Source organism: Delphinapterus leucas, chromosome 2, assembly GCF_059928025.1.
Source record: "Delphinapterus leucas isolate spDelLeu-1000000601 "Yukka" chromosome 2, BTC_Dleu_Yukka2, whole genome shotgun sequence".
In the NCBI taxonomy this organism is placed as follows: Eukaryota; Metazoa; Chordata; class Mammalia; order Artiodactyla; family Monodontidae; genus Delphinapterus; species Delphinapterus leucas.
Window position 1 is genome coordinate 68,530,778 of NC_143130.1, and position 71,807 is coordinate 68,602,584.

The 71,807-nt window shown below is 49.2% G+C and overlaps 1 long non-coding RNA gene across 2 annotated transcripts; it reads right to left on the reverse strand.

Annotated features, from left to right (window-relative positions):
• Positions 1 to 8,171: 8,171 nt before the first annotated feature.
• Positions 8,172 to 37,175, reverse strand: LOC111177772 (uncharacterized). 2 transcript variants are annotated; one of them, XR_002645468.2, is made up of 6 exons: positions 35,946 to 37,175; positions 35,391 to 35,687; positions 24,811 to 25,131; positions 23,722 to 23,829; positions 21,523 to 21,918; positions 8,172 to 12,033 (listed from the first exon to the last, which is right to left on the reverse strand). It is a non-coding gene; the product is annotated as an uncharacterized LOC111177772 (long non-coding RNA). The 2 variants fall into 2 exon arrangements; XR_016392059.1 differs by lacking the exons at positions 35,391 to 35,687; positions 35,946 to 37,175 and adding an exon at positions 26,395 to 28,851.
• Between the last annotated feature and the right edge of the window lie 34,632 nt (positions 37,176 to 71,807).

Below are 71,807 nucleotides of genomic sequence, written 5' to 3' on the forward strand. Positions count from 1 at the left end.
GGAGAGTGGCTGACACCAGAGAGGCCATCTGGCTGGTATTCTCAGCCCAGCCCGTGCGTCCCCCAGAGCTCGGCCCCAGGATGGAACCTCCAAGAAAGCTTGCTCAGCCCTGAGGCTCAGTCCCAACCCCTGGCAACGCACCACCCCCAAGTGCCCTCCACACACCTGCTGGTGAAGGAGAGAGAGAGCTCTGATTTTGCAGTCAGAAGTCTTGAAGTTCTGACCTTGATGCGCTTGGTGACTGTCCCTTAAGATCTTGGGGCAAGGTCTCTGTGGAAGAGGAATACCCTAAGCCAGCTGCATCTCCCTGACAGAACACTCTGATATCCAATGAGGCATTCAGTGGGAAAGTGCTCCGTAAAGGAGAAAGTGATCCAAGGATGGAGGTTAGCAGGATTCTAAGGACATGGAGAGTGAAAAGAAAGAACCTAAGAGAATATTCTAGAATGGGCGTAGAGGAGGGAGCAATATTAGAAAGCCAGCATCCTACTTATAAGAAAAGAAGGAAAAATAAGTCTCTGAGGCTTCTTAGTGAGCAGGAAATATTCCACAAGTCCCAACACTGACACTAGCTCTATGACCACCTCCAAGCCCCGTCTGTCCCTCTGATTCTCGTCCGTGTGATATGTGTTGTCAGCTTTGAAGTGATGGCACATGAGGCTCAAAAACAAAATCCCGAAGTTATATATAGAAAATGAAGGAAAAAAAGGACCATTTTCCATCAGGTTGAAAATGGTGTCCTGTCGAAGGAGGTCAGAATAAAAAGGGAATCCTTCTCCTTTGGCTGTACATTTGCTAACACAGCCCGTGCTCTGGTTTATTTTCTCAATCCCAAGGCAAGAAGCAGCCCTTCAAGGGACAAATAGTGGAGCCAGACATCACAGGAAAGGACCCCAGCCCTGGAGGCAGGAGATTCAGATTCAAACACCACTTGCCGTATGTGGCAATCGTGTGCCTGCCCTGGGCCTCAGTTTCCCCTTCTATAAAATAGGTGGGGTGGATCGGAAGATTCTCATACTTCCCATCACCCTTCTTTAAAAAAACGGAGCTTTAGTGGAATAATTGGGAGGAAGGAAATCTTTTGTTAAAAAACGTTTTATTCATTTTCTTTTTAGATATCCTGCACAAATACATTTAACCTCCTATAAGCACATAAATGCGGTCATCATCATGTGTGCTCATCTTTGTTTTTTTTGTTTTTTTTTTTGCGGTACGCGGGCCTCTCACTGTTGTGGCCTCTCCCGTTGCGGAGCACAGGCTCTGGACGTGCAGGCTCAGCGGCCATGGCTCACGGGCCCAGCCGCTCCGCGGCATGTGGGATCCTCCGGACCGGGGCACGAACCCGCGTCCCCTGCTTCGGCAGGCGGACTCTCAACCACTGCGCCACCAGGGAAGCCCTCATCTTTGTTTTTAACTCTTGTTTTTTTTTGCATGGCTCCTGTCCTCACTCTGGAAGATCTTTTAGGACCTTTCTAGCTCTGGTGGTCATATTTCTGGGGCCAGAATAATTCCAGGGAAAGAGGAAAAGAAAGCAGACAGTGCCACAGGGCCACGGTGATGCGTGGAGCTAAGCGGTGAGTCAGGCTCCACGTCGGGTGCTCACTTGCTCTAGGAGCATAGTGAGTTTGCCGCTCCTCTGCCTGTCTAGCCTCCCCTCCCCCCGACTCTGACCATCACCCCCATCCTGATTCCAGAGCAGGTCAGAACTCAGATCTGAAAGCCAAGCCATATCTCAGTTTGGCCTCCACCTTCCCAATCTTTCATGGAATCTGAGGATCAGAGAAACCACCAGAACCACTCGGCCCAGCCCTCTCTATCAAGGCAAGTAGTTGTCCATCCTCCCTGGAAAACATCCGGTGGAAAGCTTGTCCCACCCAGCTTCCTGCAGGGAGTGGAGGCTGGTGCACGCCCAGATTTTTCAGGCCAACTGGCTCATTTCTTTCCACCTTAGAAACCTCTGGAAGCTAGGATGCCCACATCCTGGCTCAACTCTTAGCCATCAGTTCAGCCAGGAACTACTGCTTCCAGGCAAGAGAAAGCAAAGCAAACACAGAAAGTTCAGCTAGACGAACAAGCCATTCACAGTAGGAAGAGGGTGCCTGGGGGACACGTGAACATATTTTCAATCTTGGTGAAAAGCAAGGAAACCAGAATGAACCAATGATATGCCTGTGGCACACGTGAGAAAGGAAGAGGTACAACCCTGTGGGGACGAGGGTAGCGGGAGCCTGTCGAGAGCAGCAGACCCTCGGGTGGAGAGGCCCAGGGTTACGGCAGGTGCAAGGCAAACTCTTAGCAGGCACCTGCCTCTGAGCTCAGCAGTTCTACTTGGGGGGGGCGGGTGTCCATCTCAACCAAATAATAAAGAATGGACTCAGATATCTGAATTCAGGAATACTCGTTGAAATTAGAAAGAACCCACTTGTCCATCAAGAGGGGATTGGTTGAATTAACTGTGGTACATCTATGGAATTCTTTTAGAATCAAAGGTATACAAAGGTGTACATTAGCGTAAAAAAAGGTGTTCATGAAATATCGTTGGGTGGAAAAAGCAGCTTACACAGTAGTCCATCCAGTAGCATTTCATTTCTGCTAAAAAGTCTGATATATGGCATGACAGTTCAGAGATAAACATTCTTCTCGATGATAAATATTTTAGCTACATTGTCTGATTTTTTTTTTTACATAAATAGGTATTACTTATAGGGTATGAAAACAATAGCAAAAGGAAGAAGCCATCCCAAGGAAAGGGCTCCTTCATCCCAAAGGGAGGAATGGTCTGGAGGACCATTTGTGCCTTGGGTCTTTCCCTGCAAAGCTTTCCACGGCCAGTGGAGGGGGAGGCAGCGAGAGAGATGGGGTGATTGTCCCTCCTAATCTTGTGCAGGCATGAACCCTGGAGCCCACGCCTTTTTCCCTTTCCCTCTGTAAAACAAAAGGTGCTGAAGCACTTTCCAGGAAGCCTCTATCTCTGAGTCCTCACTGTACCTTGTTTTTCCCCTCTGGTCCTCCCTTCCTCAGCAAGGACCCTGTGCTGTGTTGTCTGTCCAACACAGAGGCCAAGAGCAGGGCTGCCTGTCTGGGTCTGAACTCAGCAAGGCCACGTCCCAGCAGTGTGGCCGTGAGCCGTCTGAAAATGACTCTTCCTACTTCAGTTTCCTCTTTTTTTTTTTTTTTTTTTTTTTTTTTGGCAGTACGCGGGCCTCTCACTGTTGTGGCCTCTCCCGTTGCGGAGCACAACCTCCAGACGCGCAGGCTCAGCGGCCATGGCTCACGGGCCCAGCCGCTCCGCGGCATGTGGGATCTTCCCGGACCGGGGCATGAACCCGTGTCCCCTGCATCGGCAGGCAGACTCTCAACCACTGCGCCACCAGGGAAGCCCTTCGGTTCCTCTTTAACTGTGAGGATTAAAAGTGAGAAAAGGGAAGGAGAGAGGAGGGGAGGAGAGGAAGGAGAGGAAAGAGAGGGAGGCAGAAAAGAAAAAGTATAAAGCTTCTAAATGCAATGTGGAATCCTGGATTTTATCCTAAAACAGGGAAAAGACATTAGTGGAAAAACAGGGGAAATCCAAATAAAGTCTGTAGTTTAGTGAATGCTAGTATGTGCCTGCTGACATACTCATGCTAGTTTCTTGGTCATGACAAATGTATCACAATTACACCGGGGAAATGGGTGCAGGGGCGCTCTCTGTGCTCTCTTTGCAACCTTTCTGTAAATCGAAAATTACTCCAAAATAAAAATTTATTTTCAAAACAAGTAAAGTGCTTAGAACAAGGCCTGACACAAAATAAACAGTCAATGAATATTGACTCTTATTTAACTACTTCATTCTATTTGAACTATGATCATCCAGGCGTTAATTATTTTTGCAGGGGTATCAAATAATTTTGCACATCCCACAGAACCTTCTATGGTGCTGGACACCTGGGGGCTCTCAGTGGCGTTTCACCTCTTGGTCTTTATTAATTCCTACCCCTTGCCTCTGCTTTCAAGACCAAGACCTTGATTTTATGTTCTCTTTCTCTCAGATTTCGCATATGTAAGCTGCATATTATAAGTTGGATCAAAATTCTTTGGAAGTAGTCAGGATATCAATAGGTAATAAAAATATTCGTAAATGAATTAATCTCCTATTTTTACCAGCACTGCACACACAGTGCAGGTAAACCCTCTGTGATAATTATAAGATCCTGGGAAAGAGCATGGGTTTGGAACCAGAAGAGCTGTATTCGTGAATCCCAGACCCACTGCTCATGGATCACGTGACACTGGGCAAGTCATACACCAGGGAAAAAAGGGCTTGTAAAGCAGCCCCTCCATCCCTGGGTGTTCTGAGGGTTTGCTACAATAAGGCTTGTGAAAGCCCTGAGCAAAGCTCCAGCTCACTGACTGCTTTCTCCCTCTGTAGACCCCAGGAGACGGCTTTCACCCACAGGGCAATCCAGGCCTGGGACCAAAACCTACCCAATGGGGACCCACCTCTCCCAGCCAACCCACCCTCACAGTCACATGTACCACCACAGCCCTACGCATGACCGGCTAGTCCAGTTGCCTGGCCTGGTCTTCTGGCCTTCACCCGGGAAGGGAAGTGGGCCTAACGCTGGCTGCCATGGCCTCACCCCTGCCCAGACCTCCCGTTCCAGGGGTGCTCACCAGCCCTCCTGCACTGCCACATGGTCGCACAGAACTGCAGAGTAAGACCACCATCTCACCCCTGACTCGCTAGCAGATGGACCCAGTCGCTTGGGTGCGGGATGACACGTGCATGGTATCTCCGGTGACGAGGGGCAAAGGGAAGAAGGGAGTAAGTGGGTGAAAGGAGCCCTGGGGGCAATTCCCGTGCCTAACTCTGGAGCTTAGGTCCTCGTCAGAGGAGACACACCTTCTTGCCCGTATCCGGCCCAGGCATGTGTTCACCATTTTATTGCAGGGAGAGAGTGGTGCTTCAGGAGAGAGGGAGCTCAACATAAAGTCTGGATCCATCCAAACGGGTGACCTCTCTGCCTTCTATACCCAGGTGAAGGCGGGCAGGTGAGAGGCAACGTGCCAGGCCCATTCCCTCGCTTGGCTGACCCCACCATTCAATTCTCCATCCGTCATTTTCTCTCTAGGTCAGTCCTTGGACATTTCCAATCCAGGTCCAAGTGTTGACTTAGTTCATGGGGGAATTATGCCCTCCAAGAAGCACCAAGTGGGCTGGTGGGTGGGAGAAGACTTGGACACAAATCCAAGGTGGATATTTCAGGAGGTATGGGGCAAAATGAATGGTGAATGTAATATTTGCTACGCACCAAGAACTGCATTGTCTCGTTTAATTCGCATGAGGATTCTGTGAGGAAGAATTTTTATACCTGGGGAAAATGAGATGCACAAAGGTTATGGAACTTACCTAAGGTCACGTGGCTAGATAGCCGTGATCTTGGGATCATGAACCCAGTCAGTCTGGCTACAGAGCATACACGTGCCCTTGGTCAGGATGCTATAGGAGAAACTCACAGGAACTCAGAGGAGTCTGTTGGGCTGCCACCTAAGGAATCAATTTCAGGTGGATAGAAATCCACTGTCCAGGCAACTGTGAGTTCATTTCTGTAGGGGCTTGGAGGGTAGGGGACAGGAGCCACCTCAGGGAGCCTTGGACTGGCCTCAGACAGCTCATAAGCCTCCTCTGATTCCTTCAAGGCTGGAAGACCGAGGCCTTTGGACACTAATCCCTGTCGCTCAGCATCAAGGCAGGCTGAAAAGGGAACGGCCACAGCAGGTCCAGGAGTCAAGAAGGAATACATTAGGTCAGGAATGGGGATGCCTGGTGTTGATGGTCAAGGCAAGACAGACACCCACCACTGAGTGAGAGGTCGAGGCAGCAGCACAAAGCACGGTCCCAGGAGGGATGCATCATTGACGTCATTCCTGCCTCAGCCAGGGAGCATCTTACATCCTCTCTGCTGGACCAGGAGCTGGGCTCAGGCGGGGGCCTGCCCAGAGATGCCTAGTGGAAGGAAGTGAGTCACAGCAAAAACTCACAGAAAATATTAGCAGCAACACTTATCAGGCATCCACTGTGTGTCAGGCTCTGCACTAGACGTTTGACATACATCTACCCTTCTCATTTTAATCTTCCAAACTACCCTGTGAGGTCTGAATAACTAGCGCCATTTTACAGAGAGGCAATGAGCTGAAAGAGGGACAACGGCTTGCCCAGGGCCACACAGCTTCTACGCAGCAGGATCAGGTTCAGACTCTGGCCAGCCTGGCTGCAAAGTCCAAGCTCTCACCCTCTCACCAGGCAGCCTCTGTGGGAAGGAGACAGGGTGTCCCTCCATCAGGCGGGCCCTCTTTCCCTCCCCCAGTCTCACCACCTTCTACCAGGGCATTTCCACCACACTCTTGCTCTTGTTCCAAAGTCGGCCTGCTCAGTTCCATGCCCCTGTTGGCAGCAGCTGCCCTGCAGGCCTGAACGGTGCCTCTTTCCATCTGTTCTCAGGGAGACCAGGTGAGGGAGACCTGTGAGGGAGATGACGTGAGGGAGATGTGAGGGAGATGTGAGGGAGACCAGGCAAGGATGTTCTCCCATTTTACGGTCAAGAAACTGAGGCTCAGGGATAAACAAAATGGTTAACCAGCAACACCCCGTCATCCGGGATAGGATGGGACAGATCCAGACCTCGAAATCCAGTGTCCCTCTGTGACATCTCACAGTACTGCCTGCGAACCCAGGTGTGTTGGTGACTCCACAGGTCTTCAAACTTCTATAGCTCACGACGGCCGGCTTACAAGGACTGCCTGCATCAGGGCTCTGGTGCCAAGTCCTGCCAGGATTCTGCAGTTCCCTCAGGGCTCCTCCCCCAGCCAGGAGGCCTCTTGCCCAGTTGCCATGCAGGGACTGAGGTGTCCTGAGGCAGTGAAGATGCTGTGAAAGAGACCAGGGGGTTAGTAGTGGGTGTGTATGATCCCCCTGGATAGCAAGTCCTTCTTCAGGGCTCCTGCTGCTTGGGAGGCCCCCTCTGATAGGAGGGCTCAGTGGGGAGGCATCTGTCCGCCAGCACTGCTCCAGGCAGACCCTCATGGTCCTGGAGAACCGTGGTACGAAAACCGCAGGGAGGACCCCCAAGAAACCCCAAAAGCCCACGGGTGGCCCATCCATCTCTTCTCCAAGAGTTTGGCTTCTGTTCTCTAGTGTTTTTCCCTCTAGGAGACAGATAGCCCAGGTTAATTTGGGGGTTGTTTCAATCCCATTTGACAAGTGAGGAAACCGAGGCTCAGATAAATAAAGTAATAGCCAGTTAGGAAAGAGATGGAGTGAACACAGACAGCTCCCAAGCCCAGAGCAGCCCCTCGTGCTGAGTGCCATGGTTCCATACTCTCCTCTGACCCCGGGCCTTATCTGGAAGTTTCCTTGGCACAGAGTAGACAGAGAATTTGTCCCTGCGTCTGCCCTTGTGAACACTTGGTTTGTACACCATCAATTTTTTTGTTTTTTTTTTGTGTATACTATGAGTTCTATTTTGACTGGGAAAAAATACATAGAATTACATATATGTATATATGTATAGAAACACTCTGAAAGATCATGCAGCAAATCTTAACAGGAGTTGTCTCTCAGATTATTCATAATTTTAACTTGTTCTCTGTTTATGTGAATTTTCTGATTCATCTGAACATTTATTACTACTATAACTGGTTTTTTTTTTTTTTGTCAAAGCACTTTCTTTTTCATTTTTTTTAAACATCTTTATTGGAGTATAATTGCTTTACAATGGTGTGTTAGTTTCTGCTGTATAACAAAGTGAATCAGCTATACGTATACATATATCCCCATATCTCTTCCCTCTTGCGTCTCCCTCCCACCCTCCCTATCCCACCCCTCTAGGTGGTCACAAAGCACCGAGCTGATCTCCCTGTGCTCTGTGGCTGCTTCCCATTAGCTATCTATTTTACATTTGGTAGTGTATATATACCAACCATTTTAACCCAGAGCCTCAGGTTTCTGGAAAGTGTTGGGTTGAGGGAATTCCAAGACTTCAATTGACCTGGAAGGAATTTCAGGAGACGGCGCTGCCTCTTTCAACTTTATCCACAGCCCAGAAGGTCTGCCTGAAGACTTGCTCCATCTCACTAGGGAGGATTTTCTCAAGCCCCGCCCCCATCCCTTCTTTCCCTCCCCGTCCCCCTTCACACACAACATGAAGTTTGCAAGGGAACAGGGCAGCCAAATTCCACAAGGTTTAAATCATGGTTCCATTTCCCTCTGGTACTCGGCATTTTCAGAGAGTCACAGATTGTGAGAACTTGAAAAGACCTTATTGATGGATTTGACCGACCCCCTCTTTAAACAGCTGAGGAAAATGAAGGCAGAGAGGGGAGGTGGGTCACCGGGGTCAATCGACGGGTCAGCACAGGGTCAGGGCCAGAACACAGAGCCGGGTCCCCTAGGCGCTGCCCTTCCCGCTCCCCGCTCAGAATCACACGATGCTGTCACTGGAAGAATCGACAGGAAGCATGGGGTCAGGGCGGTGGTCGGAGACAAACCCGAGTGCCATTGGGGCCACAAGGTCATGTCGGGGAAAAGGAGAGCCAGGACACGTCAGGGGGAGGGGTGGTGACAGCCACACATACTACTGTCCTGCGGGCCCAGGACTTCTGGGCGTTCTGACTTTTTATAAAGGACATCTATAAAATACAACTTTTAATGTGAAATATTCCAACTTTTAAATAGAGAAACGATTCAAGTTTAAAAATGAAACACCCGAGACTAGCTTGTAACCGGAGATGGAGTCCAACTCCATCCGCTTTTAATAGATGAGGAAACTGAGTCACAGAGCGGCCATCAGAGACCACACGCAGACCAAGGTCCAGCACGGCTGAGTCATCTCTGGGGAATCCCGCCTCCGGGTCGCCCATCCCGTCGGCACTGATCATGGGATGGCATTCCGCTCACAGCCCCAACTTCGCAGTCTTCAGTGATTTGCCCGGGGCAGGGCACCTTACCCTGGGCCTTCTATTATGTTTTCCCTGTGGTCCACATTCCCAAATCTCTCTAAGTATTTTTTTTTTCTCAACGTGTCCCTTTAAGACTCCAAAGTGGGCCAGAACATTCCGAGACCCTCTGAAGGCTGGGAAAGGCTGCAGACACCCTTGCCCTCGGCCAAGCCCTTCCCACATGCCATCCCCTACCTCTGGACATTCTGCCCTTCACAGCCCAGCTCAAAACAGCACAGCTGACACTCCAGAAAAATCTCATAAAGCCGAATTAGGAACATGTCAACAAAAGGGGAAAATGAGATCATGTCCACACTGTCACCTTTCCCGGCTGGCTAAATCTGTCAGCAGGCCGTCAGTCGCCAAGCCCTCCCTGACCCCTCCTACGTGTCCAGTCCTGTGCCTGAGACCGGGGCATGGGGCAGTTAAGGGAGGAGATGACACGTAGCCTCGTAAAACCAGAGAAGAAAGTCAAGGGCTAAGATGAGCATTGAAGATAAGAAGGGTCTGGTGAGCGCCAAGATAGGGATGGCTAAAATAAACAATGGTATAGCAGACAGAATGGGTCTGGAGCTATCTCAAAGAATTGATAGAATTTGTGTAAGTGGAGTCGAGAGGAGAGGACATTCAAGGTGTCAGGCAGGCACAGAGGTGGGGAGGGATGTGGCGTGTTGGGAGAGCCTGGGGGCTCAAGTGGCCTAGCTGCCCCAGCTCTTGGATGAGGCCCTTGATGGTTCTAAGCTCTGCTTCCTCAGCCACAGATGAGGGCTTGGGCCAGGTGAGCCCAGCTTGTTCTTTCTCCTTGAGCAGAAAATCTGTGCTGTATTCTCCAGCTCCCAGCTTACACCTAACTTATGTACTCTTTGAATGAATGAATGAGTCATTGAATATTTAACGTAAACATCAACCCAATGAGAAAAATATGAGAACAGATACCCCAATAAGATAATTTTGGGTTTAAATTGTTTCAAGACATTTCCCCATCAACCTTTGTGGCATCCCCATAGCAACCGTGGAGGGAGATAGTATGGGTTTCATTTATTCCACTTGACAAGTAAGGAAACCGAGGCGTGGAGTGTGTTGGGAGGGGTGGGTGACTTACCTGAGTGGTGAGTTTGGGAAGGAACTGAGCCCCATGGCTCTGCCCTTCTGGGCTCTCCCTCTTGGGGGTCTGCCTGCCTGTACCGAGGGCACCCTCAGTCCTACTACTGAGAATGGGGCCTGCAGTCAGCTCGCTGTGTCTGTGCTTGGGTGGGAAAGTCTGGCTGATTCAGGCGGGATGTGAGCAACCCCTCTGCCCACGAGCCTGAGCCTTGTACACATATGTAACACTTACCAGAATAAAGCTGACATTTTGATCTCCCTCTGAGTGACCCTGCAGCCACCTCTCAATGTGTCCTGAACTCAAGTGGGGCAAGATAAGGGGTGTTGTTTATTGTTTCTCTAAAACCTCAACAGAAATGTTAAGCAACTTAGATAATCCACGACCTTACCTGGGGTCCCCTGGCGATTAACCGTCCTCCTCTTTCCAGTTGGAGGAACCCTATCAGAGAGGAATGTGAGGAGTGGCCTGGCGGGCCAGATGCGCAGATTGTTTTCTGATCCTGAAAGTTTGGGAAACAATAATGATTTAAAAGCCTATCGGATTCTATTCTGCAGGGCTTATCAGAACCATCATTATGCTGCTGTGCTTGGTCGATCTCCAAGTAGAGAGAGATAAAATGGGCATCATTTTCCAGACTTATCGGAGTACAGATTTTTTTCTCAAAGATCAGTGTGAGGGTCCAGTGTTCCACTATTCCACGTCTGGGGAAATGTTCCTCCTCACAGACTCATCCCCTCACTCCCAGGCCAAGTTCATGCCAATCTCCTGCTGCCTGGGTTCGGCTCTTCCTTTGTGGCAAAGACTGCTGGTTTCCCTCAGGGATCCATTCTCCCATGGCCTTTGGGAATAGAACTAAAGACTCCATTCCCCTGGCTGGAGATAGGTGTGGCCATGGATAAAGCTCTACCAATGAGATATGAGGAAAGTGGTGTGTACAAGTTCTAGGTCATGTCTGTCCTTAATGGAGATGGCATTTCCTCAACTTCTACTTTTTCTCTTTCTGTAGACTGAACTCATGATATGATGGCAGGTGCTATAGCACATATTGGGGACCATATGATAAAAGTTGCTGATAGAAAATGGCAGAGCAATAAGACAGATGGATCCTGGGTCTTCAAAACCATGAAACTGCCATATTAGCCCCGGACTGCTTAAGTTATTACTGTTACATGAGGGAGAAATAAACTGCCATTGTTACGTTGGCCGTTAGTTACAGCAGGTGAACTCCTGCACTTTGCATAGCTACTTCTAACCATCCTTCAAAACCTACCCAAAGGCCACCTCCCCGAGGAAGTATCCCCTGATTACAGCAATGATATCTTGCCTCACATACCACACCATGCATTCCAGAACGTATTGCCTAAACCAAATCTTGATGCACCGAATTCTATTTTATTTAGTGTTATTTGTTCCAATATAGAGTGTGGCACACATCAGGAAGCGTGGAAAGACAGTTATCGAGTTGGGTGATATGACCTTAGCTGGTTGGTTTGGTGTCTCTTTCATCAGCATAGTACCTTCCAGACAGCGCCGTATGCCACTGTAGGGTGGGCCCGGGGCACAGACCTCTGTTGCCACCATTCACGCGTATTACACTCAACTGAGACTCGGGGGTTTTACTTCCATGTTTTCAAAAGAAACTGATGGGAAATAAGGCCAGCCAAGGTGGGGCGTGCTGGGGGACAGTCCTGGCACCGAGCCCGTAAATACGACCTGATGTCAGAGAGCTCTGTGACATGTAACCCAAGAAAGGTCCTGCTAAAATTGGATTCTTCCGACATGGAAAAATAAGGCAGGCTGACTGCCGCCACCATGGAGAGGCGACAAATGTTTGACCTCGGGTGTGAGGATGACTGATTCCATGCTGTCACGGGGAGAAATGCACACCTGTTCCTGCTGGAATAGAGTCAACCCTGACCAGCCGCCTGCCCTCAGACAGACCAGCTGGAGCCCTGGAAAAAAAAAAAAAAAAAGGATCACGTTAGCTGTTACACAACGAAGCTATTGAGCAGCCACTCAGGATGGAATAGTCTGACTCATGAGGTAATGAGCTCCCCAGCACTAGAGGTAACCAAGCCAGATGACCCCTGGTGGGGATACTTTAAGGGCATTCCAGCCTCAGGCTGGGGTAGGGGATTACACTGGGTGGCTTGAGGTTTTATGATACTGTGATTTTTCAAACTACAGGCTCCATCTCAACATGTCTCCCTGGGAGCCTACCATAGTGCCTGAAGTTCTATATTAGAGCTTTATTCATTGGAAGTAAGGCATCATGATCTCCTGAAGATGGCTGTTAAATAAAGGGATGCTACACAGTGTTACAGTTGTTGACTCTGTCAGTTTCTTTAGCAGACCCCTCTCCCAGATGGCTAGGGGCAGGGGTTACTGGAGCACAGGTCACCATAGTAGGGGGCCCTTATCATCCAGAACACAGCATGTAGACAGAGTATGCTTGGGTGTGGTTGCAATGAGAGAGCCGAGGGTACAGGAGGATCTGAGAAAGCAGGTGAGGTGGCCGAGTGCACCATCAGAAACCCTTTCATCCAATGCACAGCTTGGCCCACGGTGGCCCCGACTAGTCCAACAGCCCAGCTTCTGCACACACCTTACACTTCCCAAAGGGAGCACTGGACCAGGAGTCCGGAGACCTGGCCTCTGGGGCTGGCTGGCCACTCCCTGGCAGTGGGCCTTGGGTGTGTCTCCATGCCTCCCTGGAGAGCTCAGCTCCCTCCACTGCCAAATAAGAGGAGGCACATGCTGGTTTCCAAAGGTCCTTTCCCCCTGCTGGGGTCTGGAGCCAGGGCCAAAGCACCATGGCAGGCTGCGGGGCCACCCAGACCTCGTGAAACCCAACTCTGCTTTTCCTGAGCAATGCAACCTTGAGCAAGTTACCTAGGCTTCCTGAGCCTCAGTCCCCACCTCTGTAAAATGGGAACAGCAATGCCTGCTTCCAGGGATCGTTAGGATGAGGAGATATAAAATGGCTTCACAGTGACAGGGTGGGTGCTTAGAACAGCCACTATCCATCACGTCATTTTACTAGTTAGCGCCTCAGTGAGAGAAAGTAGGCTCTGCCCATAAAAGGAGAGTGGGACTGGAATTCAGACCCAGCTGCCAGGCTTTGTCACCTCCCCAAAGAGCCAGCAGCTCTGAGCTCCTGCCGGCTCGGACCCTGGCCCTCTTCTTGCCTTCCGGCGGCCCCGTTCAGAAGAAGCCTGGGTGACAACAGGGGCTGTGATCCGAAGCTGCGGGCATGGGAAACCTGGGCCCCCTCCCAACATTCTCTCCCCTCACTGGTCATCCTCCCAAAGTACCCTCCACTGGCCAGGCTCTCTGCCCTCAGGGCCCATGGGGGCCAGTCTAGGACCAGACATCAAGGTTGTCATCCCCACCCACACCCTTCCTGCACTGCCTCTCTGTCCAGCGGTAGGTGGGAAGCTCGTGAGTTTAGCAGTCAGACAACCGTGGACTTGAAAGCCTGCCCGGCCACTAACTGCCGTGTGCCCTAGGCTGGTTACTTTGGGTCTCTGAGCATCAGCTTCCTCTCTGTAAAATGGGCACAAGCAGCACCACTTCCCAGGGGCCTTGTGAAAATCTAAACATGGAAGTCAGTGCCCGGCACAGGGCAGGTCCTCTGTAAGTGGGAATTGCCTTTCTTCCTCTTCTGTCCGTAGCTTAAAGCATTGGCTCCAGGAAGGATCGATATTTTTTCCAATTTTTATTTTGTAATTTTTCAAACCTAAGTACATATTGAAAGAATAGGACCACAAATTCGCATGTACTTTTCACCTAGGTTTGCCAATTTAGCACTTTACCATTTTTGCTTGATCACTATTTATACATATCACACTGTCTATTGCTATGACTATTCCCTCTCCCCTTTACTCCAGCAGGTGTTTTCTAAAAGCAAGGGTAATTTCTCATATACCCACATCAACAAACTCAGGACACAACAGGGATGTAATGCTAGTATGCAGCCTACATCCAAATTTTGCCAATTGTCCCTCTTTTAGAGCAATTTTTTTTTTCTGGTCCATGGTCCAATCTAGGATCGGGCCTTGCATTTGCTTGTTGGATGTCTTTGGTCTGGAACAGTTCTTGTGCTCTCTGTCTTTCTTGACCTTGACACTTGTAAAGCGTGCAGGCCAGTTGTTTTGTAGAATGTCCCTCCCTTTGGCATTGTCTGAGGGTAGTTCCTCAGGACACGCACTTGGGGCAGGGCTATCCCAGGAGAGATGCAGAGTCCTTCTCGGGGCAGCTAGTCAGGACATGTGATGTCAGCCCACTCATCGCCGGGGATGGCTGTGTTGGTTGACTCTGGCTTGAGGTGGTATCTGCAGGCTTTCTCCCCCGCACATTTCCCATTTTTCCTACTCTTTGGGGAATATGATCCTATTTTAACCCTGGACTCAAGTCAAGCAGAGCTGGGTTGTGGCTGGATTTCAACATTCACCAGCTGTGTGCCCTTGGCCAAATTACCTAATTTCTCTGAACTCATGAAACAAAGATTGTACTTCTGCCTCTCAGGGACGTTTGGAGACTGGATGAGACGATGTGAATAAAGTATTGAGCACAACGTCCAGGCACACTGGAGGAGGTGCCTGGTGAACAGCAGTGGGTGTTCAATGAACATCTTTCTGAAGCTTAGGAGGGGACCTGGAGATCAAGAAGACGGCCCCCCTCCCCTGGTGACGGAAGGGGCTCCCAGCAAACAGCAGCAGAGGGACCAGATGTCACTGGTGGTGCTGTGACGTGCCCTGAGCTCAGAGAGACGCCAGGGGCAGAAGAGAATTTCTAGTGACAGGCGGATAACCCCGGGAACAGAATTGGACACGCAAGGTAGACCACAGCTGTGAGCCAAGCATGGGCTTTGGGGTCTAGCCAATCTGTGGTTGTGTCCGATCTTCCCTTTGAATTAGCTGCGTGGCCTGGGACAAGTCATGTGACCTCTCTGAGCCTCAGTTTCTTCCTCTGTGAACCGGGGATAATATTACATCCCTCATAGTGGTCTTGAAAGGCTGATAAGATTCATGTCTGCCACATGGTAAGTGCTCAAAAATGAAGCAGTAGCACTGACCGTCCCAGCCAGGATCTCTTTAAGAACATCTTCCCTGACCACATTCCCCAGAAAAGAGAAGCAGGCTCTCCTGAAATGCCCTTAGCATCACGTCCGCTCACACTTTGTGGGACCATAAATTGATATGACCTTCCTGGTGGACATCTTGACAAACGGGGGTTTTGTTGGTCAGTGTTCTTAGCCGTGGACAACAGAATCCACTCAGCTAGCTTGAGCAGAACAGAATTTATTAAGGAAAATAGGTAGCTTGCAGAATCACCAGGAAGCGCAAGTAATCTTCCTAGGCTGGGCTTCCAGGGATGAGTCTCAAAAGCACAAGACAGAACTGGCTACCAATGGAACTGCTGCTTCTGCCTCGATCAGAAAGTTCCAGAACAGGAATGGCCACCATGACTCACAGCTCCAGGGCCATGCCACTTCTGCCCTGATCTGTGCTGGCAAAACGGGTGCCCCGTGCCCCTCCTGCCTTCTCCCCGACCCATGACTTAGCTTTGAATCGCACTCACAGAAGTTCGCCTCAGTAACAGAACCAAAATCACAACAAGAATCCACACTGTGAGGGGGTCATGTTTTTTTTTGCTGTCCAATATCTAGACATACTGGTTAGAAGGAGGTAGAATATGTTTTGAACCAGCAATTGAGCAAATCAAGAACCGTAAAAATATTCAATCCTTTGAGGGGAGGGGGAGGGATAAATTAGGAGTATGGGATTAATAGAGACACACTGCTATGTATAAAATAGATGAACAACAAGGATTTGCTGTATAGCACATGGAACTATAGTCAATACCTTGTAATAACCTATAATGGAAAAGAATCGGAAGCTGTACACCTGAAACTAAAACAATATCGTAAATCAACTATAGTTTAATAAATATAATTTTTTAAAAATATTCAACCCTTGGGGCTTCCCTGGTGGCGCAGTGGTCGAGAGTCCGCCTGCCGATGCCGGGGACACGGGTTCGTGCCCCGGTCCGGGAAGATCCCACGTGCCACGGAGCGGCTGGGCCCGTGAGCCATGGCCGCTGAGCCTGCGCGTCCGGAGCCTGTGCTCCGCAACGGGAGAGGCCGCAACAGTGAGAGGCCCGTAAGTTCTCAATAACATAGTATTAACTGGGAAAAGACAAAACAAACTATACGGACAGTATGAGCTCAGTTTTATAAGAAGGACACATATATGCAGAGTGCAGTAGCAAAGGAAGTAACCTAAAGATGTTTATCTCTGTGACTGGCATCACACGGGATTTTTAAATTTTCTTACTTATACTTCTCTATATGATCTATGTGTTCTACGAGGATATGCATTTTTTTTTTTTTTTTTTTTTTTGCGGTACGCGGGCCTCTCACTGTTGCGGCCTCTCCCGTTGCGGAGCACAGGCTCCGGACGCGCAGGCTCAGCGGCCATGGCTCATGGGCCCAGCCGCTCCACGGCATGTGGGATCTTCCCGGACCGGGGCACGAACCCGTGTCCCCTGCGTCGGCAGGCGGACTCTCAACCACTGCGCCACCAGGGAAGCCCGGTATGCATTATTTTTTTAAATAATTAACTGTTTTAGAAATTGAAGGATGTTATTAACAGAATGAGAGGTACTCATCCCTTCTGCACACTCGCCTGCCTTTACCTTGTGCAGGGGAGGCTGTGGTGAGGACAAGTGGTGTCTGGAAGATGACAGAAGTACGGGATGGAAGCTGGGGTTTGGGGAGGGGGGATTAAGGGATAACAGTGGATTCGGGAGGACGAGGATCGACTATTTAGGGTGGGCAGAGGCCATCGCTGACTTACCTGGCACGTAAGTGGGTGTTGATCAATATTTGCTCCAGACCCTTAGAGAGGAATTGTCAAAGGGCTTGAAAGCAGCCAGTTCGCAGGCAAAAGAATACAAATGACTTTGCAACAGATGAAAAGATACCCAGCCTCAATCGTAATCAAAGAAATGCAAAATAAAACAAGCGCTATTTTTCACTTAGCAGATTGGCAAAGATCACAATGCTTGATGAGAACACGGGCTGACTAGCGTGGAGGGAAGCTGGCTCTGCCCGCCCTGCAAAGCGGTTTGTAGCACCTATCAGAACGGAAAACACACATGCCCTTTGATATGGCCACTCTGCTTCTAAGAATTAGTTCTCAGGTGTAGTTGTGCATTGCTCATATGCAAAAGGGGCTGTACAAGGGTATTTATTGTGGTATTGCTTATCTTAGCAAAAGATTAGAAGCCACGTTTTCAGTAGGGGTCTGATTAAATAAACCATGGTGCCTTCGTCTGATGGAATACTGTGCTAAAAGGCAGGCATCTCAAAGATATAGTTATAAGGGATAAAGTCAAGGTGAGGAACAAAGTATATAATGTCCTATTTTTGTAAGAAAACGCATGTACATGTATCATCTGATATCTATAGCACATTTCTGGGGTCCCTGGGGTATTTGAGGATCTGAGTGAGAGGCAATATTCATTGTTTATATTGATACTTTTATACTGTTGGGTTATTTGATCATGTTCATGTATTTCAATTTCAACATGTGATTTAAAAATAAAGACTCATTGAATTAATAATTGGCTTCAGAAGCCACAGAGAGGCATTTGGATGTGATGACACAAGGCATAGGGAGCCACTGGTGGCTCTCGAGCAGGGGAGTGCAGCATGAGAGTGGTATTGAACAAAGAGGACCCGGAAGAACGGCAGAGTGGCAGGGAGAGGCTGAGAGCAGGGAAAGGAGCCCTGATCAGCCAGACCAGCCCGAGGCATCAGTGCCCAGGCAGGCAGGCTGCACCCAGGGCACCTGGGGTCAGGGATGCAGGAAGGGCTACTCCTCAAGTAGCCCCTCTCATCCTACTCAGTCTGGATGGTTCTCTTTGTTCCTATCCCCCCATTACAACCCACAACTTTCGCAGGTGATTTATGGAGTAACTAGTTTTTCTGCAGTGCAGGTATTTACTTTTTAACTGTGGTCTCTCAAGTACCACTCTACTTTCACCTGCTGGGTGGTACTTGCCTCGTCCTCTCCCTCCTCACACTCCCTGTGCTCCTGTCAGGACACCGCTTGCTCTCGCCCTGCATGCAGCTCCCCCAGCCCTCTTACCTGACTCTCACCTCTGAACCCACATTGTTCCCCCTCACATACACAGTGCTACCCCTCTTCCCGGGCTCCACCATCCAGTGGGCCCTTAGGCCTGCAGTGAGATAGATGACAAAGGACCTTCTCCTTTATCTCAGCTTGGCTAGCCTCCTGAGGAGGTTTTGATGGGTCTTAAGCCCCAGGAAGAGGGTGTAGAGGAGGGGAGGGTGGAGGGAGGACAGGGTTTTAGGGGAAGAAAAAAAAATCTGTCCTGCTTTACAACACCTTAATAGGTATACTTATTTTAATATTAAATGTTGTTTTAAATTATTTATCAATGAGTAAAATGAATGTTTCTAGGGATGCTCCAACTCATCCATTTATCCCACAGTCCAGGGTTTCTCAACCCCGGCATTGTTGATGTTTTGGGCTGGGTAATTCTTTGTCACGGGGGCTACCCTGTGGATTGTAAAGCAGCATCCCTGGCCTCTACCCACTAGACGCCAGCAGTACCACACCCTCCAGTTGTGACAAACAGAAATGCCTCCACACTTTGCCAAATGTGCCCTGGAGGCAAAACAGCCCTAGTGAGAACCACCGCGTATAGTTTTCACGCGTTCCCTAGTACAGAACTGCATGCTGATGGGAGGAGGCCACGGTGCCCCTTTATTGGTCTTCACCTGAAGTCGTAATGGGGAGTTTCCGGCATTGTGGGGAAGACAGGCTGCTGCTGACAAAGCACCCTGTAAATCACAGCACAGAGACGACCTCTACTTTACCACTTGCCCCCTCTCAGAACGCAGCAGTGAAAGAAAAGCTTAAAAAACTCCAAGTAAAATGAACTCAAAGAGACCCACGCAAAGACATATTGTAATCAAACTATCGCAAGACAAAGACAAAGTGAGAATTTGAAAGCAGCAAGAGGGAAGTGATTCCTCACAAAGAACTGTCAATAAGATTATTAGCAGATTTCTTTCTTTTTTTTTTTTTTTGCGGTACGCGGGCCAACAGTGCACCAATGTAAATTGGTACAGCCACTATGGAGAACAGTATGGAGGTTCCTTAACAAACTAAAAACAGAACCACCATACGACCGAGCAATCCCACTACTGGGCGTATACCCTGAGAAAACCATAATTCAAAAAGAGTCATGTACCACAATGTTCATTGCAGCTCTATTTACAATAGCCAGGACATGGAAGCAACCTAAGTGTCCATCAACAGATGAATGGATAAAGAAGATGTGGCACATATATACAATGGAATATTACTCAGTCATAAAAAGAAACAAAATTGAGTTATTTGTAGTGAGGTGGATGGACCTAGAGTCTGTCATACAGAGTGAAGTAAGTCAGAAAGAGAAAAACAAATACCGTATGCTAACACATATATATGGAATCTAAAAAAAAAAAAAAAAAAGGTTCTGAAGAACCTAAGGGCAGGACAGGAATAAAGACATAGACTTAGAGAATGGACTTGAGGACACAGGGAGGGGGAAGTGTAAGCTGGGACGAAGTGAGAGAGTGGCATGGACATATATACACTACCAAACGTAAAATAAATAGCTAGTGGGAAGAAGCTGCATGGCACAGGGAGATCAGCTCCATGCTCTGCGACCACCTAGAGGGGTGGGGTAAGGAGGGTGGGAGGGAGACGCAAGAGGGAGGGGATATGTGGATATACGTATGCATATAGCTGATTCACTTTGTTATACAGCAGAAACTAACACAGCACTGTAAAGCAATTATACTCCAATAAAGACATTAAAAAAAAAAAAGAGTACATGATTGTTCCATTAACTCATCATGGGTTGTGTGTGTGTGTGGGTGTGTGTGTGTGTGGAGAGAGAGAGAGAGAGAAGGAGAGGGAGGGGGAGGGGGGAGAAAGAGAGGGTTTGAAAGAACAAGGGTGAGTTCTACACTCTTACCATCCCTGATGGTGGGAGAGATGGTGCTAAAAGGCTGATCATACAGTTATTAGTATCACCATCTTCTAGCATCCACCCCTGATTTCATTGACCAGCTTCCCAGAACAGGTCAGCTCTCCTATTATGTGCCCCCTCAGGATACTCTATATTTTCTTTCACAGCATTATCACAGTAGTGATTCAGTTACCCATGTAATTATTTCTTCAATACATCTGTTCTTCACTAGACTGTCAGCCTCTTGAAGGCGGAGACTGTGTCTATCTTGGTCACCACTATATCATCTTGCACCTAGCACAGGGCCTACATAGAGTGTGTGCTCATAGTATTTGTTAAATGGATGGATGGATGGGTGGATGGGTGGATGGATAGATGCATACGTGGATTCATGGATGCTTGAATGTTTGGATGGACAGATGAATCTTAGCTCACTGGAGACCTGAGATGTGCAGCGACCCAGAGCCCTAAGCCTGGGCTCCTGGCTGAAAGTCCCAGCAGACCAAGACTATATCTCTGTCCCCAAACTCTGCCTGTGTGGTGAGTCACCCTGTTTCTGAAAACCACATGCTTCTTTCCACAACGAGGCTGCCCAGAGGGGCCCCTAGGCCTCAAAGAGTGTCAGGAAAACTCTGCTCACACACACAATTACTGCCAGCCCCTTATCGCTGCTGCTTCTTTGATGTTCTCTTTGTGAGTCAGAGCTGCTGTTGCCTCAATGCTGTTCCTGTTTCAGCAGCACTCTGACATTTTTAAAAGAAAAAAGTCAGAAGTGACAGGCTCTGTCTTTGGGCTAAGACTGCAGACAGTCCTTCGATTTGATTTGATTATAAAGGGACTTGGGGTTGAAAGCAACAAGGATGACAGAGAGAAGATGGGTGGACCCTCCCACCTATGGCAAAATGAAGGGAAATGCTCCAGGCCTTTGGAAGAAACCATCCCCAAGTTCTCCTCTTCTCCAGCAGATCTACTGTACATGCCCTCCTTCCGGTCAGACGAGGGTCTGGCCTTTCTTGATACACCTTGAACTCTCTTACTTCCTTTCTTACCTACATGTTTCCTCCTGCCAAGAATGCCACCCCATCTCCCATCTCTACCACTTGCATATCCAAATACTGTGCAGCCTCCTAGGCGGCACTCAGTTGCTCCTTTCTCCTTTAAGCCTCTTCTGATCACTACAGCCCCATCTCCTGACCGGCCTGCTCTCTGATCTCTGGTCACATTCACTTCCCATGTGGCAATTACTCAAGTTACTGTCTAATGATTATGTGCATTTTGCAACGTTCTGTTGCAATTTAAAGGAAAAAAGTTGTGATATCTCGGGGACAATGGCATTTGTGGAGCCCCAAAAAAGAAGCTGGAATCCAACTCAGCTATTTTCTTCTTACCTGATCTCAGAGCAGTTGTTACTTCAGTTTGTTCATCCCTGAAATTGGGTTTCTTTTGGATAGTTTTGAATGTGAAATAAGATCATGGTCATAAACATGCTTTGTGACTGTACGTGGTTCAGGATGAGCAGCGCCACCATCATCTTCATTCTCCCCATCGTCTCCAGCCTCGTCACCATCAGCGGCATCATTGCAGCGCTATTTCACACGTGTTATCTTCCAAACCGGACAGTGAGTGTCTCATGGTTAGGGATCCCCCTTCCTACACCTAGTACACGGTTGGTATCCAGTGAGTTTCTTAATCAACTGATAAACTCAGAGGGAAAGAAGTCAAAGAGAGAATGCTGTATTTGGTGAGGATGTCTTTCAGAGATCCTGTTGTCTTCCTTCCTCTGTCTGAAAAAGAACAGATGGAAAGCAAGGGCATTATGAAAGTCAGATGCGTCCCTGCCTCACGAGGAAGGTCTTGGACATTTTTGCCATAGTCCCTGACTGCTACTTTCTAACTTATAGTCTCCTCCAGTCTTCAAGAGTCCTGAGAAAGGCGGTGGGGAAGCATAAGTGCATTAGCATCCCATTCTACAGTCAAGCAAAGTGAGGCCCAGTAAGGCCAAGGGTCTCACTCACTCCATGGTCAAGCATTGAGTCATCAGTAAAACCCAGCCCCTGGAGCAGTCTCCTAACCTTGGCCTTGGATCTTTTCAGGGGGACACTCATTCCACTGAAAGAGGATTTTCTACCATTAATGGAGGGAGAGATTTTATAAGTGTTATTATTCCTCATGGTGCCCTTGCAAGGACCCACCAGCATCCCCATTTTATGCATGACGAGACTGAGGCTCTGAGAAGTGAGATGACCTGCCTACGGTCAGAGAGAGGAGGTAGGGCCACGCTCTTATTTCCCAATACCCACTGAGCACACTCTAGGCCTCTGGGCTGAGCCTCCTGCCTGGGTGCGAATCTGTCCCCGTGTTCTCTGGTTCCCCCCACTCACAGGAAGTTCAGGTCAACCACATCCTGCCACGTCCTTGCAGACGAGATAATGATTCTCACCACCGCCATTCTCTGTACCACCACAGCCCAGCCCAGCCCAGGGAAGGCACACAGTCTCCCTCAACTCTGTTGACATCCACTGAATGTCAGGGTTAGAAGAGGCCAAGTTCTCTGCTCCTTGGGGTGTCCTCCTCCAGAGTCGTCTGGGACACGTGTTAATACTCCAGAGTCCCCAAGCCATCTCTAGAATTTGAGACAATGGAGCCAAAGTCATGGCCTAGGAATCTGCATTTTTAACAAGCACCCTGCATCCTTCAATGAGTGTTGAAGTTTGGGAAACCACTAGTCCAGCCCTCTCATTTTAAGAGAGACAAACTGAAGTCTGGAGAGGAGGCCTGACTTTGCCCTCCCAGCCCAGCAGCACAGAACCGGTTGCCTCTTTGTCGTGCCTGTTGAATTCGTTAAAAGGGACCACTGAATGCTATTGAATTCGCACTTCCCCATTAGGGAAGCAGGTTGGAAAAGCTAATTAAGCCAGCTTGGGATCTAATACATCCAGCTCCACATAAGCAAAAGGCACGAAACTTCTGTGGAGGGAGAGAAAGACTTTTGGAGACCCTCCAGAAGAACTCCTTGCATTCAAGCCTGAATCCAACAGTAGACAATTTGGAAGGCGCCTTCTTGGAGCGATCTGGAACTGGCCTCCAGTCCAAAAGTATTAACACGTTAGCCCAGAAGCAGGCAAACTGCGGGTCAAACCTGGCCCGCTGCCCGTTTTTGCGAAGTTTTGTTGGAACATAGCCACCCCCATTTGTTTATGTGTTGCTTATGGCTTGCTTGGCTTTTGTGCTAAAATGGCAGAGTAAAGCCTAAAATATTTACTATCTGGCCCTTTACAGAAAGAGTTTGCCAACCCCTGTCTCGGCACATCAATCACCCAGCAAAGCTTCCTTCCCTTCGCTGTTCCAGCAGGTCTCTGGTTTTCCCACTCCTGTATCCCCAGCACCTAGCAGCATGGTGCTTGGCATAGCGCAGGTACTAGAAAATAACTGTTAAATGAATGAGCCATCACAATAAGCTATTTTACTTCCCATTATAGAAATGAGAAAATCACAGCTTTCAGAAAAGGTTAAGTATATAGTCTAAGTTCTCAGAGGTAGAAAGTGCTAGGATTAGACTCTGTCTTGATCCAGAGTACAGTACTTACCCCTATATACTTGAAGCAGGGGTCAGGTAGAATCTTGCCAGAAATCTTGCCAGAAAGGGGGTCAAGGGTTGCTCTTGTGGAAGAAGGGGCTGGAGAGGTGGGAAGGCCCTAGGAAGGAATAAAGAATCATTAGAAGGGGTAAGAAGACCCTGCTGCTGCCGCTGGGAAAATTGATTCCTAGACATTATATGAATGAAGCTAATTCAGACTAGAGTGTTAGCTGCTTTCTGGACCTGCTGTCTTCTTAGCTAAGGGTGAGTAATGGAGCTCTTTCACCTGTAGGCAAAGGAGGAGGGCTCTTCACGGAGTGCAAAGAGGAGATAAAAGGGCATCAAGCATGCTTACCAGAATACAATTCAAAATTAGCCAGGTTCTGATCTGAGTGGTGGTGGGTCCCTGGTGGCATTCATAGAGAGCCCTGACGGCCACTTGGCAGTGGGTCTGTGGTGGGCATGCCTACCACAGGAAGAGCCTGGGCCCAGTGACTACGAAGCCTCTCCCAACTGTGAGGGGCTCACCCCAATGATATGGCTTGAGTCAGCCATGACACTCCCCCTTCCAGCTCATGGAGAGCCATTAAAGGTACAGAACAAACTCTCTTGAACCTGATGAGAGCTGGCTTGATGAGGGTCACTTGGCCCAACAGGTCATAGAAAGTGGGGAATCCCTTGGGTTCCCTGATTTGAACCCTTTGTTATCTTTCCCCAAAAAAACACGCCCACAAAGTATTGTGGACAATTTATAGCCTCTGTTTCCTTAAGGTAGACTGAGAACATAAAACTGAATGCCAAAGACTCAATTTTACAGGTTTTATTTTCCCCTCTAACCTTTACAGTTATATCACTTACAATTCATTCACCAGGAAGTTGTTGAGCATCACATGCATTGATTCTCTCCCAAGCATTCAACTTAGCTTATGATGGAACGGCTCTGTTTTTACGCATTCATATTTCATTGCATTACGGAATAATAATTGAACTATTTAATTAAAGTGATAGGAACAGGTTGAGAACAAACACAAATAATTCTCGATAAGCCTATACAACTCAACTGATTGGAACCGACGTGCCTGGGGAAATTGGAGAGTACCTGCTAGCTTCAAGGGTTTGGTGTGTCCTGGGCACAGGCGCCGTGCTTGCTGAGGGGCACGGAGAGCCTCCGGTAATCTGGCAAGGTGGTTAGTTGGAGATTGTTTAAGAGGGTTCTGCTAATTAATCACATGTGCCACAGCCCTTTGTCATGTGCAGAGCACTGTCCTGTGTAAGCCTCACGACCCTCTGAGGCAGGCAGAGAAAACGTTCACCTAGGCAAAGTGAGGGTCAGGGATGTGAAGTGACTTTCTCAAGGACAAAGGCACAGGGATTCTCTCCTTTGTGTCTGTACTTCTGGAGCCCAGCACAGAGCGGACACCTGAAAAAAAAAAAAGAAGTCCATAATTTATGGGACAGAAGTAAGAGAGCTGGGCCCAAATCCAGGGAGGTGTGCTTTGTAATCCCCAGTTCCTCCAGCTCATGTGTGGAATGAACTGTGTGTGAAAATATAAAGCATGTGTGAAATGCACACTCTATGCTGAGCTCCATGCCTGGCTCGGGTACAAAAGATGGAGCCTATTCTCATCTGTTTAGGGCCTTGTGCTCCCTAATTCTTATTCCTCTCCCCACCTTTCCCCTAGGGGAAAAAAACCCCTAAATCCTTCTGTCTCCTTTGGTGTTACTGTTAAATGCCTCTGCAAAGTGGCCTGGGAAGAAACAGCTGAGAGATCGGGGAGTATGCCAAAGCTCCTCCAGGCTCAGCTGAGCGCCCCCCCACCTGGCTCACCTTCACCCCTTCACTTTGACCTCCTCTCTTACTTCCAACTCCAAGACTTTCCGCACGTATGCAAAACATCCTGGCCCGTCTCCCCACCAGCTCTAGGGGAAACCCTAAACCTCAAAATGAAAATAAGGGGCCCATTTGCCCCCCGGGGAAATTAGACACAAACAAGCCTGGGGTGAACCGCTGGGCCAGAGCTGTTTCTCCAGATTAGTCACGGTTACCCACTCACGAATGCCTCCGCCACTGACTGCCCCTACAGCCCCAGCTCATCTGGAAGGCTGGCCTGGTCACCAGCAAGGCCAGATGAGCAGGGGGTGAAGAGGGGAAGCTGGGGTGGGGGTGGGGGGACACGGCTGAGGGAACCACTCTGACCTTCCACCTGGATGGGGCTTCTCTTTTCTTCTTTCATTCTCTTACCAAACTGCCCGAGAAACTGCTTGTCAGCAACTCCACTCCCTTCCTGCCAGCGCTACTAGGAGATCTTTACACGCTTAATAGAAGGGGGATGGTGGCCTCAGCCCCCGTCTTCGCTCTCTCGGGGAAGGCAGCGTTGTTCCTGTGGTTTATTTCTCAGCAAACATTTATTCTTTTTGATAAGTACGCGTTAGCCATGGTGCTGATGCTCAGTGAGGTGAAGACATCCAGTAATCACTAGATAGCACACTCACCCCGCCAATGGTGCGGGTTTCTGTCTATCTGGCTCATTGCTGTATCATCAAGGCCAGGAACAGTGCCTGGCATATGATAGGCACTCAACAAGTATGTGCTGAATGAATGAATGATACAAAGAATTGCAGATGTCATGCTGAGTGCAAGAATTAAACCTATCCTGGGCCATGAGAATGTGTCACAGGTCACCTTTGGGTCCAGGGAAGGCTTCTTTGCAGAAATGATGATCTAGCTGAGATTCAAGGAGCGAGTAGAAACCAGCTGAAGGAAGGAGGGGTGGTGGCAGGAAGAGAAGCCCAGGTAGAGGGAGCAGCATGGCTGAAGGTCCAGATGCAGGAGGACACAGTTCCTGAGGGGCTGACTGGAGGAGGTTGCTGGCATGGAAGACGGGCAGAAAAGGAGGATTGGGTCAAGGTGATGCTGGAGAGGACAGCAGAGCAAGCCTGGCAGACTGGGGAGAGGACTCCAGCTTCTTCCTCAGAGCAATGAGGAGCCGCTAAATCGCATTCAGCAGGAACTGATGTGGTCAGACTTGTACTGGCATCACAAGTTGAGATGCCTCTAGAATAATACATTTGGGAGTGTCTAGCTATACAGGACAATGGGGAGCTGCGGCTGAAGTTTAAACTTATGTCTCTCTAACCTACTACAGGACAAGTTTACTTTCATGTCACTACGTAACGTGTTCCATTTAACGAACACCAATATTGCATGACTACGTGCTGGATACCATTCTAAGTGCTTAGCAAACATTCACTCATTTCACCCTCACAATGACCTCGTGACGCTGGTGCTATTATTATCGTGTTTAAGAGATGAGGCAACTGGGGTGGGGCATTCAAACTGAGAACACAGATGGCAGAACCAGAGTCTTCCTCAATTCCTGTGGGGCACAGAGAGCTGCAGTGGGGGTGACTCGGGAAGCCAGACAGGGCTTGATCGAGGGTCAGTCAGCTGTCAGGGGGTGCACAGCACCAGTCTCAGTAAGGTGGCGGGGAGAGATGGAGCCCTATCCCTGGGCCATGGCAGCAATCCTGGCATCTCTCCGCATCATCCTAGGAATGCCTTCTCTTTCTCCACTGTTGGATCACCTGCTTCATGGATCCCACATCTGCCTCTTTCTTAGTGGACCTCCTTCATTTTAGCAGAACACCCCCTCCGGTAGCATCATGACACAGGGAAAATGGGAGGCAAATCTGGGAGGAATTTCCGGTTTTAGAAATGTCTTTAGAGCCTCTGCTGGAGGGTTATTTGGCTGGGTACGAACTCTACATTGCAAATACTTTTCAGAATTTTGAAGACGTTGCTTTTTTGCTTCTAGTTTTCAGTGCTGCTACCGGGAAGCCCACACTGGATTAATAGTTTGGCTGGGTATAGAATCCAAGGGTGTAAATCACCTTCAAAGACTGTTGTTGAGAAATCCAAATGTCATCCTGTATCCTGATCCATTATACATATCTTGTTTGTGTTTTTCATTTTTTCCTTTCTGGAAGTTTTCAATATTCCTTTTATCCCTGGTTTTCTAACAATTTGCCTTGATGTGGGTCTTTTCATCATTTGCTGTGTCAAGCATGTGCTGGATTCAGACAAGGAAACTCGTGATTTCAGCTCTGGGAATATTATGTTGTATTATTTCCTTGAATATTGCCTCCCCTGTGTTTTCTCCATTTTTTCTCTTCTTGGGACTCTTACTATTTGGATGCTGAATAGCCTAGATGGATCCTGCAATTTTCTTATGTTTCTTTCCTATTTTCAGTCTATTTATCCTTTTGTTTTACTTTCTGAGAGTTCGCCTCGTGTTCCAAATGTTGTGTTATTTAAAACATTGTTTTGGTCTGTTAATTTTCATTTTCAAGAGCTCTGTGTAATTCTTAGTTTGATCCTCCACTGTTTCTTTTTACATTCTGATGTTGGCTTTTTGGAGGCAATAGCTTCTCATCTTTCTGATATTACTTGTAATTTTTTGAAGTCCAAAAAACAATTGAAAATGGGTCACTACGGATTAGATGAAAAGCTCTGTGGGGTTGAATGGGGTTTGTCACTTGGTGAAATTCACTACAAGGTAATGATGTGGGGAACTAACCATTTCATTTAGGGACACACCCTCCAGCCACCAGGAATATCCCCACTTTGTAGATTGGGGTGCAGTCACTGAGAAAATGAGCAATTCACCCAAGGTCACACAGTGAACCGGTAGAGGAGAGATCGAAACCAAGGACGTCTCACTCTGGAATCAGCGCTCCAGACCACTGTGCTACACTGCCTCACGAAGCAGCAGAAACTGACATCTATCAGGCGCTTTCTGTGCACCAGGCACTGTTCTCAGCCCCTAAAAACGTAAAATCAATTTAATCCTCACAACAGCCCTTGCAAGTAGGTACTGTTGCTAGACCCATCGTTGATGACGTTGATCTGAGACACAGAAACCACTGGCCCAAGACCACACAGCTGCTAAGTGTCAGGGGCAGGACACGGTCTGAGGCAAGCTGGCCCTAGAGCTCTCTCTGCTTCGTCTCCCAGAGCCTCAGTTTCCCCATCTGAAAAAAATGGCCATGATTCCTAACTCCCAGAGTTATTTCGAGGATGAAATGAGAGAACACATGTAAGAAACATGGACATAATGGAGCCTCAACAGATGTTATTTTTATTTAAAAAATCCCCCCCCCCGTCCCACCCAGGCTTCAATTCCTTTAAAACCAGATGCTACGGTATGGGCCTCTGAAGGCTTCTCCTGGCTGTGAACTTCGTGGCTCCAAGAGCTGGGCTGCAAAGTTAGAGGGCCTAACTCAGAAGACAGAGATGAGGTGGGAGTGGGTTTGAGGGTAGGAGGCATCAAGGCCTCGGGGATAGAAGAAGACAAAAATCCTGAGGTGAGAGCCAGTGTGACATGGCCCCGAGCATCACTCCTGTGTTCCCATAGCTGTGAAGTTCAAATAACAGACTCCAACTGACACATAAAAAGGAACACATGTAACCACTTACAGGCCAATTAATATCGGGGCGGGGAGAGAGCCACAGGGCTGGGAGGCCACTGGGGCTGAAGTGAGCAAAAGAATGATGGCCGTGCTTCCGGCCCTCCGGCTGAAATGGGCTATTATGTGTCATCAGGAAACTTAAGAAGGGGCGGGGGGGGGGGTAACAACCGCTGATCAAAGTCCCTTTTGTCAACTTCTAACAGATTAATAGATGACAGATTTTGCACTTAGAGCTCTACTGCAAGGTCAAGGGCAGTGAAATGGAGCTTGTTGGGACTTTCTTCTTTCGTTCAGCTTCTAGGCTGCAGAACTCATCACTCTGACAGCCTGGCTGCCTGAAACGGCTGGAAGAAGGTCTGCCTCCCCCAGGGCTTTTGTGGGGGAGAGCGGAGGCCTCCTTTTTAACGCAGACAAGCGAGGCGTGTCTCCTGCCCAGAGCCACTTCCCTGCTCGGGCTGCTGCTGGGGTCCATCTCTCCTTGCAGCCCCAAGCTCATCACGCCACTGCCCCCAGCTTCCCTCTTATGGCCTCGTGGTGGCCCTCAGGGAGCACAGAAGGAAGACACACTTCTAAAGCTGGCTTCTAAGCCCTTCAGTGATTTGGCCTCGCCCGCATTACCCCGGTGTGCTCACATCAGTCACACCAGGTTACTCGTACCTCCCCAAATGCCCCTTCACCTCTGCTTCCACGTCTTGGCCTTCTCTGCCGCACTTTTTCTCTTCCTGTCAATTTCCGATACATCCATCAAGGCTGTGCCAGTGCCAACTCCTTTGGAAAGCCCATTCTGACCCTACTGCCCTGCCCTCCCAGCCCAAGGAGATACTCTATTCTCTGTGACTCCCAGACTCCCAGACCCTTCAGATACACAGCCTTGGGCATTTACCTTATTATAAGGCCATTTTCTGCTCATAGGCTCATCATCCCCACGTGACTATTTACAGAGACCAGTGTGCTGCCTAGCATGGAACAAGGGCTTCCTGTTACATAGAGATAGGTAGATGCTGGGTGATTCACCAAGGTGTTAGAGATTGTGGAGGAAGCCCCTAATGTCACCCTAATAACCCCTACCCCTGGCAGAACCTGTGACTTGCTCCAAACCAACAGACCAGGGTAAGGGTGATGGGGTATCACCCCCATGATTTGGTTACATTGTGAGGCAAGGGTGATAGGCTGTCAATTTCACAATGATGTTGCTTTATAGAAAACTCCACACTGACAGACTGCAATGAGAGATTCTCCTTGCCTGCTTGATGAAGTTAGCAGCCATGTTCAGAAAGCCCATATGGCAAGGAACCGGGGGTGGGCAGCTCTAGGACGGCCTCCAGCTCCCAGCCAGCAAAAAGCCGGCCCCTCGGTCATACAGCCACGAGGACATGAATTCAGCCACAACCTGAGTAAGCTTGGAAGTGGATCCTTCCCCTGTTGAGCCTCCTGATGAGAATGCTACCCAGCCAAGACCTTGACTGCAGTCTTGTGAGATCTGGTGCAGAGGACCCAGCTAAGACGTGCCCGGTCTCCTGACCCATAGAAACTGTGAGATGATAAATGTGTGTGTTGTTTTAACTTGCTACATTTGAGCTGCTCTGCTACTCAGCCATTAACAAGCTGATAGATTATTCTTTTTTTTTAATTAATTCATTTTATTTACTTTTGGCTGTGTTGGGTCTTTGTTGCTGTACGCAGGCTTTCTCTAGTTGCAGCGAGCAGAGGCTACTCTTTGTTGCGGTGCGCAGGCTTCTCATCGCGGCGGCTTCTCTTGTTGCGGAGCACAAGCTCTAGACGCGCGGGCTTCAGTCGTTGCGGCTCGCGGGCTCAGTAGATGTGATGCATGGGCTTAGTTGCTCCACGGCACGTGGGATCTCCCCGGACCAGGGCTCGAAACCGTGTCCCCTGCATTGGCAGGTGGATTCTCAACCACTGCGCCACCAGGGAAGCCCCTGATAGATTATTCTTAAAGATGCATTCTTTGGGGTCTGGAAGTCCCAAATAGTCTGGGGGAAATTCAGTTTCACTCTAATAAGTCCGTGCATTGGCAAGAAATTTTTACCAGCCAACTCGTAGCAAAACTCCAGAACGAGGACTTGGAGAGTGAAAGTGGGGTCAGGCCCAGGGAGCCAGAGAGAGACTTAGAAAGATGAGAGGCCACAGTCAGACAGGAAACAGGAAGAGCCCTGAGCCTGAAATCAGGTTCCAGGTTCCAGCCTCTTCAGATAGTTTGCTAGTAGGCTTTGGGCGAAGCAGCCCTTGTCTGGGTCTCCACGATCTCATCCGCAATCCAACTGGTATGAACGGTTTGAGCTCCATAGCTCTCTCTGGCTCTGGCATTCTGAGTCTATGACAGTTCAGTTTTGCCAAGGAGCTCTAAAGTTCAGAGCATGCTCGATCTTTCACTTATTCCTTCATTCATTCAGAATAAGTTACTTCTCCTTGCAATAATTTTTAGGACTGCTAACCATGTAAAACATACGTTTAGTAACACCATTAAAAAAGAGAGCGACATATAATGAATTAGGGGGAGGGGACAGAAAGCTATGCCAGAATCCCAGGCTGAAGTAGACATCTGCTTGGATAGCTCCCCTTCCCCCTCCGCACATCTCCTATATAGAATCTATTCCATGTGCTTAGGGTGGGGCTCCTTTCCCCACCTATAGGATGGTCACTTGGCCTGGGTTTGGCCAATCAGAGTACCTCAAGTCTCTGGCCACTGTGACTGGTTCAAAAATGAGCATATAAGCCAAGCAGGACCACTCAGAATATCCAATAGGGCTTTGCTGCCAGAGCTGGTGGAAAAGATTATCTTTCTTCTGGGGCTGCTAAACTCATAAGATGTAAGTTTGGGGCAGTTTGGGGCTGTCTTCTGGAGAAAGCTTATCTGAGATCTAGAAAGGGAGCCCTGGAAAGAGTGAGCCCCTTGGATCCAGACATCTCTGAAGCCCGCTGCACTTACTTGACCTGATAAATTATCTTTTTATTTAAAGTAGTTTGGGTTGGATTTCTGCCACTTGTAACCAAAAGCATCTTAACGAATGTAGTTATTTCAACTGAGCATATAATTTAGCTCTGGGTCTCTTGGAAGCCAAAGCGAAAAGGGAACCACATTGCATCACAAAGCTCCCCTTCTCTGATATCACAACCACAAAGCACCAAGAAAGAGAGCCTTTGCCCAAGTGCTCTGGCCTTTTTCTCATGATCTTTTGCATTGGTGGCCCAGATCGACATCTTCCACAGCTGTTTCAGAAATGACGCAGAAACATTCCTCATGTGGCTGGCTGCCTTTTACACTGAATCTCGACCAAAGACCAGCCACAAAAACCAAGTGTCTCAGCACTCAAGAAGACCTCCTAGGCCTTCGCCCAGAGAGGCAAATGGGCCACGAGGCTTGGGGTCCAGTCATTAATTGGCCCCTCCTTTCAAAGCCTCCCCAGAAACTTCTCCAACTGCCGCCCTGAGGTTTGACTGTAATCCGTCATTTCTTTGGTTGGAAGGTTGGTGTTTCCTTGCAAGGGACCACAAAGCCATATTACTTTCAAAGTTAAATAAACAAACGTTTGAATCTGTGTTTTAATGGTTCCATACCATCTGCCATCTGGTTTGGGGGAGCAAGGAAAACTGTGGTTTTGTTGGTTTTATGTGTGTGTGTTGGTGGTGGTGGTGGTTTTTTGGGTCGTTTTCTTTTTTTTTTTTTTTTTCTTCTTTTCCCTGTGAAAATTCCCTAAGGTTGAGCACTGGCAGTACAGGCTGGTTAGAAGCCACCTAGTTTCCCACGTCTTAACTCACAGCTAAATGTTGGAGGCTGGTCTGGGTCCCCATCTGCTAAGCAGCCTGTTGTGTGAAAATGAGATCTATACATATGCAGAGCTCCACAGCCTGGCTCCCAAGATGTAAAGGATTGTTATGAGCGAACCACAAGAAGCACTTATTTAATGTTGACAGGCTACACTCAGACCAAAGGCTAGAGTGAGGCATATGGAAAGGGGACACAGGAAGCCTGGTATCTGAGCACCCCGGGGCTGTCAGGAAAGGCAGCTCCGCCTTCAAGACCTGGGGTCGCTAGAGATCTCAAGCCTGCAGTGACTTGAAGGAGAAAATATGCCCCAGACACTGAGTGGGAAATACGCCCCAGCCTACCGGGAATCTTTAATCTGGAAACTGCAATGGCTGTAGGGGGTGGGGAGAGGGCACAGTCCACAGCGAGGGCGGGGTGGAGGCCAACATCTCTGCCTCTCCTGCTGACCCAGCTGTTTCCGGCCAGTGAAGCCTGGAGCTGCTTGAAAGAGGTGGGGGGTGGGGGGAGGGGGGAGGGGAGTACTCTCAGAGTTACAATTTCCAGGACTTTTAAACCAGGTCTCCGGCTTCCCCATCAATAAAATACAGACAGGCTTGGCGATGGGTCACAGGTGCCCATGCCACGGGGCCAGGGAGGTGATGAAAGTGAGTGAGCCTGGCTGGGTGGGGACCAAGACACATATGCTAAAGGGCAGCGGTGCCCCGGCGGCGGGGGGGGGTGGGGGGGTGGGGGGGGTGGGGGGGGTGGGGGGGTGGGGGGGGTGGGGGGGTGGGGGGGGTGGGGGGGTGGGGGGGTGGGGTCAGGGGGAGGGAGACTTCCCTGGCGGTCCAGTGGTTAAGACTCTGGGCTTCCCATGCAGGGGCTGTGGGTTCGATCCCTGGTCGGGGAACTAAGATCCCACATGCTGCACCGTGTGGCCAAAAAAATAAAGAAAGAAATAATAATAATAAAGGGCAGTGGGGACTCAACTGGCCCCAGCGATGGTGGCCATGCAGGAGCCCAGCCCAGTGTGGTCAGATGTCCCAAGTTCTCAGGAAAGGCCAGATTTTTGATGTGAAAACACTCAGTGTTTCGATGCTGACAGCTATTGCAATTGTTAAAAAAAAAAAATTCATTCAAATAAAACCTGTCTGCAGCCCACACAAGACCCTCAGGTCACCAGTTGGTGACCTCTGTGGAAGAACTCAAGGAGACAGTCTTTGGGGGAAGCCAGGGATGAGGGTCACCTCTTCCTGTGATGAAGGGCAGGAAGGCCAGTCCAGGCACATTGGTCCTGCTCCCACCTGCATGGGCCTTGGATAACACAGAGGTCCTCTCCAGCACTGGCTCCTCCACGCTTGGTCCACAGAGGCTGGGAAGGGCCCTCCCTAAGATGCCGTCCCTCATTCTTCCTGAGCCCTGGCACGTGATGAGATTCCAATGGCAGCCCAGCCATGCCAGTGACACGGAGACTGCCCTGGGCACTCAAGCTCTGAGCATGCCTGGTGTCTCTGCTTTGCAACTCATTGCTGGGAAAGAAACGAACTCTGCTATCTGTACATATGACCTTCCTGCTGCGCACACCCTCTGGGTCCGCACAATTTGGTCCCCTCCCAGCCACCCTTTTACAGTATCATGAATTAGCAAGTTGGTGACCTGCGCAAAGTGCAACATAGCCATTTAATCTCTTGCCAGATGTCACCACTCTTGACACGATGTGGAACAGGCCTGACTGTCTCAGAAGCCAAGGAACTATTAGTCTAGTTTTTCTGCTTTTTGTTATTGTGTTTTCTTTCTAATTGAGGTGTGAAAAAGTCCTAGCCTCAGTTGAAGCCACCGATAAAGAAACACAGTTCAGATTTTTCTCAGTGACAAAATCTGCATATTTGTATTTCAAATAATGTAGCCGAAAAAATGCAAAGTCCTCCATTTTTTCTTTTTTTGACTTAATGAATATCATTTATTCAGCATGAAATCTTTATACTATATGTCCCACGTGTTAAGAAAAAATGTACATTAAATCTTGATAAAATGCTAAAAAAAAAAAAAAAATCAGGCAGGAGCCCTGGTCTCCCATCGGCCACCATCTTGCTACACAATTCTGGTGAGTCACTCACTCCTCTGAGCCTCATTGGCCCTACCTGCTATCTGGACAAGGGGTATTAGCAGGCCCCCCCTCCTCTCCTGCAGAGCGAGCATGTGGAGGGGGGAAAGGGAGGAGGGGAGGCAAGCATGTTAAGAATTCCCTCACCAAAACTTCACAGGGCAAGCAGACTCTATGCCACATGGGCGAAAAAAGCACACAGACTTGAAGTCCACTTCTAGAAACAAGAAGAGCCTGTGAGCTCATGGGGGCAGAGGGTAGGTCCTGCTATCTCTGGGTTCCAGAGCCTAGCATGACACTTGCGCAGAGTCTGCACCCAGTCATTGTGGAATTTACTCACGTAAGAATCAGCTAGAACGGGTTGACTTGGCATTTCACAACTCTTCCACCCCCTCGAGCCTGGTACCAACCCACGAGGTAGGATGAGGTAGGCACTGCTGTTCTCCAAACAGAAGTGGGAAACTGAGGCCCAGCAGGTGCGGAGGGTTGTCAATGGTGGGCTGGTGGAGAACCACGTCTAGATCCCAAGTCTCCCCGCTTCCGATGAATAATCATCCTTTTGGAGCAGTGGCTCTCAGGGATTCTCAAAGCTTTCTGGGGGCAGATGGTCTGGAAGCGAAAGTACTCTCTGAAAGACCTAGAGAGAGTCAAATGAAGTAACTAATAGCTGATTCGGTGTCAAGTCAGATCCAGACTTACACCAGATTCTAACGTAAAGGTAACACCAGGTATCGAAGGTTTAAGAAAATCTGTCAGAAACAAAACTGAAAGGGAGAGAATTCTTTCGCTTACTGAAGTTTATTTTCTGTGACTTGCATCATTACATGATCTTTCCAAGGGCAATATCCCCACCCCACTCCCACCCTTACAAGGAACACACCCCATTAACACTCACCGGGGTCTGTCTGCCCTGGTCTTGCTGGGTCCCAGGACATCTTGGCACGTTGGGCAGGTCTGAGAGGGAGTCCTGGGCTCCTCAGGTGGACATGAAGCCTGGGGCCAGTGAAAAGCAAGTAACTAACATGCACGCACACTTGCCCATACACATGCAGGCACATGTACACACACACACGTACACACACACACACAGGAAACCACATTTGGTCTGGGCTGGCCCCAAGCTGAGGAAGAAACTTCAAAGAGTGACTACTCCACTCAGTAAATCAAGATGTAGGATTCAAACCACTTCTTCCCCCAGCTGTGTGCTAGGAACATCATCTACTTGCTCTTGGGCAGTGCTTACAACCTGAAAGGGAGATGCAAAAACCCACTTACAACCTGAGAGGGAGATGCAAAAACCCACTCAGATGCCATGGGATTTGCCCAGGGATACAGCTAGTGAGACACAGGGCTGGGAGAGGCATTACAGATCTGCTTCACCTACTGGAAGAGACCTCCATGGACCCCACCCTCCAAGGACCCCTGGATGCTGAGGTCCATAGACCCTGGTCCTTGGAGATGTCCAGGCTGCTGCCCAGAATTGAACAATGGACCATTTCCTGTGCTTTCATCTGCCCCATCAATTCCAGCTGAGTGTCTGGGACACTCCCCACCCATTTCCTGGGCTCATTTCCTCAGAAGGACGTTCTGGAACGTCCTCTAAGTGCTTTGGCCTTTCATCTAGTTAGACACCCCCTCTGGGGCTAAAATTAAATTATAAGGCCCAGACCTACATTTCAGAAAACATCTCACAAAATCTTCGGTTGACAGCCAGAAATGAGGCCTCTTAAGGCAGAAGGCTTTTTCTATCATGGAAGCCCCACCCCCTCCTGCTCCCCCAGTCTCCCAGATAGAAAGGCAGGAGTCTTGGATCCTGGTGGTGGTGGTGGGGGGGGGTCATGAGCTCTTTGGGTTAGGCACTGAAGTCATTGAGCCCCCTTCAATCTGATCCCTGCTCCACACTCCCTTGGGGGGCTTATATGGCCTCTACTTGGCCATCTCCTGCCACAGGGAGCTCACTACCTCTCAGATGATCTTCTCACAATTCAGAAAACGCTAGGCATCAGGATGTGCTTCCTCAAATGAGCTAGCATCTCCCTCCCCATTCACGAGGACCCGTGGTTCTCATGCTTCCACGTGGGACACACCGGAAGAAGTAAACGTCTCCTCAAAACTGCAACCACAACCTGCCACAGAGGCAGGAATTTCTAGTCTTAGATGGGACTGCAAGCTCTGTATGTGCTTGGGTTGTCACGTCTACCCTTTCTGGCCTCAACGTCCCATCTGTAAGATGGGGAAGGCTGGACAGAGTGAGTCTAAGTCCCCTGCCAGATCTGTCCTTGCACCCATGCCAGGGAAGGCTCGGGCAAGGACTCGAGGCCTCTGAAAGCCAGCAGCATGGAAACCAGGAACAGAACCTGTGTCTCCTGGTTACTGAGCTGGTGTGCAATTTCCACCCGTGGAGACAAGAGAGCATCGCAAAGATATAAACACACCCTGAGATGAGGAAGAGCACTCCCCACAGCCAAAGGGGAAGGGACAAAATATGGTCCAATAAGTTTCCATGGAGAAAGAAAGCCTGTCATGGGAAGGCAAGCCAAGAGGACAGAAAGGGCTTGAGCTGAGAGGTGGGAAACAAGGATTGCTGTCCCAGCTCAGTCAGCGACTAGCTAGCTGATCTTGGGATGTTGCTTGACCTCCAGCTCCTTGATTTCTTCCTCTGCTAAATGAGAGACATTGGAACAGCTGATCTCTAAGCTCAAGAAGTCGGAGAATCAAGAAAACATAAAAGTGGGCCAAGAAAAGAGCTTGGAGTTTGCTCAGTTTTAGTAAAGCTATCCCCAAGGCTGGCAGGCGCGTGACACCAGACCAACGTGATTGAACCTCTAGGAAGGTGGGGACCAGATGTTTGTCACCACTGAAGCCCGGTGCCCAGACAAAGGAGGCCCTTCCTAGAAAGGGGAGGGTGAGAGGGATAGTGTGGCAGAAACAAAGGCCAGAGTCTGGGTCTAGGGGCCACCATTGCTCACCAGGAGCCTTAGGCACGGGGTGTAACCTCTCCAAGCCTCATCCTCAACACAAGAACAATCCCTGCTACTGCCTGGAGCTGTTGTGAGGCTGAAAAGGATTGAGTGCCTGGCACACAGTAGGGGCTCAGCGGCTGGCTGTGGAGGCTGAATCTGGCCATACGTGCACCCGCATGGAAGGAATAGACCTTAGTGAAATCCTGTAGTCTTGCATTCCTTAGCAGCCTGGAAGGACCTTGATCCTGCATCTGGCTCAGAAATACACCTCCCTCTTTTTCTCTGTCTCTCTCTGTCTCTGTCTCTCACACACACACACGTACACACACGATAAAAGGAAGAGAAAACTGCAGTCAGCCTGGGGTGACCCCGGGCATTAGAAAAACATGCAGAACAAGTACCTGATGCAATAAATCAAACTGTGGGATCCAAATCCGAGCTGGGGTCCAGCCTCCAGTTCCAGTTGCATCAGAGGCTGGGCTGAGCTCTCTGTTCCTACAGCCAGCATTGCTGCCGGGAGCTGCTGGCCAACTCCTTGGGCCACTCCAGAGGTAGCTGACCCCTTCTTGGGAGATTGGGAGTGGCCGGAGTGGGAGGGAGAGAAGAGAACCAGGCTGCTGGCCATGGGATGTTTGGCTAAGCTGAGCCAAGGAGATGGCTAGAAAACCTGGCTGTGGCAAACCACCCCGATTCCTTGAGTATGAATGTTGGAAGGTATTGTAGAAAGGCATGGAGGTGTGCACACGAGAGCCCCAAGGTGTGGTAGAGACTCAGCTCTAGGTATGCCTCTGCCCCTACTTGCTGGGTGACTCCAGGTGAGTAACTTCCCTTCTCTGTTTTATCATGAAAAATTTGGGGCTTAGGCTACTGGAGAGCCTCGAAGAGCCTTTTCCCACAGTACGATTTTGGTGAATTTGTCTCGTGGAGTTGAACTAGCCTGCTTCTCAACAGCAGGCTGGGCTGAACTGGGCTGAAGCTGAACTGGGCTTCAGTTCATTTCAAGAAAGCAGTTAACCAAACGTTGATTGCACACCAGGCACTTGTGCTGGTTAGACCGAGAAGAAAAGCCATGGTTCCCGATTCATTGCCACCAAGGAGCTTGCAGTCTTATGAAGGGAAGCATATATTTAATCAAGTACATATGATATAAGACAACACATCCCATAGTAGCAATCCATTCTCCCGGGGAGACTGAGGAAGGTTCCATAGAGCAGAGGGATGCCTGAGTGAGAATTTGAGCGATGAATAAGAACTTTCCAAATTACTGAAGGCAGAGGGCACAACGGAAACCAAATCAAAGGGTAGTGTCAGTGCATATGAAAACTCATCTATGTGGTCGTAGCGTGAGAGGGATGGAAGGACATGAGACCAGAAGCACAAGCTTGGAACAGAATGTGCAAAGGCCGTGAATGAGAGCCAGAGATTTCGCTCTTCACCCTGTGGGAAATGGGGAGCCATTGAAGACTTCCCGGCGGGGGAGGGACAAGATCAGATGTGCATTTTAGGACCATTTGTATTGGCAGCAGTGTAAACCTCCCAGATCAGCACACCACAGCCCATGGGCCAAATCTGGTCCACAGCTTGTTGTTGTTGTTTTTTTGTTTTTAATGGCCTGTGAACTAAAAAAACATTTTTTATAATTTTTTACTACAACTTTATTGAGATATAATTCACATACTGTATAATTCACTCATTTCAAGTAGACAATTCAATGGCTTTTAGCATACTCACAGTGTCGTGCAACCATGACCACTGTCAATTTTAGAACATTGTCATCTCTTCAAAAAGAAACCCTGTTCCCTTTAGCTACTACACCTCATCCCCCCCACTCACCCCAGCCCTACTTTCTGTCTCTATGGCTTTGCCTACTCTGGAGATCTCATGTAAATGGAATCTATAATATCTGGCCTTTTATGTCTGTCTTCTTTCACTTACCACAATGTTCCTAGGTTCTACCACATCATAGCATGGACAGGGTCTCATCGCTTTTCATGGCTGAATAATATTCCATTGAACGGATAGATCACATTTCGGTGATCAGCTGATGGACATTTGTGCTGTTTCTACCAGAGAAGAATATGTAACATAGATGTGTGTGGCTCCCAAAGCCTAAACAGCTATTACCCAGCTCTTCACAGGCTCAGTACAGAGCCTGGAGAGCACAGAGGCAGGACGGGAAGTCAAACCCAGGTCAGGGGCTCTGACAGTTCCCAAGTGAGATATGACAGTGGCCTCAGCTAGGGGAAAGCAAACACATTTGTGGTCCTATCAACTGAACTTGGCAACGGATCTGATGATTGGGTGAAGGAGAGAGTGACTGAGGAAAATCCATTTACCATAAAGACACTGAGATGTCTTTATCTGTCTTTAAGACAGATGGAGTGAGTCATCTGAGGTGAAGTCACTGGCTGATGGCAAAGCCAAGCTAAGAATCCAGCTCTCTTCTTGCACACAACTAATGAACGTGTGAGATTTCTGATCACCGTTAACGGGAAAGTGGCCTGAGCTGGCGACCTTGACCTTTTGCTATGTGAGGCTTCCACCGCTAGGCTAACCAGGCGTAGGCATGTACCCACTCACTAGCACGGTACCTCCTGGAGAGCTGGTGGTGTTTCCTGGAGCCACCTGGAGTGTGAACATCTCGTGTGTCCCTCAAAACACCTTCACAGGCGTCTCCCGATCAAGCACCTTCCTTCTAGGTGAATGGATCAGTCCCTCCTCCGCTGTCTTCCTCCACCCGCTCCAGTCCTGCCTCCAAACCTGTGCGCTGGTACTGTGCTCACCGCCGTGCTGAGGTTCACATCTGCTCAGCTACAAGCAGAAGCGGCCATGGCGCCCCTACCAGGTTTGCCTGGGAGAGCAGGACCCGAAGCTCCTGCAAAGCTACCAGGGTCCCGGGCCAGTCCCCTGGGGTCCCAAATGAACCGAGACAAGGAATCCTCTCTGCAGTACTTGTCTCTGATCACGGTGCCTTCCAATCTCCCTCAGCTTCTCTGGATTTCAAAGGAATCCAAAATCCAGCTGACACTGAAGGTTCTCCCCCACCCCCACCGGGCCTCAACATACCTCGCTAGCCACACCTTCCCTTCCCCACGTCTACACTCTCTGCTTCTCTCTCCCTCCTTGGTCTCCAAGCTCACCACACCCCTTTCCTGCCTCTGAGCCTTGCTCCTTGTCTTAGCATTGTCTTTCCCCACTCCCATCTCCAGCCAGAAAACTTCTGTTTATCCTTTAAAACCCATTCAAATATTCTGCTTCTGGGAAGTCTCTCCCTCCAGCTCTTGTTCATAACGTTGGCCACACTGAACTGTAACAGTCCTGTTCTTGGGTCTTTCTCCCCTACTAGCCCATGCCTTTTGTCTGTGTCCTGGCCCATGGTCTGTGCTCTCTAAATATTTGCTAAGGGAGTGAGGGAGCTGGCAAATATCCTTGCTGCTTTCTCTTCTATTGATCCTGGAATTTACGGCACTATTGTTTCCTTTTATTAGGCTGTAATGGCCTCCATGAAAACGTGTTACATGGAAATAGGCTAATTAATTGTGTCAAATAAGTCACCATCCCACAGAGTGGCCGGCCCTACCCAGGCAGGGCTGAGGTGTCTCGAGGTGGAGGGAAACAGGGTGCAAGGAGAGCCCATCATCCACACCCCTGTTTCTCAGAGCAGAGGAAGCTCCCAGCCCCCATGTGTCAGAGGACTCGCCCTGTTGCTCTGGGTGCCTCCCAGAGTCGGTGTGAGATGCCGCCCCCAGTGCCTCTGTCCTCCCGCACAAGTTGGAGCTGAAGCATCCATGCTGGGGCCCACGTGTCCTGCTCCTCTGCCTGTCCCTAGCCTAGGACCTCATGGGAAGGCGAACAGAGCGCACATCTCCATTCCAGGGGAACTTCTAGTAGCAGGCCTGAGAGGATGAGGCTCTGGTGGGAAACCTGTCTTACACACCTCTGTCTCTTTGTTTATAATCCAGCAACACTTCCCAATCCAGGCGTGTTTGCAGGAAGCCAAGCTGGCAGGAGATGCCCCAGGCCTTGGATAAGAGGTGAATGCCTGCCTTTTTCTTATTTTTTATTTTATTTATTTATTTTGTGGTACGCGGGCCTCTCACTGTTGTGGCCTCTCCCATTGCGGAGCACAGGCTCCGGACGCGCAGGCTCAGCGGCCATGGCTCACGGGCCCAGCCGCTCCACGGCATGTGGGATCCTCCCGGAGCGGGGCACGAACCCGTGTCCCCTGCATCGGCAGGCAGACTCTCAACCACTGCGCCACCAGGGAAGCCCTATTTTATTTTTTTAACATCTTTATTGGAGTATAATTGCTTTACAATGGTGTGTTAGTTTCTGCTGTATAACATAATGAATCAGCTATACATTTACATATATTCCCATATCTCCTCCCTCTTGCATCTCCTTTTGAGGAATTTCCAATAAGGCCTTGCACTAGTGAAGATCAGACTCCAAGAGAGTCGTGTTCTCTTTCAGACCACACGGATATTCTGGGTTCTTCTGGTCCATGGGGGAATGGAGGGTTTGATGAGATTCTCATGAGAAAGATCCCTTGAAGAAAGGGACTTTAACTCACATGAAAACTTTTCAGTTTTGCTCTACCATGGGGAAACCTCATCCACTGCTCAGCTGGATCTATTCCTCCAGGCCCAGTCAAGTCCATAGCCTTCTCCTCCCTTGAACATCTGAAGATGAACTGTCTCCATGAGCATGTCTCAAAGTATCAACCCTGTAGGGTGGTAGCAGGAGTCTGTGCTCAAAGAAATTGGGGGACCACCGCGTTAACAGAGCTGGACAGGCTTGTTTACTCTGAGCTTCTCAGAGCTCACACCATGTTCGTGTGCATTTTCCAGGAAAGTGTGGTGGGTCCCAACTTCTTACTACCCCTCCGCAGTGTTGGAATCATAGGTCCCTGCCCTTTGCTATGTGACTTTGCAGTACCTCCCTCTAGACTAGGCTGCGTACATTTCTAGTTCCCACTGGTGTTCAGCTTGGCCACGTGACTGACTTTGGCCAGTGGAAGGTGGGTCGAAGGGGGGTGTCTCAGAGCCGAAATGGGAACAGACATGGCAAGTGTCTGCTAGTTTTCTCTCCTGTTTTTGCCACTGCCATGAAAAGAGCACACCTCTAGCAGCCACTATCCCAGAATGTAGCTGGTGGAGAGACTTAAAACCAAGCTATACAGGACTATTTACAATAGCCAAGACATGGAAGCAACCTAAATGTCCATTCGACAAATAAAGATGTGGTGCGTATATACAACGAAAACTAGTCAGCCATAAAAAAGAATGAAATAATGCCATTTACAGCAACATGGATAGACCTAGAGATTATCTGAAAAGTCAGAAAGAGAAAGACAAATACCATGTAATATCACTTGTATGTGGAATCTAAAATATGACACAAATGAACTTATCTCCAAAGAGAAACGGACTCACAGACATAGAAAACAAACACAGTTACCAAAAGGGATGCGGGAGGAGGGATAAATTAGGAGTATGAGATTAGCAGATACAAACTATTATACATAAAATAGATAAGTAACAAGGTCCCACTGTATAGCACAGGGAACTATATTCAATATCCTGTAATATGGCTGATCCGCTTTGTTGTGCAACAGAAACTAACACAGCATTGTGAAGCAATTATACTCCCAAAAATATCTATTAAAAAGAAAGTTTAAAAAAAATCCTGTAATAAACCGTAATGGAAAAGAATATGAAAAAGAATATATATATATATATATATATATATGGATAACTGAGTCACTTTGCTGCACAGCAGAAATTAAACACAACATTGTAAATCAACTATACTTCAATTAAAAAAACAAACAAACAAAAACCCAGGCCCTGATCTGAACCAGAGCTGCCATATGCAGCCCCTAGCCCGGGATCAGAAAGCAGCCTTGAGATGATTTGTTACTTATCCTTAACTGACCATGTGAGTTTCTTACCGCTGCTGTAACAAATCACCACCAACCAAGCACCTAAGTAAGCACAACACACGTTTATTCTCTTACAGCTCTGGAGGTCAGAAGTCCAACACCAGCCTTACTGGGCTATAGTCAAGGTGTTGACAGGGCTGGTTCCTTCTGGAGACTCCAGGGGAAAACCCCTTGCCTTGTCTTTTTCAGCTTCTAGTGGCACCTATGTTCCTCGGTTCATGGCTCCTCTCTCCACCTTCAAAGTCCATCGCTCCAGTTTCTGCTTCTGTTGCGACATCTCCTCCTCATGTGGACCCTCCTTCCTCCCTCTTACAGGGACGCTTGTTATTACGTTGGGTCCACTTGAATAATTCAGAATCATCTTCCCATCTCAAGATGCTTAATTTAATCACATCTGCAAATACAAGGTAACATTCATAAATTCTGGAGATTAGTATGTGGCTTATTTGGGGTTGTAATTCAGTTTACCACACTGAGTAATACAAAAAAAGGCTAAGGATATGTAGAGTTTCCCTAAAGTATTTGGAATTTTTTTCCCCACATCTAAGAATATCTCCTCCCTTCTTCTGAGGATGCCACTTTTGGAAATTGGGCCGTTCCCCTATTATTGGCCACTTCTGTCGCTAATCTGTAGTTAGTGATAAACGGATATCCCAGCGTCTACTGTAGGATTACAAGTTCCTACAGGTTCAGTTCAGCCACTTTCTTTGCTTGGTGGTCTCCTACTTTCCTATTCTGTAAAACAGGGATAATGTCTATCTGTCAGAGCTAAACTGATGATCGAATTACAGGAGAGAATTTTGAGTGTGTTTACACAGGGACTAGCCATAATTTCTCAATAAATGGCATTTGCCTTCCTTGCCTGCCTTGGCTGGGGCGGAGAGAAACTATGACAGTTGGTTGGCTGCCATGGCAGACAGTAAATGCTTTTTGTCTTATGGAGGTGCAGTCTCCGTGATACCCATATCCCCACTTTCCACCCTCTACTCTTCCTTCTGCAGTGTTAGGCACACAGCATGCACGGTCCTGTATCTCTCTGCCCTGTCCTCTCCTAATATATGGAAGACCCTGGGGGAGGCTGGCAGGAACAGTGTTGCGGGAGTGAATGAGCCTGACTCACCGCTCAGTAGCTCTGTGGCTGTGGGAACGGTCCTTGTTTTCCTGGGGCTTCGGTTGCCCTGCATGCTAATAGGAGGCTAGATTAGGGGCCCCGTGGCTCCCTACCAGGTCGCAAACCCTCGAGTCTGTGACTCTCACTTTTCCCACCATTTTGCTCAGCCCAGGCTCTGGACCCCATTGGTACTGAATCATTATTTGGCATGTAGAACACTGGCACCCCTTTTTGTGCAATCATTTCCTATTTTGCACTTTAATGGGCTCTTTAAGCCAAAATACCCTTCAGAAACCAAAAGAAAAAGTGGCAAATTACCCACACTACAGAACAGAGCGTTAGGACAGATTCATAATCGCTGGGCCTTTCCAAGGACCTCAAATCCCCCATGCAAAGCTGATAAATAAATGCCCCTAGGGAGTCCTGTGTCACAGAGAGAATGGCAGGCTACAAACCCACTGGAAATCTCCTGTCCTGAAGCCCACCAAACCCTTTAGAGTCACCGATCTCTTCGTGGATGAAAGAAAGCCCTGTTTCATGAGAGGATGACCAAGAAAAGGGTTAATTAAGCCCTGAAAGGTTCGTTTCCTCGATTCTGCCCGCTCTAGAATCAGGGATAATTCCTGCCATTAATATTTTAAGCAACTAATTTGACATTTTTCCATTTAATTAACTTGCATACATATGAGAACAGGGTTTTGAGAGTACCATGACATTTAAACAAAGTCAGTTAAGTTTTTCCATTTCTGGGGGAGTTCTGCTCTTTGCTTTGCCTCTTTTTTCTTTTTGAGCCATTTCTGTTTTGCATTCCTGATCCTGAGGCTGGCTTATTAGCTCAGAGAAATGACCGAATTTCCCAAAGCAAATGTCCCACAGTCTCAACCTAGGTGACGTGGGTGGGCCCGGCGCTCTGAGCTGTGGCGCTTTTAAACTCAGTCCTGCTCCTTCCGAAGCCTCTGTGCAAATGGCATTTCGGTGGGAGCAGGCCCGCATCACAGGCTAATGTTTTCCTGTTGCCACACCAACCCCGAGTGGGAGTTGGAGAGGGGTGGGGGGAATGCAAAACGTTTATCAAATGTAACCATCTCAGCAGAAGACCTGGGGTTTCAAGAGGGAAACAATAGCTCCGTGACAATTTTCTCTTCCAAATGACAAATAATTGCTGTCATATCATCAAATGATTAAGAAATAAAGGAAAATAGACAAATAGAGTGTAGCCATTGAGGGATGATGGTGGGGGGGGGCCGGGGGAGAGGCTCACTCAATGTTCCATAATTGAAAAATTGCACCCTAATTAGCTCCCACCCCAGACAATTCATGAGCTCTATGCGCCATCCAATCTCCAGCCTGCCAAGTCACAGAACTTTCAGCCCTTCAAGTTTACTGCCGGTTTCAGAAGGGGTTGTGCAGTCTCCAAATGCATTCAGAGAATGAGACGCTTCAGCTCGCCCAGCCCTCAAAAAGGATCCATTACTTCATACTTTCATCTGCCATAATTAGTCACAGATTTTCTCTGCCTATCCACTGCTGCGGCTGCTCTCCCCAGATGAACCTGGGCACTCCTGGCTCCGGCTTCTCCGTGGTGGCCAGCCCAGCCAGGCTCAGACGTGTCACAGGAGCTGCATTCCCAGGATGCAAAATGGCACCCCCTAATCCCAGGCATCTCAGGGGAGAAATGGGTCCTGCATTTAAAATGAAATCCCACTGCAGACTAAGCCCATAAGACTCTGGAGAAATTCCATGTCTCCATTTCTCCCCACACTCAGGATATTCCTTGGGGATTTCTAATGAGGCTGTCAGGCTTTAGGAAGAATAGCGCTGTAAGAGAGGAGTATCCCCACTCTCCTCCATCCCCTCCTCCTGGGCCTGGGTTTAAATCCCAGATCCATGACCTCATTAGCTGCATGACCTTGGGGAAGTGACTTGGTCTGTCTGAGCATGAGTTTTTCCTTTTGTAAAATGAAGCTAATGGTGCCTACCTTTCCGGAATATGATGGTGATTGGAGGATGCCGTGCGTAAAGGATCTGTGTACGGTTGTTAGCACTGCCTCTTGATCCTTATATGTAAAGTGGGGATAATAATCTTACCTCCTCCCTAGGGTTTAATGACAACTGAGTAGAGACTGCGTAATATGTGCCTTGCACAAAGTTGGTGCCCAGTAAATATGTGAATTGAACTGAAATGAACTGTACATAATTGGGTCATTCATTCATTTAATCCATCAGCTAATAGTTGTTGAGTGACTACTTTTTGTCAGACACTTTATTTGGCATAGGATATACAAAGGGGAATGAGACAGACTTGATTCATGCCCTTGGCAGCTTACATACTAGGGGGAAACACCATGAAAGACAAATTTTTAAAAACACACAAGTTGTAAAATTTCTATTAAAAAAATAGACAAGAACTCAGAACATACGCTAACAGTTGGATGGTGACTTTTAAATGAGATCTAGAGGCTGACGAGATAAGCATGTGAGGAATAGTAGGGAAAAGCATTCCAAGCAGAGGGAACAGCGTGGGAGAAGCAGAATGAATCTTAACACATTCCAGGCACTGAGAACAGGTCATTAGTCAGGGTAAGTGATTCTAGCTCCTAGAGCACATCTGGTGAACCCAAATCTCAGCGATTTCAAACAGCAAAAGTTTACTCCTCCTTCTTGTCAGAGCCCATCAGGTGTTTGGTGGATGGTCCTTCAGTTTTTCAAAACCCAAACTCCTTCTAATTAGCTGCTCTGTCTGCCATCCCCTGGGTCTCCTTGGAGTTGTCCACTGTATCCTCCACTTGCAGCCAAGAGCAAAGAGGAAAAGTCCTGGGACGTTTCGGGGCAAAGCCTGGGGGTGGTGTACATCACTTCCACTCATATTCCATCCACCGGAACTGAAATGCATGGTGCTGCCTGACTGCAGAGGGGCTGGGGACGGAGTCCAGCTATGCACCAAGGAGGACAGTAAACAGGTTAGGAGAGCACATGGCATCTTTTGCCTCACAAGGTGAGTAAGGGTAGGTAGTGTGGCATGAGATGAGAAATACATGGCCAGGTTGTTCAGGGCTATGTAAACCGGGGGAGGAAATGTGAACTGGATGCTGCTCTGTCCCATGATGCACCAGGCATTCCAGGATATTCGTTACACACCAGTTTGGATTTTATTCAGTGAGAATGGGGAGCCAGTCAACATGAATGGTATGACCTGATTTATATCTGAAGAGGACCCCTCCAGCCGCGACGAGGGGAACACATCTGCAGAGGGCAGTGATGGCCCCTTGGAGGTGCCCTGGATTCGGATGATGAGAAAAAGCATGGAGAGAAAGTGACAGATGCAGGATTTCATCCCCATTGGAATTGGTTTCGGTCTCACTAACTAGGCAGCGTGTAGGCCCCTGCTGACCGACTGGGGTATTGAACAAGGCTCCAAAAGATTAGAGAAAACACAAATGTACTAAGCAAGGCAGCTGGCTGTGTGGAGTAATTCCAGAAAGGACCACCTGGACCAACAGCTGGGAGTCTGTTTCCTCACGGGACCTTTGGCCTCCAGGCCCAGAGGAGCAGCAGACCCTCTCCGCTTTCATCAGAGGGAGAGAGGTTAACATTCAGCCAAGCTGGTTCCCACTGGTCCCAGCGTAGGTGGCCGGAGGGCAGCTGGGAGTGGGTGGGCAATCTGCGCAGAGGCGATCACTCCTCGAGCACAGGCTCCAAGTTGTTCTGCTTAATCCCAACCGGACTGGGAGGATGGAATTACCATTGACCCCATTTTATAGACAAAGAAACGGACTCAGGCTGCTCCTGTGACTTGCCCCAGGCTACCCTGTCGTGACAGCCCCAGCGCTGAACACAGGTCTTCTGTTCTTTCTGATGCAGCACAGTGGAGTCCTCCATCGGCAGGATCTGTCCAGACTCACTTGGAGGCCAAATGATGATGAGGATTTGCCTGGGTCTGGAGGCTGCCCTGTCCCATGAGGCACAAGTTGTCCCACTGAGCAATGCCTTTGGACAGGTCACTGGCTTACCAACCTGGCTGATCTTTGGAATTCCCTGGCAGTCTCTGAACATACAGCATCCTGAGCGACACGCGCCCCCCCCCCCCAGATGTATTGAAGCAGAATCTTTGCGTGGACGGGGACCTGGCGGCTGTGTTTTTAAAATCTCCCCAGGTGCTCAGATAAAAGCACTATGACATTGTCAGTGGATGTGTCAAGTGTAAGTGAGGCTCAGGGAGGGATTGTTATCAGGTGGTGAATTAGTGGCAGAGTCAGGAGGAGAAGGTGCGCCTCTTGCCTTTCTCATCTCTTTGTCCTCAGCACTGTACTGATGCTCTGCAAGGGATTATGGGAAAATCCATCCTTATCGATAATCTGAAAATGTCAGAGCTGGGCAGGAGGTTTGAGGTTATCTTTCCAGCCCAGTGCTTCCCCATTGCCCATCGGACCAGCCGGGTTAGAGTTACACGAGGTGCTTGTTACAACACAGGTTCCTGCCTCCCACTGTACCTACTTTCTCAGCACTGGGGAGATGCACCCCTGGAATCTATATTTTTTAACTATCTCTGGTGATCCTGACACCAGCCGTGTCTGGAAACCATGGATCCAGCCCTTCCCATTTTACAGTTGATGTAAATCCAGTCCCCCAAGAGAAGTGATTTGACTAAGATCACCTAGCCCAGAAGCCAAGGTTTCTAGCTCAGTCTAGAGCTCTTTCCACGACCCCTTACTCATCTGGAAGCCCAGCCACACGTGCGTGTGGGCAGAGGAGGGGGCGTGGTCAGCCCACAACAGCAAGAGGGACGCTTACGCTGAATGGGCTGTGTCAGAGAAACATCTAATTAGATGCTTGCTTGTAGTGGGTTTCCTTCCCGTGGTTACCGATGCCTCTTCTCCCTTCTCTTCCTGGTACATCCCCTTGCTCATCCTGATGTGATCAATTATTCGCAGGAATAAATTATGCACACAGCCTGCAGCCTATTAGATAATCAGTGGGGCTCTGGCTCAGGAGCCAGCAGGCAAGACCGGCTGTCTGGAGCCGAGGCCAGCAGAAAGGACAGTGTGGGCCCAGTGGGTGGAAGAGTCTCTAAGTGGGAAAGTCCCAATGCTCCAAGCATGGAAACTCTGGGCCCCCAGAGACAAACTTTCAGGCCAAACCTGAAAACAACTTGAGGCACCACTGCAGCTCTGCTCGCGCGGCAGTTCTCCAGGCCAGCCACCCCCCGGAACCCCACATCTCCCAGACCCCCAGCGCCTGCAGGAGGTTTGTCTCTGATCCAGGTGGAACTAGAGCCTGCCTCTCAGACCTTGGTGTGGCCGTGGATCACGGGGAATGCTGTCGAAACGGAGGTTCGGAATCAGGGGTCCTGGGGGGCCTGAGACTCTGCATTTCTGCAAACTCACAGGCAATACCAATGCTGCTGGTCTGAACAACGAGGGCCTAGAGACGAGTGTGGGCAGAGCTGGGTGGTCAGCCAGCTTTGTTTACTGGTTGGTCCTTTCCCAGGCCAGCCCCTTTGCATGTGCTGTTTCCTCTGCCTACAACGCCCTTCCCCCTCATGTTTGCTAGAAAATTCCTGTTCACCATTGCCATTCTGGCTTGGGCAGTGTCTGCTCCCTGAAATCTTCACTGATCCCCTCCTGCCCCAAGTAGACTTAGGGGAGATGATACTTTCCCTGTGACCTGATCACACTCCATTACATCCATACTTACTCTTTTGTGACAGTAGTTTGCTCATCTGTCACTCAATGGCCTGGGAACTCTATAAAAACCACACTGAGTCTTTCATCTCTCCATCCTAAGCCTTTAGGGTTCTGCTAGCCGCTAGGCACGACAGGGCCTGAGAACTTCTCCAAGATCTCTGAAAAAGTTGGATACCTAAAAACAAAATTATTAGATCCAAGACACGAAGGGAAACTCTGCAATAGAAATGAATAAAAGTTTAATGAAATGTCTACCAAACAAAATATTGCATCAACCTCATTAATGGTTTCATTGAGTATTCAGAAAAATTCACAAAAATTTCATTATGTTTGAAAACGATGTGCAGGTTGGGTTTTTTCACTTTGGAAGAATTCTTGAGTACCCCGATCATTGCTGAGGCATCAAAGCCAACTGTAAATCGAATGAATTACTTGTGGCCACATAATTTCAAAAGCAAGGTTAGAAAAATAATTCTTCTTTTTAACAGAAAAATATATATACTTAATCTGGAATATGGGTGAACTTCAGTAGGTTTGATATGTGTAGAGTGGAGCTTCCAAAACATGTGTTTAGGTCTTAAAAGTCTGAACACCATCTTGATGTCTGGCCAAGGGGAAGCACTCAAGAGATTTCCCCTGAATGAATGGACGAATAGGGGGGAACCCAAAGTGAATCTGAAAAGTGCAAAGGTGGGAAGAAGGGGAGAAAAGCAGGTGGGAGAAATACATAAAATGTAAGCCAAAGTTTTAAGACAACAGCAAAGTCCTTGTTAGCAAGAAATCCACCAAGGCCCACCCGGCTGGCAGAGACAGGCGATATTGCCCCCTACTGGCTGGAGGAGTCCTGTATTGTCCACAAACTCTGGCTTCATTTATTGATCTGTCATTGTTGCTTTTCCAATGTCCAAAACATCAAAGCCCCTTGGAATTGCCTCAGAGAAAGAAAGCAGTGGTCCCTGGGGATCAAGATGCTGCCTCTCCTCTGGGAAGGGGGCTCGAGGGGAACTTTATAACTGACTCTGTGTCAGATGTCCTGAAATGGATCCAAACCCATCTTGAACCGATTTCTACCTTCCTCCTGAACCACCTCTTGGTTAACGTGTTCCATATGTTTCTTTCTCTGAAGGAAAACAGGCTTTACTTTTATTTCAAAGGGCATCATTGAAAAGTCAGGAGGGAAGAGGACTTTGTTCAAAGACAAGCGAGATTTGGGGAGTTCTTCTAAGGAAGCTATCAGAGATAAACAGAAAGATTTATACGCAAGATGTTCACTGCAGCATTATTTATAAGAGTGAAAGATTGGAAACAGCTACAGTAACAAGGAGGTGGTTAGATAAATTATAATCTACCCACGCAATAGAAGATGACACAGCCATTAAAATTCATGTTTGAAGATTATGTTGTAGAAATAGCCAACCTTTAGTGAGCCCTTCCTAGGTGCCAAGTGGTAGTGTCTGTGATAGTGTACGTATCAACTTCTCACAACAGCCCTATGCAAAAGTACTCTTGTATTCTCTCCACTTGACACACAAGGAAACTGAGGCACAGAGAAGCCCAGGTCACACAGGTAGAGGTGTGCCTTGAACCGGCACATCTGAGATGCACTGTCACACATTGCAGGATGCTGCCTCTCCCTGGCACGGATTCACTGAGATTCCAAGCCTGGGGAGTAGGGGAGGGAGAGGTGAACTCCTTCCCAGGTCTTTGGCGAGCTATAATGAAGAAGGTCAGATCTGAGCTGTGCCCCGGGAATGATGAGGTCTTGGCCTGGCTGCCCTCACAAGGTGTGTTTAGAGGGCACACCTCAGTATCAAACATGAAGATTCTTCCGAGTATTACTTTCCTTGTCTCTGTCTCTCTCTCTGAAGAGGTAAATCGAGGTCTCTGTGGATTCTGGCTACTGTGCGTCTTGAGGGAAGCCTCCCCCAGATGCCCTTGGACTGACCCTACACACCCAGGGTAAGGGTCTGCAGAGAACAGACAACTTTGGGGGGCTAGTCCAGGGCCAGCACCCCTCCCCTAAGAACCACTCCCAACACTCCCACAGGGGTGGGCTCTGGAGCCACGCTATCCAGGAGACAAACCCCTTCAGGGGTCCCGCCCCGAGACCTGCAGTCTGCTGCCCGGGCTCAGCCAATCAGATGCTCCCCTGGGAGACTAGGACCCAGATTCTCTCCTCAGCCTCTATGGGACACTGGGCAGTGGGAAGCAGGAGCGGGGCCAGCTGTGCGCTCCTAACAGAGGGAGCTGGCCGGAAATGGAGAGAGAAAAGAGGAAGAGAAACTTGGGAGGGGGGCGAGGGAGGGGGTCCGGTGGAGGGGGGAAGACACAGGCATGACTTTGCAGTTCCTGATCCTAGTTCCTCAGAGGCAGGGCTGAAGTTTTCACCCTTGGGTTTTGTTGAAATACTGCCATATCCTTCCCACAAGGTCATCGTTTTGCTTGAGCAAACAGCTGTCCTTTGCAGCCAAGGAGCCCCAGCTAGACCACCAGGGCCCCAGGAGGCCCTCCCCGCAGAGGGCTGCTCTGAAGACCCCACACTGCAGGGGAGTTCTTACGGCCCTGGGCCCTGTCCTCTGTCCACTGTGAGCGAAGGAGTGCTGTGTGGGGAAGAGAGCTTGCCCGTCCCTCGAACCTCCATGGTGCTCTGGACTCACTAAATGATGGGTCCCACCTCAGACATGCTGGCATCTAGGGCTTCTGCAACCTGCCTCCCTTGGCCCACTCACAACTACCTTACTGGTGGCAGAGCCAGATTAATCCTTTCCCTTGTGCCTCTCTTCCTTAAGTGCTCCCCGCTGCATACGGGATGTAGTCCAAGTTCCCTGACACAGCGTTCAAGCTTACTTTCTGCACCTCATCACCCCCATTTCCGATTTTGTGTCTTAGTTGGCTTCCACCTCCATACCTTTGCCCATTCTGTTCCCTCTGCCTGGAATTCCCTTTGCTTCCTTCTTTGGCGTGATAACTTCCCCTTGACTTTCGGGAAGGCCCCTAGTTCCGCACACATTGCTTCCAGGAAAACTCTAACTTCCCAGGCTGGGCTAAGGGCTCCTCCCCTGGGCTCCCATATCTCCTGGCCTCGCTCAGCCTATCAAAACTCAGACCAGACTGTGCTTTCCTGTCTTTTAAGAAAAGACACCGTGGGCTCTGCAAGGGCTGAGATCACAACTTAATCTCTGGGTCTCCCCAGTGCCATGCTCAGTGTAAACTGGCCTCTGTCCACCCACCCACCCATGCCCCCTTCTGCCTACTCCTTCCAACCAAGGACATAGATTTCCAAGAGAATGCTCATGTCACCTGTCCCTATTTTAGAGATGATAACACTGAGGCTCAGAGGGGTTCATAGTGAGCGAGGTCACAGAGCTGGCAAGCGCCAGGGTCTGATTTAGAAGCCAGGACCATCTGCTTCAAGCCCTGTGCTTTTCCCACTACACCCACTGCTTAATGGGCAAACTCATCCATGGCCTTGGCCCACACTGCCACCACAAGGAGTTCACTTAAACACGTGTGTCCCATTTGGGGTCATCAACTTTTCTGAGCTCCAGCAAGACTGCCCATCTGCACCCTGGGATCAACACTTGGATTTAGGCTCTCGTGGTTCACTGATGCCCTTGTGTGCGCGGCTTTCGCGCTTCCATGCCTCTGTCCATGCTGTTCCTTCTGCCCTGGTTCCCCATGAGGATTCAATTCCTCATCCCGGCTCCTTCATCAAGATGCACCTCAGTGTCCCCCTCTACCTGAAGCTTTCCAGGAGCCTTCCTGGGCTTGTTGCCCGTGGCCTCCTGCCTCGTGCCCACAGAACCCATCCGTCTCTCTGTCCCTGGCTACCACACCGGGCTTCGTACCCACCCATTTGCTCCTGTCTTAATTAAAGTGTGTTCAAAGGAAGAAGGAGGGGCTTCCCTGGTGGCACAGTGGTCGAGAGTCCGCCTGCCGATGCAGGGGACACGGGTTCGTGCCCCGGTCCGGGAAGATCCCACATGCCGCGGAGCGGCTGGGTCCGTGAGCCATGGCCACTGGGCCTGCGCGTCCGGAGCCTGTGCTCCGCAACGGTAGAGGCCACAACAGTGAGAGGCCCACATACCGCAAAAAATAAATAAATAGATAAATAAAATAAAATAAAATATAGTAAGTTTAAAAAAAAAAGGAAGAGGGAGGGATGATGATGTTTGCAAAGCATTTCAGTTAAGAAAGCCCAAGACCTACCCCCACCTGATTCCTCTACAGCTTCTAACAAAGGGCTGGGGGCAGAGTAGAGCATCAGGAAGCATTTGCTAACCAAATTCTATACACCATGACTTTCTTCTGTATTTGTGCTGGTATTTACAAAGCACTTCTGCACACACTGACTGACTTAATTTTTATGATCATCATGAGGGAGCCATATTTTTTAAATATGGAGGAGCCACTGGAATCAGCCTGTAATCCCGAGCCTTACCCACAACATGTACCGTGTCTGAGGTCAGAGACTGGCTGCCCAGATATGTCCACACATGAACTTTAACCATGTGCTGCTGTATCTGTTACAGGCATCCTTGTCCGCTCGTGGTCCATGCCCGGCATGGTTACATGCTTCCAGTTATAGGGAATCCTTGGCCAAGAAATGGTCATTTGCTCCCAAGATCAATGGCCCCAATCAGATAACTCAGCCACCCTCCACCTTGTAATTCTGTCCTGCAATTCCCTCCCCTCCCCAGCCTTCCACCACAGAGAAGGTCCCATGCCTTCTGTGTGCCCCAGGGCACAGTGCCAGCCCCACTCAGATGTCGGCTGGAGAGCATAGCCAGCCCCACATTCCGTTTTGCCTTACTTATTAATTAGGCCTCCGCAGTGCCGCTCGGGCTGTCACCCCAGTCCCTCCAGTTTCCATGAGCGTATCTGTGCAGCCAAGCCACCCTGATCAGTAATGTAGGGCTCCTGCCTCTGACATCTGCTCCAGAGAAGACCTGCCAGAGGGATGAAGATAGGGTCCAGCCTTTGCGCGGGTCAGTGTCAGGGCTAGGGCAGCATGGCAGATTGGCACGAAGGAGTACACACACCTCCTGGGGTGCCTTAGAGGACCCTCCCACAGATCGAGCCTAGCTCTTCCCCCTGCCCCCACTGAGCAAAGAAACAGTGATGCCCGAAGCATCCAACCACACTCAATCGAACCCTCTTTCTACATCTTCTCTTGGAACTTACTGACCTCAGAGTTACTCTTCCCAGATGGCTAAGGTATAACATGACCAGCTCAGAAGTTGCCACCCCACCAGAGCTTCCAGCCCTCCCTGCATCTCAGAGGCCAACCTTGGGTCAAGTATCTCTTCTTTCAAGAGAGAACTAGAGCAGCTGCCAGCAGAGGGGGAGGGATTGGCCGGCTGAGGCCTGGCCTTGCCACCAAATTGCTGTGCTTCCTTGGGAAGGTGGCCCCATCCTTCTGGGCTGCAGGTGCCTCCCCTCACAGGGAGGGCCATGGCTACGTTGCGCCATCCATTTCCTCTTTTCTTCCAGTCCCCACGATAACCATAAACCACAGCTCTGGGTTAGGAATAAAGCTCAGGGCACAGACAGTAAAGCTTCCTCCCTTTTTGCAAAAATAACAAAACGATGAAAATAGCAACATTTCTATTTAGTGAGTACCTCCCCTGAGCCAGGCCCCATTCTAGGCAGGTTTACATACACTATCTCAGAATAATCTTTACAGCAAGGCGAGGAGGTGGATTGTTCCCATTTTAAAGATGGAAAGTAAAGCTCAGAAAAATTCTGTGTTCTCTTTATGGACAGACACAGCTGGAAAGGGACAGAAGATTTCAAACTGGGCGATGTGGCTGCAGAACCAGGACATTTTGGAACTCCATTCTTTTCTATATCAATCGGACCAGCTCAGCTTCCCCTTCCCCATAGAACATTTATAAAGTTTGATCACATATGTGGACACAAGGAAAAAAAATTTTTTTAATTTAAAATTGGAGATTTTAACAGGCCACAGTTCGTTACTATAATCCAAAATTTTTACATACAAAAAATAATAATGTGACTGAAAATATTCTTAACTACTTGGAAATTAATAAACATTCTTGCAGATAACCCAGGGATCAAAAGAAGTATTAGAGCTGAAATTAAAAATCATCTAGAAAGAGATGAAAAGGGGAACACTTTATTTCCAAAACCTATGGGATCTGGAAAAAAGCTCAACTCGGGGGGATATGTACAGCCCGGAAATGCCTTCATTATTAAAGAAGACTAAAAATAAAGAAGCTGAAGACACATCATAAGAAATGAGAAAAATAAGCAAACAGAAAAAGCAAGTACGGAATGGGAGTTAATCAATGGCTGAAATTAATAACACAGAAAATAAGGGAAAAGAAAAGAAAATACACAGATTCCATGAAACCAAGACTGGCTAAAGAGGCTAACAGTGTTGCAGGGCTGGACAAAGGCCCCGGGTTCCACAAGCATGACCGTCAGGCCAGGCCCCACCGATCAGTGATGTGGCCCCTACCCCTCGGCCTACTGACCCTTGGGCTAGTGGCTGCCTTCTGCCTGGACATCGCAGTGCAGAGTGTGGCAATTTGACTGCCCAACCAAGGCTCCTCGGACTAGAGGCTTCAGCATTTCCTCCCAGAAATAAAGCCCTTCCGTCTGGGCTTATTAGGCAAACGAGTTAGTTTTGTGTTTTCAGCAATGAAAGCTTCTGTGGTTTTGTTTTCTCTGTGTTGCCAGGAGTCAAGAGGAAGTCTGTGGTTAGACATCTTCGGGCGGAGACATACACAAACACAGTGGCTAGAAATGAGCTCCCCGGATTCAGCTCTCCCAGCCCCAACCAATGGGACTCGTGAAACGGAACAAATGAGAAAGAGGGTGGGGTGGAGGGAGGGACGGAGGGAACACTGAACCTCTATCCGTCGGCCTCCCAGACCTGCTGCAGCACTCCCTCTTCCTCTTGTCCCCAGCCTGCCTCTGTTTCCCATTCCGACAGTAGGATGCTGTGATTCATTTTTTTCCTCAAAGGATGAGGCTACCCAATTTGCCTTCAATCCAGAGACTGAACATAAAAGATCCCTATGAATTCAGTGCTCATCTCAGTAGCAGAGCTGTGGTGGGCACTGCCAGCTGCCACCCGCCATGGATCCTGGTCTTTCCTTTCCCAGTCAAACCCTGGATTTGATCAGAGTGATGGTGGTGTGCCTGGCCACAAATCCTCTCATCTCTAGCCTCCTATGTACCTAGAAGCTGGCCCTTCGATTACAGTTCTGGCCAATGAGCTATTGCATTTCTAAGAAAATGTTTGCATTCCTACTATAGGCCCCAACTCTTCCTCCTTCTCCCTTCTTTTTCCTGCCTGGAACTTGAACACGAGGCCTGGAGGTGCCGCAGCCACCTTGTGTTTATGAGGTAGCTGCGTGAGGATGAAGTTAGAGCAGAAAGACAGAAAGAGGCCAGGCCCTCCACGGTATTATTACATCACCTTCTGCCCTGCCCTATACGACTCACCAGAGACTTCTTATTTCATGAGAAAAAGAAAGCTTCAGCTGGTAAAACCACTGGAACCAGCTGTTCTGTTACTCGCAGCTGAAACATTGTTACTTGAAATAAGAACCTCCACTTTTGTAGGATTTTCAAAATATTTTCACCCCATCCTCCATTGGATTTCCTCACAGAAATCCTTTAAGGTAGATCAATGTCTTTCCTCCCATTTTCAGATGAGGAAACTGAGGTTTCACAGACATGAAGTGGGTCAAAGGGTCAAGGCCTGCACTCCAGGACTCTGTCCCCCAGTCCATGGCTTTTCCCAAGAAAACGCCTCTTGCCTGGAAGCAGTTCAGCGCTTTTCTCTCCCTGTTAACACCTCTCCCCACACAAGCTTATAGGCTGAAAGTGAAAGCTCCTCAGGGGCCAAGGAGCGTGTGAACTGATTTCAGCCCCAGCTTCTAGCGCCTGCAGTAGATGTGCTCTTTTGGTTTAAAAATCCATCACTTTGAGTCGGAGGATCTGGGTTCAAGTCTTGGATCTCACCCTCACTTGCTATGTGATCTTGGGGAGGAAAAAAAATCTCTGAAAATCTCCCTGCCCATCTATACAGTGAGAATGGTAGCGCTTCTTCTCCTGAGGCTACGCTAATACATTCAGAGATATTTGACGATGTATGATACAGGATAATGAGCCCGGAGACAGTCATCGCCGAGCACTCAGGATGTCAGGGAAAACACGCTGTGCATGATGAGGCGCCAGTGTTCCCCTTACCGGGCTGTTACCACGATGGCTTTGGTCTGTTTCAAGGCTCTGACTCCTCCCTCAGACTTCCTCGAGGTTGACGTGTAAATTACAGTTATGCTTCACAGCTCTTCGTGACCACTTGCCCCCTTCTGTCAACCTCATGAGAGCTGAGAACGCTGATCTCATGAGACTCTACCTTTAAGACAGGATATCAGTGCTCCGATACTTATTTGCTCATTAAGCCAGGCTATTGGATTGCATAAGCTCTTTACTTTCTTAGTGCCCAAAATGTATCCATTCATCCACTGGAGGAAAAAAAAAAAATTGTATTAGACTCTGTGTTGGGGACTCTCAGAGTTGGATGGGACTTCAAAGTCCTCTGGTCCATCCTGTACCTCCCAGCTCAACGCCTCCCCATTCAAGGCTGTTATCCCCTCTATATGCTCCCCTCCACGTCCCCAGTGGACCCTGAACTTCCGCTTGCTCACATCAGAGACAAGGAGTTGACTGCCCCCCAAGGCAGTCCATTTCCCCTCCGGACATTCTCTGTTAGAATTCTTCCTCCATCAGGCACTGCTCGGCAGACACAGGGTGTGCTCTTGGCAAACCTGTAACCCTGTGCACACTTGACTGTGTGGGATGGTGACCGGCAGAGTCGGTGGGGGATGAGCAGCCCATGTGAAGTGTCACCAAACAGGAAGTGCCATTTGCACTGGGTGAGGACGATGAGAAAAAGCAACGCTCAGCTGCCCCAGGTGGCTCCAGAGACGGCTTCTTCCTTCAGCACAGGACAGACCTCACGAACAGCAATTACTCACTTCAGTCTGACGTACTGGGTATTCACTGGGCTAGGCCGGGTGATGCTGCAATAACAACGCTGAGCTCTCGGGGGCTTAATACAATGGAAGTTTCTTTCTTTTTTTTTTTTTTTTGCGGTACGCGGGCCTCTCACCATTGCGGCCTCTCCCGTTGCGGAGCACAGGCTCCGGATGCGCAGGCTCAGCAGCCACGGCTCACGGGCCCAGCCGCTCCGCGGCACGTGGGATCTTCCCGGACCAGGGCACGAACCCGTGTCCCCTGCATCGGCAGGCGGACTCTCAACCACTGCGCCACCAGGGAAGCCCTGGCAGTTTATTTCTTGCTCCTATAAGGTGCAACGTGAGTTGGGAGAACCGTCCCCATTTTGCTTGCCATCTGGAACACGGGGCCTCCAAAGTCAGCACAGCAAAGGGCGGGAGGAGGTGCACCAGCTCTCAGCGGCCACAGCCTCAGTCTCTGGGTCAGAATGAGCCACAGGGAGCCCACCTGGCTGCAGAGGAGGCTGGGGAGGGCAGTGGAGCCACGGAATGTGGGTGAGTGCCGTCTCTGACAGCACATCGCAGGCTATGGCATCAAAGAAACGAGAGTCAACTCTGTAAGGAAGAGGAGCCCAACGAAGTATAATGGGAAGGAAACACATAAGGTGACGGGGACGTTGTGGGCCAAGAAGGGCCTCTGCTGGCTGCTGTTCGTGCAAGTAGCTATCACACGGCAATCTGTGGTGGGGTTCGTATGCATGGGTGGCCAGGCTCTTCCACCCAAGGTGACCATATGCTAACGCAATGAGGACAAGCTTCATACGCAGAGTGTTCCCAGCCTCCCCACCATCCCTCCCATTGCCACCTCCCCCATCAAAAATCTACTTCTTGCCTGCTCTGCTACTCCTCTACCAGCTCCCTAAGAAGAGTTCTAGCTTGGCCATTCCAGTTCCTGGGAAAATAGGAAGGGAAAGACGGCCCTGAAGAGACCGGAGGTTGGGGAGTATCCCAGCTTGTTGAATCAGTTCCTCGGTCCTCTGTGGGGAAGAACTGGGGTCAGCAGTAAAGTGGAAAGAAAACCAAGGAAGAATGAAGGGGGGGGCGGGGAGAGGGAGGGACAAGAAAAAGAAGACAGACGTGTTAAGTCCATCTATATGTGGAAGGACAAAGGAGAGGTGGCCTGTCAGGTGGATTGATGTCAGGAGGGTTTGGGATGCTTTGGTAGAGTGAAAGTTTCTGGAGAAGATTTGAAACACAAGATAATGAGATAGAGAAGCAAAAGGGGGCCTCAACCTTTTTTCATCTCTCAGAGAGATGTGCGTGAAGACTGAAATCTCTTCCTTTTATTTGCTTGCTGGACTGCTTCTTTGAATGTGACTTAATGTAGAGACGGGGTCACAAGGAATCCCCACATTCACTCAGGTTACATTAATTTAAATATCAAAACTGAATAAGTAGCATATTCCCAAAGCAGGTAAGGCAAATGCATAAAAGTCAAGAAGAGGCTATGCTTGCTCAGAAATATATTAACATGCTTTGGTAATGACAAAGGATGGGAGGGATGGAGCTACAGCAACAGTGGTGAGAAGCCCCCTCACACCGCAGCCATCACATCTGAGAGCCCAGCAGATTGTTGGCGCCCCTTTCCCACTGAGGGCTCCAGGACTCTATTTCCTGGGTGCGCCCTGACTTAAGAGTATCTCCTCCCTTCTCTGCTCGTTTTCCTCAACTTGTGGAGGTCACAGTGACATTAGCTTTGCTGGCTGCCACCCCCCACTGTTGACTCATAAAGACTTCCTGCCCACTAAAAACCCGACATCTTTCACTTTTGCTGTTGACCCAGGTATCCCACATCCTGTATGTGTCTGATGGGGATTCTGAACCCCAGTGCAAGCAGAGGTCTTTGCTGCCTTTCAGCCTGATAGGCATTTATTTTGGCCCAATGTTAATTTCAGCCCTGTTGGGGCCTTTTCAGGTCCTGCCTCTCACCTTCCCTGTATTGTCTACCTCTCCCACTTTCCCACATGCCCCTCCATCAGAGGGCAGTTCAGCACCTTGGGTGAATCAGTGCCCCAGCCTTTGGAGTCAGACCTATCGGGGTCCCAAATCTTAGGACGTGAATGGCTATAGGATGCTGGGCAAGCCACTCACCCTCTCCTGGTCTGTAAAGGAGTAATACACCTATCTTACAGGAATGTTATGGGGAGTAAATAATCTATGTAAAGTACTTGCGGTGCTTGTTGACACTTAGACGATTCTCAATAAATGTTCATCCTCTCCCTACACCTGTAATTCCATCCTAGTCGTTGGAAAAGTGTTGAATAAGATGGGGCCAAAGATGGAGTCCCTTGGCATGCTCCCATCTAGGCTGGTCATTCATTGTGTGTAGCTGAATTCATTCATTCCGTTTGCACATGTGAATATGCTGTGGGAAAGAAGGCAAAGTCTGCATGAATTTTTAAAATAAAACCTAAGATTTCCAAGATATTTCCTAGCTATCACTAGTAGAGGATCCTCAAACCTGTGGGTCTAAAATCACTCAATGCCCTTTGAAAGTCACCCTAGTAGACAAAAGTGACCCAAGAGGCTATCTGATTGCACAGAGACCAAATGGCTCTTCTGGGATCCCTCAGTACTCCAGGGGGAAATCCAGCCACCTCCAGTTTCAAAAGTAAACTCTTCCCCTGGTGCACACTGCCCTCCCGACACTACCCTCCAACCCCAAGTCCAGGAGCTCACCTGATATTCTCAAAGAAAAACACCAGCAGCCTGCCCACCTCCCGTCACAAGGGACGGTTCAAAATTGTGGCTACTCTAACCTTGACCTTGAGCCCCACTTCTGGGCTGGCAATGCAGATAAAAAGCACTAGACTTGGAGTAACACTTCGTTCAACTCCTGCTCTCTTTCACCAGCTAACACTCTCAGGCCGGTCACCCAGCCCCCTAAGATCAGATCTGCACAATTGCATATTGGGATAATAGGACCTAATTTGTGGTTGGGGAAGTTACAGTGAAGGGCTAGCTCCTCATATACCCTCAATCCCCCCCACCCCACCTTCTTCTCTACCTCGATTCCTCCAAAATGTTAGATTCTCTTTCCTTCTAATTTTTACCCCATCCCCCAGGACACAGCATAATGAAAAACGAAACTAGTTTGGCCATCAGGAGACCTGGTTTTGAGTCCCGCCCTCCAACTCACAACCTGGCTGTCAAGTCACTAACACAAACTGTGCCTTAACTTCCTCACCTTTAAAATGAGAGGGTTGACTAAATGTCCATCAACAGAGGAATGGATAAAGATGTGGTACATATATACAATGGAATATTACTCAGCCATAAAAAGGAACAAAATCATGTCATTTGCAGAGATGTGGATGGACCTAGAGACTGTCATACAGAGTGAAGTAAGTCAGCAAGAGAAAAACAAGTATCGTATAATATCGCTTATATGTGGAATCTAGAAAAATGATACAGTTGAACTCATTTGCAAAGCAGAAATAGAGACACAGGTGTAGAGAACAAACGTATGGATACCAAGGGGGGAATGGGGGGTGGGATGAATTGGGAGATTGGGATTGACATATACAGACCCCTGTATGTAAAATGGATAACTAATGAGAACCTACTGTATAGCACGGGGAACTCTGCTCAGTGCTCTGTGGTGACCTAAATGGGAAGGAAACCTAAAAAAGAGGAGAAATATGTATGCGTATAGCTGATTCACTTTGCTATACAGAAGAAGCTAACACAACATTGTAAAGCAACTATATTGCAATAAAAATTAATTTAAAAAATGAGAGCATTGAGTTAGACATCAGTTATATCAGCCTCCACTGGTTGCACACCTGCTCTGTGCCAGGCACATTATAAATGTCCTTTATTTACATGAGTTCAATACCCTCAAGGAGACATCATGATATCACAGGGAGCAGAAGCCGTGCCCCAGAGCGCGGGCTGTGAACAAAGGCTGCCCAGCATTATTCCCCCTGCTCTCTGTAACCTCCCCATGCCTCAGCTTCCCCTCTGCAAACGAGAGTGGTTACGAAGATTAAATCAGATCCTCCACACGGGGGCTTCACGGGAAGCCCTGCACGAGTAATTACCCCAGAGGATTCTCGCTTCAGGGGCCTGCCCCGGGCTACCCAGTACAGGACCGTGCAGCCCTAAAACTGTGCGGGGTCCCCTGCAGAACACCGTCTCCTTATGTGACTGCAGAGAGCCCTCCAGAAGCAGCTCTGGCGTTGAGTCTGGACTTGGTAGGCTGGTAGCCTGGTGCCCAGGAGGAAAGGATGTCAGGGGAGAGGCATGAGATCCTGGGAGTTACAGCTTCCCCCACACATGGCAGACCACCAAGACCACTGCAGGCATGCCCACACTCCCCCCACACACACACATACCGTCACCACTGGAGCCATATCCTCAGCTCCGCCAGCTCCGAGATCCCATCCGAGAGCCCAGAGCAGCCGCAAACAATGCTTTGAATCAAGGATCCCATCAACGCACCTGCCTGGGCCCCAGCTGCTGCCGGGTGCTGTGATGGACACATGGGAGAATTCTCTTCAATGCCACGTTTATTGAGCGCCTGCTAAGTGTCAGGCCCTATGTAAGGCACTATGCGCTCAGAGACAGATAGCTCAGGGTCATCAGACTCATGCACAAGACTGGCTCATGGCAAAGCAGAGATATAGACCAAAAGGTGAGTTTGAGAAACTCTTACCAGGACCGGGCACATGAGCAGTGTTCTAGAGTCCTTAGGTGTCCTCACTGTGGGCGCAGGGTGGGGAACAGGCTTCCCAGGCAGGAGAAGCGGCTTCAGTCCTTTGTGGAGGTAAGAGACACCGGGACTACCTGCAGCTGGGTGGTGGGAGAGGGCAGGGATGAGAGACGAGGCTGGGGAGCTAAGCCAAAAGTTCTGGTCTTGTCTTATGTCAATGGGCAGACACCGAAGGACGTTAAATAGGTATAGAGAGAGAACAGGGAAAGTTTTGAATTAGATGCCCAGGAAGACTTCCTGAAGGAGGTGGCTTCCGGACAGGCCTTTAACCGCTGGCCAGGACTTTGGAAGGTAGAGACGGAAAGGAAGGCCTTCCGATGTGAGGGTACAGAGGGCATGGAACACAAGCCAGGGCCATCAAGGGATAGCAGGGGAGATGTCACAAGAGGTGGCAGTCAGGCTGCAAATAAGGGCCACTGTGTGTCAGGGAGGGAGAGAGCACTTTGGGCTGGTAGGCTCAGAGAAAGCCTTATGAAGAGAATGCATGAATCAATAATCAATCAGTCCATGAGGAGGCCTTGATTTGAACCACAGAGTTTAATAGGTTTGAGTGAGCACAGGCTCCATAGCAGGTAGGCTGTCTCTGCCTGCCCCACCCCATGTCCCTTTCTCCTGCCCTTTCACCATACCTTCATCAAAGCTATCCATCTGGAGTCCCATCTCTTTGGAACCGCATTAGGAACCTCACAATTAAACTTTTGAGGTAATCAAAATCCTAGATTCCATACAACCCAAGCCCTTCACTTTACATTTGAGAAAACTGAAGCCCAGAGACAGGAAGCAACTTATCCAAGGTCACACAGTGACCCTTTCCAGCGTCAGAGTCAGAACTAGCATGCAAAATCCCAAGGGCCCACCTCTTAAACATCAGTCATCAGGGGCCCGAGGACTTCTCCAACCTGAAGACATGTCTTTCTATCACGAAGACTTCTTGGAGGTAAAACTGCTCTTTAGAGCCCAGAGGAATGACTCTATGATGGTGATGCTTCAAGCAATGTGACCAGTTCTGGGGAAACACCCGGGTACCGCCGCAGGTAGAGCAGGTGGGTGACTCACCTCCTTTCCCAGATGGGAAGCTGGCCTGAGCCCTGGGTGCAGAGCAAGGAATGGTCAGGAGCTGAGAGTTTCCCATACTTTGTTTCAATTTCCATAGAAACTTCATGGGAAAGGAAATATGAGCCCCATTTTGCAAAAACTGAGATTTCAGGAGGCCAAGAGGTTTCTCAAGGCATGAAGGTGACAGACTCAGAATCCAGCTCTCCCTCCTGGCAGGAGGATGCCATCTCCATCAGCCTCCCGCCATCAGCTACTCTCCTTCAGGGGCCTGGGCGACCCCACAGGGGAAGATCTGTTCTTCACCAGGTCAATAACAACCCGTTCGGAAGCCTCTATTTAATGAACCATTAATGCTAAATTATTGAAGGGAGAGGAAAATACCATGAAGGTTCGGGTCAAAAGAAGTAGGGAGGGGGTGGATGATAAAGGAATATTAATTGATTGTCCACGAGTAAGACATTCTCTTGGGTGTGACTGTATGGTTTTTACAGCAACCTCAGAAAAACCCAGGTCCTTCCGTGTTACAGAGGAGGAAACTGAGGCTCAGAGGGGTTTATCGGCTACCAGGGATAAACAGCCATTGAGTGGAGTCTAACTTAGGTCACGCTGGCTCTTGCCTTGGCATCCTGCTGCCAAGAGAAGTCAGGATGGAAGAGATGGACTGGGAAGGGCTGAGGGGATGGAAGGCAATGCAGGGGAGCTAAGGAGGGTCAGCTAGAGGGAAGGGGGGAGGGGAGAAGCCAGGAGGCTGATTCTTAGGAGAACGTCAGTCTCTCTCATGAGCTTCACTTTCCTCCTGACAGTTTTTACCAAGCCTTGTAACGTGAAGCTGGTCCTTTAGAGGCAGGGAAGCTGGTAGCAAAGGAGAAACAGAGCAACCTCTCCTCTCCCTATATCCATTTCAGCTGCTACCCTTCCTACCTGGTCCAGCCAATCAGTGCTCACTGCCCTTGACTAAAAATGCCCTTCCAGATGCCAAAGAACATTTTTCAGGATGCTCATGTGGGAATAGAAGACCAAGGGAAAATAGAGCTAAGGTGTCAGGATCCCTTAACCAGATATTAGAATTCATGATTCTGAGGTCTTGAGGAAGTATCCGATTTAATTAATCCCAAAATCCCACTGTCCATGTGGCTCCTTGGGACACTTTACAGAGGAGTTACACGTGGCACAGCAGCCCCTCCCACAGGCCCCTGGCCGCTCTGGGAGCCAGGTCGGGAGCTGCTGGGATGATCAGCCAGGCAAATGTGCCTCCTCCTGGGCCCCTCGTCCTGTAACCCATGAGGGAAAACCTACACATTGAAGGCATGGCTGGCTGCCTACATGAGGGACAGGGAACCAATGTGGGCGTCATGGAAGGTTGTCCCCCTGCCCTCAGAACTCCCCCCCAGGAGAAATCCCAGACTCCCACCCAGTGGAGCATGGAGAGTTTGCCCATAGTATATGCTCAGTAAATATTGGTTAGGGACTTCCCTGGTGGTGCAGTGGTTAAGGATCTGCCTGCCGATGCAGGGGACACGGGTTCGTGCCCCGGTCCAGGAGGATCCCACATGCCGCGGAGCGGCTGGACCCGTGAGCCATGGCCGCTGAGCCTGCGCGTCCGGAGCCTGTGCTCCGCAACGGGAGAGGCCACAGCGGTGAGAGGCCCGCATACCACAAAAAAAAAAAAAAAATTATGCCATCTGCAAAGTTAGGGGATGGATCAGTGATTTCTAAGAAACTCCCACTACGCCCACTTTACCTATTCCTAGGGAAAAGTAGAGTCAAGGAGCCAGAAGTAAATCAAGAGTGAAGCTACTAAAGGCTCCTAACTTCCTTGCTGACTGCAAATGACTTAATCTCTGAATTTCTCTTTCTCCATCTGGATGTTGGGGTTATAACCATTATCTCCCTCATGGGATTCCCAGCATCACTGTGATAGATTGACTGCATTAAGGGGCTCCGATTCTTTAACCTGTCCCTGTGCCCATGGCCTTTGCCTGTGAGTTTTTAATTCCCTCAGTATAAAGAGGTGGAGTCTATCCCCCTCTTTGACTCAGAGCCAGGCCATGTCACTTGCTCTGGTTAACAGGGTGTTAGGCAAGCAGAAGCTTGGGAAAGCACTTGAATGATGGGGTTTGCGCGTTTTGCACTCTGCCACCACCATGAGAATATGCCTGAGCCAACCTGGTGGAGGATGAGAAAGGTGGGCAGTGGAGTCAGTTGCCCCAGTTATCCCAGATGAGGCCAAGATCAAGCAACAGGACCCATCCCTAGACCTTTAAAGGGCTCCGCCAAGGCTGGAAGGGGCTCGCAGCTGACTCATTAAATCAAGGAGCTAAAACACGCTTATTGTTTTAAGCCCCTGAGCTTGGGATTGTTTCTATTATTTTGGCAACCGATAGCAGACACAATCGCAAAATAGCACACGATAGGCACCCAACACGTGTGTATTTCCGCCATCACTCTACCCACCCCCATACCTTCAGATGCAAACCTAGTTGTCCCAGAGATAGTTTGGGAGGCATCAGCGGCGGTCTTGGTGGATTTTAAGCTTCAGTCTCATTGTTATTCCCGCTTCAGACTGATTGCAGACACTGACTGCTCAATTTTGATTAAATACTAAATCATAAATACTAAAGCTGCTTACAAAATGCCTGCAAAAAGCTGACATTTATGAAGTCCAATAAACTACTTGTAAGAACAGGAGTGCGAGATCGGGAGGAAAAAAAAATAAAATCTTTGTCCAAACAAACATCAGTTGACAGCAGACAGATGGTCAGAATCCCTTACTTGTAAACTAGAAAAATTAAGATTTGGCAAGGGTTGTCTGAAAATAACTAGCAAACATCAAAGTTTCCCCTTTCTAGGCTGGTGTTTTTCTGGGCCCGACTTCAATATTTTCACAGGCTACTGCACGGAAAAGGTGTTGCAGGCCTCCGCGTTGCTGGCAAGGAAAGGCTAAGAAATACCAGCAATGATTTATAGGAAGCAAGGGTGCCAACATCCCAAAGAGTGAGCGTTTACCAGCCAGCAACTGCACGTTCCCATAAATCCCCATAACTCAGCATCAGGCCTTCCCTTAATCTGCTGAGGTGTGAGGGGAAGGGAAGGCAGAATTTTCTAACTTGATTTTCCAGTCGGATCCGCTTTCACGGGGGTGACTGTGGGTAAATCTTATGGGGCCGGCAGCAATCCTAATAGAAATGAAATCCAGCCTTAAAACCGCAAGGCAGGGCTCGCCTCACCTTTGTTGAGTCAAGAGTGAGGGTGCTAAGGGGGGCTTTGGCTCAGGCTTAAACAAGTCCCCCAGGCCCAGGAGAGACCCAGGCTTTGGCTGCCCTGGTTTGCATTTTCTCCTGGCCTCTCCATGACCTCCGAAGGGCTCAGGGAGTGAGCCTGTATGAGGATGACATGGGCTGGTGTGCTCATTTGGCTACACACAAGCATCGGTATGCTGATGCAGTTCCAAAGGTGGCCCACATGCCGCCTCTTGGGGGCATTGCCCCTGCTGCCTCAGTTGCTCAGCTCGCACACAAGCCCATGCCCTCCTGAATCACAGGATCTGGGCCCCGCCAGGAGACCAGCAGAGCCTCACAGTAGAAAGGTGATGGACTTTGGGCTTGGGAACCAGACCCAACCATCTCTACCTCCTTCTGGCTTCACGGGCAGGAGATTTCGCCATGCTGAGCTTCAGGTTCTCCATCCTCCCACTGGGGGAAATCATGTCTACCTTGCAGGGCTATTGGAGGGTGACACGGACAGAATGTGACAGAGGCAAAGTGATGAACAGACCATCACAATGGATGGTGAAGGCGATGATTAAGATAGGTCCAGGGCACTGTAGGAAGCCAGAGGACCCCTGGCTCTGTCTGCGGTGCTTGAAGTGTGCAGGGAAGGCTTCCTGGAAGAAGTGATGCCTGAGCTGAGTCTTTTTTTTTTTCTTTTTGACCATGCCACGTGGTTTGTGGGATCTTAGTTCCCTGACCAGGAATTGAACTCAGGCCACAGCAGTGAAAGCACTGAGTCCTAACCACTGGACCGCCAGGGAATTCCCTGAGCTGAGTCTTAAATGTTGACTAGGAATCAACCAGCAGAAAAGGATAAGGAAGAACATTCCAGAAAGAGAAGATCAGGTGAGCAAATGACTGCCACGCAGCTTCAGTTTGAACCCCCTCAGTGATGGGTGTTAGATGAGTATTCTCTTTGAACCCCTTTGGTGGCTCACAGCCTATTGAAGAGCCCTTTCTAGCTAAGAGAGCTCAGGCTATTAGAAAATTCTTTCTTACACAGAATCTCTCTATGGCTTCCACCTACTGGCCCTATTTCTCCTACACAGCTCTTGTGTCTCTACTTCTCCAGGGAATAGAATCCAGCCCTATCAGACATGACTTGTGCAGCGGGGGGGGGGGGGGGGGGGGGGGGTTGTGTGTGCGCCATGCTGACTCCTTTCCTTACCCATCCTGGCCCACATCCGAGAACAGGACTCACAGCCCCGAAGATGCTCAAAGAACCCATCTGGAAAATAAGTGCCCTTGGGATTGGAGCAGAACTTGAGGGTGGTGGGCCCAGCTCAGAGCGAAGTGTCTGGCTCAGCTCTGCTTCCGGGGGCCCAACAGAACTGCAGTCTGAAGCCCCGACTGGCAAACAGAGCCTGTGGCCTCTTCAAGTCATTGGCCAAGAAGAAGAGAGGCAGTGAGGGAGAGGGGCTCGCGCTGACCTTTGGGGCCCAGCTGAGCTGTGGGGAAGCCTCAGGCAGCCTGCCCTCAGCGAGCACTGGGTGCGCCAGCCATGTGTGGTGTCAACATGCCACGAGCAATTTGAGGCGTACCTGACCCACAGAAGGGTTCCACGGGCGTTTACGGTTTTTATTATAACCTCTCAAAGATGGACGGGGCCAACCTGTGACTTCGAGGGCGTTCGAAGCAACGCCCAGCCCTAAATTGTCTTCCCCGTCTCCCTGCCACAGACTGAACTCCGCTAAGAGTTGTCTCTTTGCACAATACAAATAACAAATGTCCCCAGCAGAGCCAACACAGTGCCCGAGATGCCTCCTTCAGACAATGGAAATAATAGTGCCCCACTCGTGGTGCTTAACTCCTAGGACCATGACGAGCTAATCAATATAAAAGCACTTAGAAGAGCGCCTGCATGTAGCACTATATGTGTGTTTGTTAACAGTATGATTATTATTCCAGATATTCAACACATGAGCACGGAAAAAAATTTCACTGCGTGACAGCTCAGAGGGAGCCCTATGATTTGCTTATTTATCGTGTATGTGAAAAACACAGTGAACTATGTTCTATGGAGAAACGAAGTTTGTCCTCACCTTACATGATTCTTGCCTTAGTTCCAACTTAGTTCACTGGAATCTACTGCCTTTCCTTTGAGTCGCTAGTTGTCACTGAAAGCCACGAAATGACAGAGCACTGCTTGGTGCCAGGTGACTTCCATTCGAATCCCAGCGCCACCCTGGGCTCTCTGGGCTCTGCCCATCCCGGGGCCATGGCAGCCTCCTGTGTGAAGCAACAATGGGAGGACATGAGCACAATAAGATTTAAACACTTGCATACTGCAATCCACCTTCCGAGTCCCTCAGTAATGTTTCCTAATTAATCACCCTGTGTACTGCCTTCTAAATTAATTAAATTAAAAGTAATTAAATCCAGGAAATTGAAATTAGTCTAATTAGATTAGAGGCACATCCAGTGACTGTGGTGAGGGGTGCCATGTAAACTGGCCAATTTCTGTGTAGAAAAGAGAAACTCAGGTTACAGACAGGCTGTTAAGAGGGAGAGGCGAGTCTCATAAAGAATGAGTGCAGGTCGATGCAATAATGTTATCAGTGAGAGTAATAGTAACAACAGTAGCCAGTGGTACCTTCATTAGGGCTTCCCGGGGGCGAGGCTTCCTGGTGAGTCCCCACAAAATCCCTCCGAAGTAGGTGCTATAGTTATCCATGCTTGACAGATGGGAAACAGAGGCTGTGCTGTGTGGAGGCTCATGGTAGAAACCCATGTGGTCTGGCCCCAGAAGCCCACCCCAGCCTTCTCCAGCCAGCCTCCCTGGTCTGGATGGACAAAAGAAAGTGCTGGATGGGAGTAGCAACCCTCTCCGACTTTCATCCTCCCGTGATGCTCACCCAAGGGTGGTCCAGGCCAGACACGGCTGTTTGAGAACTGTGAGGTGTCCAAGACTGTCCCTGCTTACACACGAATGGGTCACCTTGCCCTACTCTCATGGCACC